Here is a 72,089-nt window from a genome sequence, read left to right on the forward strand (position 1 = left end):
AAAAGTTCTCTTAAAGACGCCAATTTATCAATTGCTCTTCTCTGCTGTCTTGTATTGATGTCATCAAATCGCAGGCATCTTATCAGAAATCGTAACCGTTTCTTGCTCATCGCTAGGCAGCACGATTCAACCCCGTTTCCTTGGGAATTGTCCCAAATTTTATGAAGATTTTTTCTCGAGCTTCTAAGAGAGCCAATCAAAAACAAAATGCCAATGAAAGCGCGAATTTCGGTGTCATCGGTTTCTCTTGCATCTTTATTCAATCTATCTTCTTGAAAGTTAACCCGTACTTTTTGAATATACAAATTTGTGGAAACGGTTATTATTCTTATAACCGAATCATTCACAAATAAATTTAGGCACTCAATTTCTGTTTCAACATTGCGCGCATTACCTTTTATACCCGGCAAAAGTTTGATTATATTGTGCGAACGAATGCGAACTTGCGAATTGGGTCTGGTTTTCTTCCACTTAGTGACATTGTCTTTTCCTAAATAGAAATTTTGGGGATGAGATGCACCAGAATCGTCTGAAAGAATTTCATCATCGCTTGATCCTTCTAGTTCCGATTCGGTCTCGTGGTCACTCTCTTCAGCAGCATTCACATTGATATCCGTATCTTCGTCAACCTCCGTCTCGTTTTCTTCATCCATAGCACTTTCTTCACTACTTGATAGTTCGGAGAGCCATCTTTCCCATAGTTCAGGATTTTTGCTGCTTTCCAATCGTCTTTTTTCGGAATCAGACATAATATTATCTGAAACTATTAAATTAGCACACTTTTGTAAAACAAATATAAGCAAAACTTACCTGAACTTAATTCAAATATTTAATATATCAAGTAATATTGCCGCAAGAAAAAGTAACGTCGTTAGTCACGTGGTCTACATATGTAGACCAGCACTGTTCAGACCTTGATAAAATTTACAACTGCACGTCAAACCCGCACTGAATGCACTAATTGGATAAAGAGATTAATTATAAACAGCTATTAAAAAGATTAGGTAATTTAAGAGACAAATTTAAGGAGTTGCACGACTTTGAAAAGAAGTGGTCTACGATTGTAGACCACGTGCCTAATGAAGGGTTAAATATAATCACGTTTTTGGGAGATTTATCATTTTTCCAATTTGCGTCGTATGTTAATCATATTTCATACTTACGAACTAGATAGCCGCAGTATACAAATAGACAAGGAATGAAGCGCATAAAGGGGAAAAAAGTCATCCTTCAAAATCAAATTGGATGATTAATTTTGTGCCATATGCATATTTCCTACAATATAAATGGCAAAATTGCATATTTTCGCAAAATATTGAAAATGTGTAATTTTAATGAAAATGGATGCATTAGCGAAAGATAGCAAATTTAATTACATACATACCTCTTGTTTGATATACAACCTGTTTTGAGTTTGATATAACTTTTTTCTTTAATTCAAAATCGGTATTTTTCGATATCTCAAAAATTATATGATGGAAAAAATGTATGCATTTTTTGTCTCAGTGGCCGATTTTAGATAGCCATTGTTGATCCTCTTCTCAGGTAAAAATTGTTCATTCAAACCTGAGTAAATGGTACGCTTCGTAAATGGTTTGTCCCAATTCCTTTATAACTACATAAGTGACTTAAAATTTAATACCATCTCCGACTGACACATTTTTTTTATCAGGTGCTGCTATTGTGTTGGAAATTCACTCGAAATATCGGCATCGACTACCATGAGGCGACTGCTATTAGAAAATACGTTTGTTAAGATTTGTTATTTAATGTCCTCAGTGGACCTCAAATGCACACAAAATCACTCGCCTCAGCAGCAAAACTCAAAAGACATAGTAATTTCATAGGGGATACTAATCGACAATTTCCCCTTTTTTTCTTTTTCGAAGCTTTTTTAGAGTTTTTTCCGTGACTTTAATTTTGCGTTGCTGCACTGTTCGAGAGCACCACCTAGAGTAGTACAATGGTTTACTGACCGAGTGCTTGGACTTGTCGAACCCCCCACAAATCTAATTTAGCCACCTTATTTTTGCTCATACTTTTATCATTAACTAGACACAAAATGAGCCGAACATATTAAAAAGGTTTCGTAAAGATTTTCTTTTTGAATATTGCATGCTTCCAACACATTTTTTCTAATCCGTAAAATAGAGCGCTGGAAGTTGATAAGTTTTATGCAGGAGCTATTGTGCAGATGGATATAAACTAAATACTTTCGAAATGCACTGCTCATTTTTCAGTTTTAAATTATCTAATGGTTTCTTTCAATTTTAACATACATCACTTCGGCTTCACAAGCTTTTTGTTTACTTGTCCTAAACAAAAAGAAATCCTGCCAGACAAATCTGGGAGTATAATTTCGATGAACATGTCGTAATGCCAATAAACGCCAAATAGCTTATGAAGTGACCGAAATCATTGATGGAACTAACTTTCAAGGTATTTTTTTATGATGTAAGTTAATATCAAATATTTTGCTCAGGGTGAAATACCTTACAACTTACAAGCTGATGAGTAGCGATAACAAGTGCATGTGCGTATGGGAACAACACTCCAAAAACATTTCATTGAAAGGTCAAATGTATTTGCGCCATTAGGATGCCAAAGGCGACCACATAAAGTGTTGTGAAATCAAGGTAGCCGTAGCCACAAAAGAGTCCAATCAAATGAGTGATTCCTCTTCATTTGATGAATACTGATAACTATCATAATTTATGACGATTTTAGCTAGCGGCGATAGCACAGCAACGTGAGTTACTTGATGAGAGGATCTGACAGTGGCAACATTTGGTTCGAAAGAGAGAGAGTATTGCAGAGCCGCAGCTTTGAAGTGGAGGGTTAGTACGTACAAGCAGTCGCTATTCGATTATCTACGATGCATGGATGTATGTATAAGTACAATGAATACATGCGTGTATGTGTTTGGCAGTTACTTGTCCCTTTAAGCTTTTCTATGAAATTGTCACCTAAATTGAATTTATTTGGTTGCTCGAAAAATTGTCATTGAAACTAATCAGCAGAGTTTTTCTTGACATTCGTTTTGTTGATTTCATCGATTTATTTTATATTAATTAAGTAAATGCATAGATGGCACATTTAACTCAAAGTCTTTTAGGAGAGCGTAGCCATCTGGGAGAAACGTATAACGTTTCCCGTTAAATGCGTTCATTTCACAAAATTATTAATTTATAAAAAATCAAAAGAGCCCTAGAGGTCCATAAACGATTTGTATTAGAAAATGCCTTACCCAAGTTGTTCCAATATTTAAGTAAAGTTTAAATTTTTATTTGGAAAATACATAATTTTTCTATTACAGAGAAATGCATACTTTCACTTGGAAGTTTTCAAGCAAGTATTGCGTACGCTACACAAGCAGGATGAAGCAAGGCGAACAATAGAGCTGTTTCAGTACCGGCAGCTAGAGCAAAATAATATTAACGACCTGTGCCGCGTCTACTCCACCGAACTTCTCGACAATTGCTAAAGTTAACATGAAACAGTGTTCCAGAGGACGTCGACTCAGACATACTGACAACAGTTCCGGACGCTTGACTTGCCGACTCACGACCATATCATACGCAGACAAGACAGTAATGCACATGACATTACCGCACACTTTCAAAGTTCCATTTCCTTCTTAATGGAGTAGTGGAGACTATCATCGACGGATAACCTCCATACGTCATAGGTAGAGAGCCTGGACGCAAGTTCCTTTTGTGGTTGTTATCCACAATCACGGCTCCACTCTCGATGTATTGCAAATACGGTCCCGGGGTGGAAGTCAGCCGAAGAGGGGTGGTCCGTTTTAGTGTGAATGTTTCTGAAATTTCTATCCTCCCCTCCCCTCAACTCACTTTTCCATTCGCTTGAACCAATACTGAAAACACTTTTGCCTCTCAGAAATGGATACCTCCAAAACGAGCTTTTTAAACATTGACAACCCATTTTATTTTTGATGTTCGTGAACAGAAAGAAATCATTAGGTGCCAAATCAGAGCTGTAAGGCAGATGATCCATTAGTTCGATCTTCGGACTGCTCGAAAACTTTCTTGTGTGAGCCGATAGGTGAGAGCTCGCATTGTCTTGGCGAAAGAGGATTCGTCTTCGGAGGCCGATTTCCCTAATTTTTCCGAAAATTTCTGACAAAAAAATAGTTGTGTATCACTCAGAATGTACCCTTCTAAATTCCTCTAGGTGTACAGTCCCAACTGTTATCAGATTTGCCGAAAGAACAGAAGTCCATTTATTCTGAGATCTTCTTCCGCGAACAACTTTTGTTGGATTAAGCTCGTCTTCAAGCACCCATATTGTCGATGGCTGTTTTGTTTCGGGTTCATATGCACAGATCCAGTATTTGTCACCTATCACCTGTTGTGATGGCATAGACGTGACCACCGCGGCTGAACGCAATATGTCACTTGATCCGCAAGATCGACTGTTTCCGACACAACAACTCGTTTTGAACAACTCTCTCGAAATTCAACCCGCAAGGTTCGACGGGCAGGCTGGAACGCGTTGTGTCAGCGTTTCACAGTCGCTGGCACAGTCGCCGGCTTCTAAGCCGAGCCCTCAGAACTAATCTTGCCAAGGGCTGCGAGCGATACCGTCATGTTAAGAGGAACTAGAAGAAGATAATTGGGCAGTCGAAAAGGGTTTATTTTATGGAACTCTGCAGCGGTAATGAATCTCTGAGTGTCCCGGAGTGTCCCGAAAGGGGTTAGGATCCTGAAAAGAGATCCAATCGCAAAGCTGGGGTAACTTGGGTAGTAATCAGACAAGCATTAGCCGGCAACAGCCCTTAACGAAAGAGGCTGTTGTCAAAGCTACTACACCTTCTCGGCGTGACTGGTAAGTTGTCAGATCTGTGGTGAATGAAGCCGCCATTCGATTTGCCATCGACTCTTTTGGCGGCTACAAGTCCTCTGGACCAGATGGCATTTATCCTGCCATGCTGAAGGAAGGCATAGAGTCAGTGACTGTAGCCCTGGGCTACGCTATGGGCATCTTTTTGCATAAAGAGGGGGCTTTTAATAATCCCACTTTCGACAGTATGTGCAGCTCTGCCAGCAGACATGGTGTAAACCGGGTGCTGCTGAATTGAATTCGTTCAATGCTAGCCCAAAGAAACGTCACGGTGCGGGCGGAGAAGGATCTACTGGTGTCATCCGGGGTTACTATATTAGAAATCACACGTTGAAACAAAGACATCCAAAGCACTCACAGCCTTCTGGCAGTGCAAGGGGTTTTTGGAAAAACGTGGTGTCTTTCTCCTAGCAAGGTTCTAAGGATCTCCACTGCTATGATAAGACCAATTATCTCCTATGCATTAGTGGTCTGGATGAGTAGACTTTCTCTCGTGGGAGTCAGGAGGATCTTATCGATACTAAAACGCACAGTGGCAATCTGTTGCACCGGAGCTTTTCCGACTACTTCTGGCCCGGCATTAGATGCTCTGATTGGTCTATCACCACTTGATGCTTTCATCCAAGGAGAGGCCTTGAAGGCCATCTGCAGGCTGAAACACAACTGGAACAGGTACGGCCCCTGTCCGGCATTGGAAAACAGAGAAGGCATGGACTTCGATCCAACGATCCAGTCCCTTTTGACTCCATGCCATCAAGAGTCGTACTTGAAAAGAGATACAGTGTGTAAGGGACGAATGTACTAATACGGGTTAAAATTATTGAAACTTAATATGAAACTGGTCAATTTTTAGGAACAACATATCTAAAAATTCGTATTTTTTCATTCTAATTAGTCGACAATTCAAAGGTTGGTGAAAAATTTCAAGAAACTGGTTCTGTACAGGGTAAAAAAGGACTGCCAGACCAAAAACTGGACGTTCTGATGAGAATATTGCTGCTGTAGCACAAAATGTTGCTGAACAACCTTCAAAATCGATATCTCGACGTTCTCAATAATTCGGCATACATTAATTGACTGTTTGGCGGATTTTACCTGTGGACATGCTCGGGGTAGACGTTTAAATGATGTCATTTTTCATATGCACTGGAAATTGTTAAGAGCCGTATTTTGAATTACAATAGTGAAACCTGAATGAATCTAAAATTTTACATGTTTTATGAAATATCCTTTATAAGTCGAATTTAAACTTGCAGCTGTGGTGAATAAAACTTATCTTAATAATAATAATAATAAACTCACCATAGTTAAACTCGAAAGTGCCAAAAGTGGAAAGTAAACTTTATTTTTGCCTCTCTCTTGCGCCCACAAAGACAACGCTTTACGCTACATAATAATAACAGCACCACGTGGTGGAACGTAGGCAATTTCGAAAGTGCAACGCTAACTGTTCTCATCAGTCACTCAGAGTCTTGATTCCACTCTCTCAGCATACAGTTGCTTGCCAACCGACTCATACTGCCCACCAATGGGTGCATTGCAAGCAACCTACACACACACACTTCGTTTCATTCGACGAGAAAGCCGAAGTCTAATCAACGCTCCGATGGGGGTGGAGAAGGCACAAATACAGTAGATGCAACGACAAATCGTTATCAGCCATTCGAATATCGATATATGGGTGTGTGTGTGTGTATGTATTAATGACACGAGTAGTGTCCGACGAACACTAAGGACTTGCCATAAATGGTGAGCGCTCGTTTTGGTGAGAGCTCGTGCCTTCGGCAGTAAGTTCGTCTGTTGCTTATACTCGTATTAGTAGCTGTTGCAGTTGCTGTGAATAGCCCAGCTTTTCCGCTTAATGCTTTTGACGGTTTTCGAATTGTATTCAGTTACAAAAAGAGATTCACGCGTTTAGGTTGTATACGCGCGCCATCTAACTGTACATATAAACGAAAAGTAACGGTTTGAAGGGCGCGTTACTGATAAACAAAGTTGAAGGAAAAAAAGTTTAAAAAGTAATCAAAAAATTCAAAAAAAATGTATATAATTATTGTATATATATAACGGTGCTTGAAAAGATGACTTGAAAAGTTTGCATATTATTACTGTTTATTGTGATATGTGTGTTTGAGTGACGTTCATATGTATGTATTGTATATTTACAGCCGATTGAAAGAAGCTTACAAGCATTGCATTTGATTCTTGCGCGCGAAGGAATAATTCGAAAGAAAAAAAATAATCAGAAACACAATAAACAAAAATAATGTGTGGCGAGACGTGAACGACAATAAGCAATCAACAATAATAACGTATGAAAGTACAATACAAATGAATACATTTACACATACATTTCCATACACACACACAAACGCGTAGATTGCGCCTTTAATAATGAACCGAATTAAGTCAAGAATTTGCGCTTATTAGCAAAAAGCAACGTTGCATACTTTTGAGGGTTAATAATTTCTTTCAACAGCGTGAAGTTGTTGTAGGAGGAATGCCCTATCCGAAAAGTAAAAAAAAACAATTTTTTTTTTTTTGAGATTCTGATAAAATTTTATTTATTTATTTTTTTTTTTATTTCGCTCTAGAAAATGTAACATTTTACTAAGAATGATTAGATTACTAAGAAAGAAATTTTGAAAAAACTTAGAAGCTAATAAATAATTAATTTAGTAACATTTTGAAACGGTACGAGAGTTGCTTTTTATATTTCGGGCCTAATAGTGGAAAAATTAACAACATCTTCAAACTATTCACTATCATTGTCATCCATCATACGTTTGAACTAATTTTCGAATTCCAGGATTCCAGGGCGTTTTTTTACCTGTGTGGGAACACATCTTTTTTACCACAAGGTGATCATGCAAAGTGTTTTTAGCGCGCGTCGTGATAATGCCCAGAAATACCTCAAAAAATGTGGCTGAATGATTTCGCCCCCAGCATCGATATTTTCTGGCACAAGAACTTATTTTGGTCGGCCTTCTCAGAACTCTTCAGTGAACGAATAACGACCTCGAGAAAATTCCTTGTATCAGTTTTTAATGGTGCTAAAGGATGATGCTTGCTTGGCATGCAATGATTTTAGTCCTCGAATGCATTCTTGTTTTGCTAATTCAGTTCGAAAATTGTAAAAAATAATCAGCTCAGGTTTAAATGGAATTTTTTGGCGAGATGTATTTTCAAAGCGACTGCAAAAGACCCTAGTGTATGGCTCACGTATCAAGTCGTATTTTATGGAAGGAAAATATACACCAATAGGATGTAAAAGTTAATTCAAATCTGCATTGGTTCTAAAGCACTAGAACCATAATTAACACCAACCGTGCCCAAAGAACCATGGCAAAGAGAATATTTCTTTAACTATTTTTTACTTTAGAATATAAGATTTTTCCCTTTTATGCTCCTAATCACAAGTAAATTTGCACTAAACAATAAATATATAAAAAAAAAATGGCGCTTACACCCTTTTCAGGCTTTTGGCCGAGCTCCTCTTCCCATTTGTGGTATGCATCTTAATATTCTTTGAAAAATGGAGGGACCCACAGTTTTATACCGGCGCCATTTTTATAAAAAAAACCTTTTTTGTGGCAGTGTGTGTGTGTGTGTTCGGAGTGTGTGAAGGTTTCCAAGTAGAGCTGGGTGACCAATTATTTAAGAAAAATTTTGTTTGTCGACTAACTTACTTCATCACCTCGCTAAGTGATAATATTTTGCTTGAGGATAAAAACTCAAAACAAAAACACAAATTTTTAGTTATATTAACCAAAAGCTCGTTTTCGGTTGCAACTAAAAGTGGGTTGCTGACTTTCTTGAATTTTTAACTTAAACTACAGTCTGTTACATAAGAGCGTGGTCACTGTTAAATAATAACAGCAATTGATATTTCGAATCTTCGCAAATTTATTGATAATTTGGTCGTCAATACTCAATGCAAATACCTCAGTAGCAAGTCCAATCTCCAGCATTGTCAATTAGGGCCTGGCACCGTCGGGGCATACTTTCCACTAATTTTTCAAAGACCTCCAAATTTTCCGAATTTGTCGAGAAAGTTGATATAGATTACATGGCTTGCGTCTGCGAAGCTGCATTTTTATCAGAGCCCACACATTTTCTATGGGATTTGCATCCGGTGACTGAGATGGCCAATCTAAAGTGACAACTCCGTTTTGCGCCTTCCACTCGCTACACGCTCGACTCCGATGTTTCGGATCGTTGTCCTCTTGAAGGATCTAGCTTTCATTTTTCTTGATATACCAATGATAAACCAAGATATACCTTGCTCCAGTCGGGGTCCAAGTTTTCCTTCACCCAATCCACTCGTTTTTCAACGTGTTTTGCACTCAACATTGGGTTTTCCAAAGTACTACGATATTTCAGTTTATTGGCAAGCAAGTGGCTGCGAATCGTTCCGTAAGATATGTCAACACCTTTTGCTTTCAATTTCACAGCAGCTGTACGTAGAGTCAAAGTTGGATCTTTCGAAAATAATGTTAGAATCTTTTTTTCGTCCTTTTTTTAAGACTTTGCTTGCACTTCCGCGATCAGGAAAATCATCAACGTTACCGACCTTTTTATAGCGATTTATCCACTTGCTAACGAACTGCTTCGACTTTCCCATATATTTCGCAGCAGCTGTTTGCGTTAATTGGGGTTCTTTTTCATGCAAACATAGAAAAATTGCCTCAAAGCGAGAGGCGTAAACAGCACTGATTTCGAAAAACCACTCAATTGAAGACTAAATTTGACAGACAGCTGACTTTTTATAAAAAGTATGAAGGACTGAGGTGCCCTTTATGTCATAGAAAAAGACACAGAACGCTCTTATTTTTTATCTACGTGTAACAGTGACCACGCTCTTATGTAACATACTGTATGAACCGCGTATTTCATCCATTTTTCATTTTACTAATCTTGTATATTCTTATACATACGTACATATTTCCTGTAAGTAGACTTCAATGCCTAATTTAGCAGGAAAGAAAAAATTAAAAAATAAGCGTTCCCTAGTGGCAATCGTCTTTCGGAAGATAATGGCGAGCCACCGAGTGTATTTTCGAGATGGAAAAACTCTTCATAGAAAACCAATTGCCCTTCGGAGGCGGCACACAATTGAAAATCCCTCTGTTTATGGAATAACATCAAAAAACACACCTCAAGTTTGAGAAGGAGATCTGCCAAACACCTAGAAAGTTTGTCTAAGTTTGTGTAATAAATAAGTTCAAGAATATCGATGATCATAACAAGTGCCCGAGCAAGGAAAAATCTGGGATAAATATATTTTATTAGCAGATTGATGAAGATACTGAAATAGCTATTACCAGCAGGTGAACTAATCTGCATACCTGCGGAGAATCGCATGCACTTAAAGAAGAATACAACGGCCGAATATGGCGAGACTTGTTGAAGCTCAGAAAAGTGAACATAGACGCCCTTGATTTCTGCTATAGAAATGAAGATGCCTTGGAATACATCCAATACTTTCTGTAGTAAAATTCTAAACTCCGAAAAATGCGCTTTAGATTTCAGGGCAACCACTTTTTAGAAATTCAAAACATTTTAGGCACCTCTCTCTGGAAAAGCTAACTGGGTTCAGCACTACTAATACACGGGATATTCTTGGGATATTTCTTGGATATTAAAGCGATTCTCTTTTTTTTACTAATGAGAACGAGACTTCCCCCTATTACTCAATGTGGCGAACTGAAAGCTCAGAACTATTTTAGTTAGGTTAGGTTAGGTTGAACTGGACCGGTTCGGGCCAAAGCGATGCCTGATGGGGTTCATTAGACTTGTGTTTTAAAGTGGTCCACCTGCATGGTGCCCGAGACATTCCCAACTTACTGCTGAAATATCTTCCAGTCCATTCAACTGTGAAAGCCTGCCGATGTTTTAAGCGTATTTTGAATAACGCAAGTCATCCATAAGGATCCATAAGGAGATGTTCTACAGTTTCCTGTGTCAGATAAGTATTTTACAACATTATCTGAGACTTCCTTTAAGATGTTTCTATAAGGGATAATTTTACCCAACTTTGAATTCAAGTTTAGAAAACGATAAAAGTAGGTAGGTAGGTGAAATGGTTGAACTGCCAGTTTGGCACTCCTCAAGTAGCACTAAAGTGCCGTTCTGATAACATTATGAGACCTCCAACAGGCAGACACCGGCAGCCAGTCGGAGCTGTTGGGAGAAGATTAATGGGATTTAGGTTGGCGCACTACCCCAGGCTGTCCGGAGCACCCAGGGACCTTAATCGTCTAGCTGCCGAACCCGGTCATTTACAGAGAGAGTGTTCATCAGTTTCCTTCTCTAAAAGTTCCCCACAACTTCTGCAATGGGGATTAAATGGTAATTCTAGCATGTGTGCCGATCGTCCGGTGACCGGTAAACACAGCTACGACTTTGGAAATTGAATGGCGAAGAGTACAAAGCACTTTCTGAATCCTCCGTATATTGTACTGGAACCAAAGGGTTTTCGAAATAGCACATGAAGAAATGGAGCTCCATCTTTTCTTCGCTTCCCTGAGAAATAATTTGTGCAGTTCCCTTTAACCACTGACAGGGAGATGCCGATGCCCGGTTAGGAGGTTTTTGAGGCCAATTCAGTCCCTTTCCTGGCAAACTCATCAGCAATTTCATTTCCCTCTGTGTTCCTATGTCCTGGACCCCAGATTAGAGAAATGTTACCTGCACACTGAAGAGATTTGATCTCCTTCTTACAGGAGTTGACTAGTTGGGATTTGCACCATGGCGTCGTCAGAGCCTTGATCGCGGCTTGACTATCTGAGAATGTTAATATCTCCCTCGCACCCGAGTTCCCTAAGTATGTTGCATGTCTACAAGATCGAAAAGACTTCTGCTTGAAAAACACCAGCAGTATTCGGCAGTTTAAAGGAGAAAGATTAGAAAGAGGTGAAAGTAGGACAATCTCAAATTAATCGAATACCCGGAGTAACTCACAGTTGAAAACCAAAAAAGGATCTTATGGGTTGATCGTGGGGTTGGTTGGTGTCCTTCGCGTGACAAGTTTGCGCTTGGCGTTTTAAAATATGTTTCGGAGTATACGGAAGGAAGCTTTATGCCTCCTTATGTTTTCTGCTTTCCTATTTATACCTTCGAATATTGTATTATGTAAAATTGGTTTGCTGTTAGTTAACTTTTTCAAAGAATTTGTGTGGATCAGTTGTTTTTGAACACTCATTCAAATTCGTAAAATTGCATAATTTTTTTTTATGGACCCTTTATTGGTGCAAACATACATAGTGTGAAATCAATTTTTGTTTGGTCAACATGCCTTTATTATGGCCGTAGCGAATATTTTAAGTCTGTGGAACCATTCATGAACCCCGCCGTAAGTCTAACTCAATTGAAACTGAAACAATGGGAAACAAAACCTTGTTTTTGTTTATTGTTTGGATAGATACTAACACTTCGGAAGAAAGCACTTAAATTACATGCATCCAAATATCATAAACTATTTCTTCAGGGGTAGATAGTAGAAGATTCTCCTTTATAGCGTCTTTAATTGGAAATTAATTTACCCAACAGAAAGAAATATTTAGTTTTTGTAGCAGCATAAATATTCCTCATACATGTACGTGGGATGTTGTTGGAGTGACAGTTTTTGGTCAGATATAAATCCGGGTCATTCCGGTAATGTAGAGCCGACTGTCGTGGGAACAAAATAAATATTTTCATTTATTATACTTGGTTTACTTTAGAAAGCACTTTATATGGCCCGCGAAAAACTATAGTGCCTCAATATTTTAAAAACTTTTGACTATTGATTTATTAAAATTTTTTTTTAATATTTTTTCACAAAAATATAGTTCATTCTTTAACAAAGGCCAAAATAATCCAAGTTTTAAACTTCTTATATGGTTTCTCATCAATTCTCATCACAATTCCAAACTTGTTAAGCAAAAGTAAAACACAAAAACGTTAGGTACCTACTTTTATATATAGGACTTATATATATATATTTCCACAAATGGAGGATCTTACAGTTTTATGCCGCCTCCGAATGGCAAACGGCTTTTATGAGGAGCTCTTTAACAGCAGAAATACACTCGGAGGTTTGCCATTGCCTGCCGAGGAGCGACCGCTATTAGAAAACCTTTTTCTATCATTTGATGTTTCGAGCCCACAGCAGGCTTCGAATACATTCACTTACGATTGGTAGTCATACACCCACCAACTCGGCTACGGCGGCCGCTGCGTATAATGAACTATTTTATTCACTTAAAGCTCGCAACTCCGTTGAGAAAAAAAACTAAAAAAATCAGTTTTTTAGGAATTTTAGGACTCAATTTTAAAGAAATTACGAATTCATTGAATTTTCTTGAAATTTTTAAATGTTGATCTATATTTTTTATGATATTAAATTAACTATTGTATATTTTTGCCAAAAAATAATGGAAAATGTTTAAATCTGCAATGAATATTGTGTAAATAATCATTTTAGACAGACCTTTTCTAATGGGTGTTTACAATTTTTAATGCCACTGTAACTAAGCAATGCAATAGCTCACAGATGGGATTTCAATTTGATGCTTTCTACTTTCATTATTTCGGAATTATTTTCAAATTATTTCGAAATCATTTTTATTTTTCAGTACGCCAAAAATGGAACCAAGTAAATGTTTCTGATTCTACTTAAGTTTTTAATAATATAACTTGAAAATTTAGGCATTGATTTATATCTTTGCCTTATTTTTCTGCCAGAAATTTTATTAATATTGTATATTATAATATTTAAAATGGGATGAAAACAAGCCCGAACCTTGCATCTCAGACGTATGTTACTATGACACATTGGAAAAGAATCAAACCAAATTTTGAGTAGCTCGCATTTTATTTTTCTGAAAACGAAGGAGCTCAACCGAAACCTCAAAAATCTGATTTTTAATTTTTTAGTTTAGCATTATTTTTTATAAAAATATATTAATTAAATGAACTTTATTGAATTTTTTATACATCGATTTCAATGTTTATGTTATTGAGTGAACTATATTTTTATTAAAAATATTTTATATAAAAATCATTAAGAATACTGTAAAAATAATCATTGCACTTATAGACAGATTTTTGCCACTGAGTGTAAGATTTTCAATGACAGGATAATTTATAAGCATGAAAAACTAGAGATACCAGTTTGAAGATCAGTTTTTAAACCTTTTTTTTGGAAGTTAATAAAAATGTGTTTGCATTAACGCTAGAGATTACCGCTAATTGCTTTCCGGATGTACCTTAAACTATCGCACCTACTATTACTACCTACTTAGCACTGCAATCTTAGAGTTCAACCGTGCTCCATTTATAGATTCAGAATATTTGTCTTCAATAAATTTTAGTATTTTTCCCTATTTTATTGAGTTTTATTTTCTGCTCTAGTAAAATATTTTAACCCAGAGGTATGTCCTGCTTATGTTTTTATAAGGGCACGATGTTAGCTCATGGTTGGCAGAATCTACAAGTTCCATGGAGTGAGATGGTAATTCAATCTATAATGGCATGTAAGAACTCCTGTGATTATTCACATATCGTGCTTATTTAATTCCCTTCAATATTTAAATCGGCTTATGTTAAAGCGACCTTTAATTTTGAGTGCAATAAATGGTTCCGCTACTATATAAGTATACTAGCAAACCCGGCCCCCTTCGCTGGGCACACTAAAATAGAATAGATATGGTTTAGAACAGAAAATATATGGTTTTCATATTATTTATTTCTTTATTCTTTATTCAAGCGCTTTGGCATACACAATATTTTTTGTTTTTCTATTTGTTTTTGAGTAAATATAAAATATAAATTGAAAATCAGGAAAAAAGAAGATTGTTTTTAAATTTCAAATCAACGCATATGAATAAACAATCGTCTTTTTTCCTGATCATCCATGAATTTTTCGTTTCAAATTATATGTTTTATTAAGCATTGGAGCTTTTTTAACCATTATCCAATTATATTTAAAAAAAAAAAAACGAAAAAAATGTTTTTTCCACGAACACATAATTCCATTCGGATTTCACATTAAATTCTCAAATTTCGTAAGAAATTATTCACTGTTCCAAAATCCACTCCAAAAAAATTCACAAACAATTTTTACATGTTGCACTTACGTTTTTTCCTTATGGCATCCAAATCAGAAAGAAATATTGACACATTGTAACTCACACTGTCAATTTGACAGTTCAGTTCCGCCCCAAGCGTTAAAAAAGTAAGCGACATTATGGCTGGCTCAAAAGGACGCTGTACCCGTTGCCACTGCTCCGAATTACAACCAAACTTTACGAAACCCATTTTCAATACTTACTTAATAATGTGCATAAGTTTGGTTTAATTCGGTGCAAAGACACGGCGGGTCCACGTTTTGGCATATATTTCGAGACCCTAGTCATCAATAGGTATGAAAATTACCCCGTATTAAAGCACTTATCAACAGCTTTCATTTGATACCCATATTGTACATACACAACCAAAGGTTACCCGGGTCCACGTTTTGACCTATATCTCGAGACCCCAGTCACGTAGCGGCATGAAAAATACTCTGTACTAAGGCATTCACCAACAGCTCCAATTTGATATCCATATTGTACAAACTCATTCTAGGCTCCACGTTTTGGTCTCTATCTCGAGACCCTAGTCACGGAGCGGCATGAAAAATACTCTGAACTAAAGCATTCACCAACAGCTTCCATTTGATACCCAAATTGTACATACACATCCGAAGGTTACCCGGGTCAACGTTTTGACCTACATCTCGAGACCCTATCTACCAATAGGTATCCAAACTATACGGAAACCATCTTCAATACCTCCTTAACAATGTGTGTAAGTTTGGTTTAATTCGGTGCAGACACGGCCGGTTAGCGAACACACACAAAAAGTTGACTTTATTTTATATATAAGATTTTTTTCAGTTTGTGTCCGAAAAATCCAAATATCTTACAGAACCCTATTTTTTTCCAAAATAAAATGTAATCCATGTTACTCTTGAATAATGTAGTTTTCGAATGGTGAAAGAATTTTTAAAATCGGTCCTGTTGTTTTTGAGCCTATTCGTTACAAACAAACAAACAAACAAACAAACAAACAAACAAACAAAGTTTTCCTCTTTATAATATTAGTATAGATATTAAATGGCAAAATGGTTACAGTTAAAAAATATCTGCCTATTAATGTGTTTCGAATCGCTATAGAAAAAATTCTCATTTAAGAAAGGCGAGATCCTTTTTCCTAAAAAAACGTACCGTGCATGAGGGCTCGCAAAACGCCAGTGTCCTGATGCTGAGTAAGCTCAGTATTCGAGCTTCTTTGGGCTGAACAATTTTATTTCTCGTATCTCTACCGTAGTTTCAGGTTTGTAATAACAGCCGATACCTGTAGTGTGGTTTTTAACACCTCAACTAGTATCGCTAGCGCTCTTGTTTTTCGAATGTTGCTAGGCTTTATTTTACTTTGAAGGTTTCTTAATACATCCGCGTAGCTATGTTCTGCTGCTGGCTTGATTATAAGTTCTTGCGACTGTGACTTACTTTTGACAGCTTTCTTCACTCCTTTCCGACCGAACTTAAGTTGCCTCTTATGATTGGCATGCCTTACCGCGAGTGAATTATTTGGGGAGGGTTGGGCCGAGGAATATAAAGCTAGCTGAAAATTATTTTCCGAATTGCAGTATCTGACAATTTTAATAGATGCTTTCCATTTCAATTCAACCGGACTATTCGGGACATGTTCTTCGATTTCGGTGTAACTCAAATATGTTGCTCTGTGGTCAAAATAATGAGACACGTATTTTTTTGTTCGCCCGAAAAAATTTTTTTGAAGAGTTATCGGCAATTTTGTTTTTCGGCTCAAAATCGATTTTTTTTTAATAATATAAGATTTTTTTTTTTTTAAATGCTCATAACTTAGTCAAACATGAACCGATGTTAATAATTTTGGGTTCAAAATGATCGTCGTTACTTACACAAGCGAGTTCATGTAGAAATAGTTGAAAAAAGGAGTTGAAATTTTTTTATTTTGCAAAAAACAAAACGTGCGAAACAGGTTTATTACTCAAAAATTCATTACTCAAAAACAACTCATTTTAGCTACTAGGCATGCAGCTGAATTAAAATCTGAGGTGTTTTTTTGATTTGGAAAAAGTTATAAAAAAAAAAAAAATACACTTTTTGAAATATTGAATTTTGAAAAAATTTCAATTTTTTTTCTTTTTTGCTAAATAAAAAATTTTCAACTACTTTTTTGCAATTGTTTCTACATGAAGTCGCTTGTGTAAGTAATTACGATCATTTTGAACCCAGAATTATTAAAATCGGTTCATTTTTGACTATGTTATGGGAATTTAAAAAAAAAATATTCTTATATAATTAAAAAAAATCGAGTTTGAGGCGAAAAACAAAATTGCCGATAACTCTTCAAAAAAATTTTTTTCGGGCGAACAAAAAAATACGTGTCTCATTATTTTGACCAGAGAGCAACATATTTAAGTTACATCGAAATCGAATAACATGACTCGAATAGCCCGGTTGAATTGAAATGGAAAGCATCAATAGAAAATATTCCCGAAGTCGGAACTATGTGACGACACGGCGTATGAGTTACTGAGGTGCAAAAGTTGATAGGGTCGCATTGAATTTTTAAACCGTAGTAGACATGCTTTTGCCGTGCGTAATATTATTCAAGTTACCTGGTGCATATGACCGCATTGTAAGGAAATTTTGTTTAATTTTTGTTACTTTCCACAATTTCATATATTCTGCGTGCTGAGTCATAAAATTATTTCGAGTTCCAATATTGGTTGCTCAAAATCAAAGAGAAGAAAAAAATAATTATTATGTAATATTGTATACTTTTTTCTAAATTTGAATGTAATTATATCATGTTTTCCGCATCTTTGATTGTCATAGAATTTTTTAAATACTAAGACTCTGTTGAACTCATTTTTTATTCACATGACGCTTTGCAGTCGTTATCGGCTTGAGCCGAGACAAAAAAATCTCATTATTTGTTTATGCGATTTATGTCAGTTCCATTTGGAAGCATTTGTGGGTTTCTTTACTTTCGCTGTCTGGCAGTGGACGCTAAATGTAAAATTATTTAGCAAAGATTACAAGGTATAAACATATCACTGGCCAATTCATAGCAGTCACTGTGCTACCGGTGTGTCTTACATTATTCTTTCTATTACAAAGATTATACAGTACATTGAGCCATCTTCTTCAATACACAAGGGGAATAGATCTATCGGTTTTGTTTGGAAAAATTCTCTTAATACTTTTAGTGACCTCTCACTTCTGTTCGATATCATTTATGTTCCAACAAAATAAAAAAAAAGTAAGCGTAATGAGTTGGGTTGGTGCGCGACTACCATTCGCAGTACGTACGTTCGAGTCTCCGTGCGTGAAAATGAAGAAAATGATATTTCTAGGTTTCTTCGAGTGTATCTTTGCCATGAGAAAGTTCCTCACAAAAATTATCTGCCTTTAAGAGTCGGCTTAAAGCTATAGGTCCCTCCATTTATGAAACAACATCAAGACGCACGTCACAAATAGGAAAGAAGCTCAGCCAACACCTTACAGAAATGTACCTGTACGCGCGAACTACTTCTTATTTTTTGCTTGGTATCAAAATAGTCATTAATGATAGTCTTTAATAAAAGTTTTTAGTAGACGAAAACATATCAGTATTCTATTATATAAGTTTCGTATCATTAACATTTAGACATACATTCTTATAAGCACTGCATTTCCGTGTTTGAAAAGAGCAGTATATATATATAATTGGCGCGTACACCCTTTTTGGGTGTTTGGCCGAGCTCCTCCTCCTATTTGTGATGTGCGTCTTGATGTTGTTCCACAAATGGAGGGACTTACAGTTTGAAGCCGACTCCAACGGCGGATATTTTTATGAGGAGCTTTTTCATGGCAGAAATGCACTCGGAGGTTTGCCATTGCCTGCCGAGAGGCGACCGCTATTAGAAAAATGTTTTTCTTAATTTTGGTGTTTCACGGGGATTCGAACCTACGTTTTCTCTGTGAATTCCAAATGGTAATCACGCACCAACCCACTCGGCTGCGTGGGAAAGAGCCTTAAGTTTAACAAAATGGTAACGCGTCTCGGATTATTTGATTTAGATGTTCACAGAATTGGCATAATGCGGAAATATATGTGCGGAATCGTCTACAGTCGGATTTCCTGGCAAAGTCAATCCAATCAATAAATAGTTAGCTTATAAATACATAATTCTCAGCAGCATGTGCTATTATTTGATTATTGGATTTAAGTTGCAGCAACGATCAACGTAACTCCAGAAAGAAATTTTCAGCCTTCTCTGGGCAGGTAGGGCAGCCGTGTCCGCTCAGCATCTGGGAGAGGAGGTAATCCACTTCCCCGTGTCTTTGCTGTAATCACGTGCTAAGGTTAAGGATAAGTTTGTGTATCCAGCGGCTTTTAGAAGAATGATTCCATCTTCGCTGGCATTCGTCAAGTGACGCCATTCGCAGTGCCTGCTTTTCGTCCCTTGTAGGTTTTGCACCTTTCCTTGAATAGAGACGGTTTAGATCACGTACTCGTATATCCAGTAGAATTTTTCCCGCAATCACGCAAATTGCATCATCCGATACTGTCCGGTGTGCTCAGGCTACTCGCAAAGCATCTAATATGAGATCTTTCAGGTCGCAGTACTTAGTGCCCTCCTATTAATAATAATAACTATTATAATAATAAAATTAATACAAAGCTTAAGGTGTCAATATTTATGTAGAAGCATTTATCTGACATATGTCTACACCGGCATCTTTGAGGAGGAACTAAAAAAAGAGGTGCTTGGAATTTTTTTTTTTTTCAATTTATTTATTTATTTAAATCAGTGATTGGAAGAACTTTACAGCTACTATAGATATATCTTAAGGGTGGTTAACGGATTCTTGACATATTAGAAATTTTTATGACTTACCTTTTCTCCTTAATCCGAAACTGTTAGTTGGTGATATCTCGAAAACTATATAACAACAAGGAAAAAAAATTAGATTTTCGCACTCAGCTACCAAATTTACATGAGAATTGGATGGTATGTTTCCTGAATTTATTGGTTGTACACTCCCTTATTGGACTTACGATTCAAAGAAAAAATAATGGAAAAATATAAAAATGTTTAGCTCGTTTATCCCGGCAGACCTATCTGTCAACAGAAGTTATTGCCTTTACCAACACTTTACCGCGCCGCGTAAGAGAAAAACTTTCACATGAACGTGAAATTATATATTTTATATAGTAATGCTTCACACGCAGCTTTAAAATGCTCACCCATTTAAGTTTACAAAGGACTCTAAAATATCCGTGAAATTTTCTAATGGATTATTCAAAACAGAATATATATATTTATGTGCAATGTATGTGTATATACAAAGGTATATATGTATAATAAGGCCTACCTATATGTAGTAATACAAACCCCAACCTCGTTCTTCTTGCTGTTTTATAAAAACGTCCCAGAGTTGAACTTTTCCCCAAATTAAGTAAAGTATACGCAATGTATGCCTGACTTTGTACCAATTTCGGTACCAAAAACTTAAATGGAAATGCTTAGAAAATAAAACACTATATTACTGTGTTACTAAATAACATCTATATTTCCACGTGCATATGAACTTTTTCCTCTATAACAAAAAATTTCATTATTGATTATTTGATTATACGGTAGACATAATTTACATCTAAAACCTAGTTTTCATTATGACATTTTATTGACGACATAATTTGAAATGAAATGCCAACATTTTAGCATGAAAACTAGGCACTACAAATTGCACTGGAGCTGAGCATGAATAGCTTTAAAACATAAGCCAAAAACAGGATTTGAGTTGTAGAAGCGTTGAATGCAATTTCAAGAAAGAAATTTGATAACGATTTCTTGATTGAATGATTAAGAAAAAAATCACCTCTTCCAATGTCTGCAAAACAAAGTCCTGTGGAGCTTTTATTTGTTTTTGGGTTTTGGTGGAATAAACTAGCAAGTCCAGCACTCAGACAACATTAAATTCGTTGTACTGCACTCGGGTTCCCTTTTTAATGCTCTTTAAATCTACTCAACTTCCGCAGAAATCTGAGTAGATCTTGTGGTGCCAAGGAACCAAAGTGGTCGCTTCATAACACATCAGTGCCAAAGACCACAAACCTGATTCGAGCGAAGGCCGGCAGACGCACAGAAAGTCGTCCACCGTCTCCTCTCCACATCCTGGGCAGAGTGTACTGTCTGAGATGCCCACCTTATCCATGTGCTTTGCCCATAGAAAGTGGCCCGTCATCTGTCCCACCAGCTGCCTACAGTTCCCTCTGCTTAATGACAGGAGGATTTGCGGTCGTACATGACAGGGAACATTAGTTTTGTCCATCTGCAGCATCTCCCAGTCTGCCAAGCTCGTTTGTGCATTGAAGTAACCCACTTGCTAACTATTGGTTTCATGGCTGCAAAAGGGAGTGGCAGAAGGGTTTCCGGGCCAAAGAAGTTGTCCACAGAGCCCATTTTAGCTAAAGAGTCAGAGATCTCGTTTCGCGCAATACCCGTGCTAGCATAAGGATATTATGTCTGCCGACATAGTTCAGCCTGGATTTACAGGACTCAAGTACCCGTGAAGGGGTTGCAGGGCAGTCTAGGGCCAAGAGCGCGGCTTTGCTGTCACTGCAGACACATACAGATCTGCCTCTTGGAGCATAGTAAATGATCGTGATCTTGACATACCAACTGTAACTGAACTAACGAAGCAATTTGCCAGAGCTCACAAACAGCTCACAAAGCTCACAACAGACCAGCTTACTTCGGCTGAATTCTTCTCGAGGACGATTAATACGCTCAACTGCAGCAAACTATATGTAGAGCGAATTGCGATGATATTGTAAAATACTTCTTAAAAAAGTTAAATTATGAAACGAAAATTGCTTACTCGTATCCTTTTATAAACACCAGGGGCAGATATTGATAAACGAAAAAAAAAAATGTATATGTAAGGGCATAATTCCAAAAAAGGAATTTGGTAACATTTTCTTGACTGAGATTTCGTGAAAATATCATTGCAATATCTCATACAATTTCCTGGCCGTTTTCATCCATTTCCTTTGCTGAATCGATAAATAATCTTACACTCTTTATTTTATTTTCTGTGTTAAGAGCTTTTTCGGATGAAAGAATTGTATGCATACCAAGTTGAGCTTCAGCCTGGAACTGGAAGATGAAGTTTAAGTCCATTTTTTGTGCATAAGTCCCAATCTTTTCGTGTACGTCTATGAGTTTAGCTGCTGCGACTGTTTCTTTTGTATGACTCAGAAGTCTTGCTTTCCTCTTAGTAGCTGCGCAAGCTTTCATCGTACTTACATAAATACGAGTACACCTACATACATAAGTACGTAGAGCTCAGCTAATGTGCGTTTAACCATTTGAAAAATGACCGGTTGCATGAGTAATGAAAAATAATTAATTTTGCAAACAGTAACAACAATTTGTAAAATTTGCTTAAAGCAATAATATGTAAGTATGAACTTCTGGGTATTTATATACATACATACATACATACATACAAAGATATGCATGAATTGCGGGCATCAAGAAACATTGCTGTCGGCGATAAATTGCGCTAACGGATATGCAACAAACCCAGAACGCAAAGTGGCAAACGGCAACTGGCAACTGGCAAACGGAAAGCGGTTAGTATGAAGAGATGAACGGTTCATGGGCGTATGACGGGACACCATTCAGCGCGCAATGCCATGCCGCCGTACTCTCCGAACTGTCTGATTGTTTAAGTAGCTAACTCGCAGGAATTTCAGTTGCTAAAACTACGCAGTAAACCAGCTTTTCGTGTGCTTACCATTTTTTGGCTCTCGGTTTAAAAGTTTCGCCATGCGCACCCAGTTTGACACAGCTGCAGCGAAATGACCCAGGCGGACACGTTTATTGCTGTTGAAATGTGTGGTGAACTGTGAAAAAAAGGAAAAAAACCATAAGACACCTTCATGGTGTTGTGACGGTGGTGGTGTGTACTGATGCTGTTGGCATGTTTATGAGCTGCTGATGCTCCAACTTTACTGCCACACCGTCAATGCTCCTATTTTCTCAGCTGCAGCTGCAGTTAGCTGGTCGCGGTGACTGTTTTTCCTTCGACTTGTTTCTCGTTCATGCAAAACTAAGTGTCTGCTAGTTGTTTTTATTGGTGTTATTCACACTTGGCAGCGAGCTGCCCGAGGCTAGAGTAGTTTTTTTCTCTCCCTTTATAGCTGATGCATGCGGAGCACCAAGCGCGCATTTTGCCGCCTGCCTAGCCAGCGGCGATGATTGTTTGTATGTGTGCGTGTGTGTATGTGAAGTGGCATTTGTAGCAGCACCGCATTCAAAATGTGGCGGAGCGTGCGCGTCTCAACTCCATAGACCCCGAAATTCGCAAGCCGCGTGGATGTGTGTGTGTGTCGCCTCCTTACAATTCATTTCTTGTTTGCACCCACACCATGACACTTCTTGCTCGCACTTTAGCTTCTCCATACAACTATTACAAATGCGTTTATGCTCGTATGTCTTTGCTTTGGCGCGGTAAGTCCTCAGTTGGTATGTAGAAAAGCTTTTTTTTTGCCCTGTTGTTGTGTAGTTTTTGCTTTAGCCCCTTTTTCCTGTTTTTGCATTTCTGGTGGTAGATATTGCTGCTGTTGTTGTTATTGTTATTGGTGCTGCCAGTTTACAAGTTTGCATTTGTGCCGGCTCTGCGGCGCACAGCTACTACCATCATCATCATCAACCGTCGCTTTACATTTTGCCGCTTTGCCACTTTTTGTGCAAACCCTCCTCCGCTCGCTCCGCGGCTTCCTACCGCCATCGTTTGCTTATAGCTCACTGACAATTTACTGCATTTGCCATAAAATTGGAATTTATTCTGTGTGCGGTTTTTTGCCAAACAAAAAACTACACTACAAAGACGAACATGAGAGAGGAGCCAAAACAAGCAACGGCGTGTACTGGCGCTTTACAGGGTGCTCGAGTAAGCGAGTAGTTCAAAGATTTTGATTTGATTATTTGATGATCGGGGCTCTTAGCCTCTTACAGCAAGTCGGGGTTTTCTCCCAGCTGAGTGATCTCATTCTATTTCATTTCGTCAGCTCTCTTTTCAATGTATGTATGTATGTCTGTGTATTTGATTGGCTTCTCTGGGCCTGGTAACTTTCTATAAACAGCAAATTTCACTTTTTGATGCTAGCAAAATTGCTGTTCTAATAGAAAGTGAACGTAGAAAAGAGAGTTTTGCTACTATTTGATTGCTCGATGAAAGAGATTCTGCCATTCCTTGATTACTCGCGAAATTATAAGGGTATTGCATAGCAAAGAAAAAGCAGCAGGTCCCGCAAAGCGCCGGCGTACTATGATAATGAAATAATAAATGGGCACCTTAATTGTATGAAAACAAAAAACAAACTTTACATTTTGATCTTCCTATAAGAGCCAGACTCATTACAAGAGTCTTAGCTGTGTTTATAGAGAGAAGAACTCTATTTTTTAATTAACAGAATAAAATTCCACGATGTGATCATCATCATCACAGTATCAAGGTTTAGAGTAAGCCATTGCTTCCATTAAAATGTGCCTCCACGTCACTCGGCCTTCAGCTTTTCTTTTGACATCAGACATGCCCATAGTTCATTTATCTTCTTCTATGGAAAAAGATGGAGAGATGAATTTTTTTCTCAGCCGACCTCTTCTTTTATCGCCTTGCGAATTTGTTTAGACGATCTCTTCCAGGGTGTGTATTAGTCCTTGGCATATATTTTTTTCAAAACTAACAATCGGAAATTTGCAAGGATATTCCAGTATAAGATTTTAAAAGTAATTCCTCCATTCTTATTTGTTCTTATACCAGAAAATTATCTCTTTTATTTGGCATGCATGTTATTTTTTTACATAGCGCGGAACTCCTTAAATACTTTTGAATGAATCACTTCCTTGGAATTTCAAAGGCCTTTAAAAAAACCTTGATGTATTCTCGCGGGTATATTGTTTTTTTTTTTTGTTTCAGTTTTTTGTTGACTATCGCATGGTGTAATCCGAACTAGGGAGAACGTAGTCTTTGTGCATAAAGAGATCATTAATAGTATTCAACTACTGGATATTGTTATTATTATAGTTTGCTTAAGCGCCGATTATGATTCGGTACATAGTGATAAAGTTAATGTCTTCCACTTATTTCTATCGTTTGCGTTTTTCCTCAATTGAGTGCAAGTTATTTCGACTGCGTCAACCGGATCCTCTTGGTCTACCCTTCCATCTATACCCTTTTGGGTTCCACTGCAAAGCCATCGTTGGTATTTCTTGGGCTGCTATTCTGAGCGGGTGTCCAATCCACGCCCCCTTTCTCTTACGGATTTCGACGTCAATGGTAACTTGTTTGTATCTTCTATGCATGCAATTCAGGGTTCGCTATCCAGTTTGCTGCTGGATTCAGATTATAGGGATTTCCAGGAAGAGTAGAAAGAGTAAATCAGTTATTCCCTGACACCTAGCAACGGCCAAAGACAAGAGACTGATGCATGAAATAATAGATTCGCTAGTGAGAGTAGACCAGTAATTTTTAATTTCAGTAACTAAAGCTGCTCTTAGTCGAATTTAAAAAATCTAAATTGGCTCAAAGTTCATTGTAAGAAGCACATAGTGACTGACTGGAGCTGATCAGGCAAAACATTGACAGAGTACCTTAATTATACCCGAATAAGAGCAAAACATTCGCTAAATTGTGAAATGGGTGAACGTTTTTGCTTTTGTGACAAACAAAATCAGCGGCAGCTCGAACCACTGCTGAGCTCCTTTCAAGACGCAGCTGCAAAAGTAGCTTCTAGGCTGAGGAAGTTTGACAATCTAAGTGGAGGCCAGCCGAGTATGAACATAGAGAGTTATTGAATGAAACTGAAATCAAAGCTGATTTAGGCAGATCACCTTGCACCTTAGTACGTCTGCACCAGCGTTTATATAAGTTTCCGACGAGAGTAGAATAAAAGAAATGCCTACTAAAAGAAAAAAAAGTAGTATGTAAAATAAAGTAAATGCAGAGAAGGTTCGAAAATTAAAAAAAGAGAGCGGTGCCATTCAATAGCCGTGCGATATAGAAAGCAGACAATTAAAATGCTCGTCTAATAACTAAAAAGTCATTCCAGTGAAGAAATCATAAATATCTGCCTGGATAATCAGGGTGATATGAAGACTCTATGCAGTCAAATAAATCTTAATCTAAATTAGACACAATAGACCATGAAGTCGAGGTACAAACCTAAAAAAAATCTGTCTTTCGATATCAGTCTTTCTTATCTATCTTTCGCATCAAGTAAATACCGGGTAGATATGCGAATAAGTGAGGAAGTTTACCCAGACAGCACACTTTTGTCATTTTGGTTGTACAGAACCAATGAAGCAAGCGTGAATTTTCAATCATGTATTGGTCAAACAAAAAAAAGGATAAATGTAATTTATTGGCTAAACAAACTTAAAGTAAAAGCAGTTCCAAAAATTATCCTTACGTACTTACTGCTGTCCTGATCTTCTCGTGGAGCATAAGCCCTTCACTATCGTGTGCTATTGCGCCAATGCCACAAAATGGAGAAGAAGTACACAATTTTATATGACCTCGCGAGTCACGTTTCTCCATTAGCTTAACAAAGATAAGAGAAGTCTTGGAATTTGAAGCGATATGCCTGGTCTCTGCTCCTGGGCATTCGTAGTGGGTAATTATGCTTCCCAATAAGAGTGCAGGTTTCCCAGCAACAGTAGAAGTTATATTGGCTGCAATGGCTTGTGAAAGTAACGAATGTAAATGATTTGCATCGACAAGAACTATTTGGAGTTAGGAAAATTTTAAGGAATCTTGGAGAAAAACTTACTCGTATTGGAACCTAATTCGCACGGAAATGTCATACCGTTTACCACTGATTCCGCCAAAAAAACCGTTGGGAGAACAAGTTTCTCTGTTTCCGCCTTCTTTCCCCCCTTGGGGGATATTACTTATTAGAGTCTAAGATATTTGTTCAATCTTCGTATATGTAAGAGAACATGAGGAATTCAGCTGGAGCCTACACCTTCATACTTTTCAAACTCTTGTCAACGTTAGGTGGAGTTCAGTGTTTTAAGCTCTTTAATTATCATGTCACTGAATTATAAAGGTTGGTTCGTGTTGGATCCGAATGAAACAAAAGTGTTGAACTACTCAAACTTGTTAGATTCCTGATATGTATGGAACCGAGACCATTAAGGAAGCTATGGGCTGGCTGCTCGCTTCTGTAATTGCAGAGTTAAAGGAGGTAATTATCTGCTGCGACAGCCAAGCAGCCTAGCGGCAATTAGCGCAATGGACTCGCTGTTTGTGCCTTCGAAATTAGTCGGGTAATGCCGGACTTCCCTCTCGATTTCATCGGAATACGATATTAGGCTCATTTGGGTTCCCGGCCCCAGCGGCATAACGGAAAACTGCTGGGCCGGTGAGTTGGCCAGACAGGGGACCCTTGAGACGGCTTCATTGCAATATGAGAGGATAGGAGTTGCCTTAAGGACCTGTGGTACCTCAGCTAGCGCTGGGTAAGGGCGCAACCGTGCAAAGTCGCGAAATTCGTCTGACCGCGGGTAGATCGGGGGCGCTCGAGAGAACTTATAAGGCCAACAAAGCTACAGCTATCGAATTTGGTAGGTGGTGAGGATACATTATCCGTTGGCTGTTCATGCGGTCAGGCTTGGCATTTCTTCAAGCTCTTTCTGCAGAAGCTGTTTGGAGGACGAGGTGGAATCATCTTAGCACCTTCTTCTCAGCTGCCCTGCTCTCGTTGGGCTAAGGCTTAAACATCTGGGCTTTCACTTTTTCGCTAAAACAGCGGATATTGCGGATATTCACACAGCTGGTGAAGTTCATTAGCAGCTTGAAACGGTTAACACAAACGTAAATCGTCACTCGTTGTTCGTCATCCTCAAATCATTAAATCTAATCCCTGCATTCTGTCTGGTCCTTCCCCCTCTCCTGTTCCTCTCCCCTCCCTCTGTATGGTATCACAACGGACAAGATACTGTACAACGGTCTAGATACTGTTGGACTTTGGAACAAAAAGCATACTGCTTCTTCTTTCCGTAAATATTTCGTGTCTTGAATACTTACAGATGTCGACCAAAGCTGCAAAGCCACTCGATAAGTGACTTCTTTTGATGCGGAATGATAGAAAACTTTTCGTTGATTAGAAGATTACTGGTTTACCCAAGAGGATACCTAGTGTATCCCTGATGTCAGTACCAATATCAGGTAAGGCGATACTACGATTATTTCTGAAACTGAGCCAATATTCGTATCAGATTTCATAGCCATTTCTGAAGTATGCGAGTTTTTTTTTTTGAGATATAAGATTTAGTAGCAACTCGGCTCTCAGTGAAAATATACCGCATTAAACAAAATTAGTTTACTGTGGCGGCATCTTTTGGTCAACAGAAACTTAAGTCATTCCGATACGTTGAATCGGCAGACATGAGAATGAGACCCGCGATTACTCTGCCTCGCACCACATTAAGCCTAACTCTACACATTCCCCTTTGAACACACCCATCTAACACTTCTTTCCCTTTGTCCACGTCCAGTTGAAACAGCCTATTTCTTTGGCCCACAGTTGCATGAGATAGGCGACAACGACTGATGACTTCACTGTACTTGGCAGGGTTTTATTATATTGCCGAAGTGACGCAGCCTAGAGATATCCAAGACTTCAATGAGAAAAATACTATGAAATGGAATTGTATTGGTTGGAAATGCTTTTCTATCACTCAGGCAATGCACTTGAGGCCAAGATTCTCAACACATTCGACGCAAAAATATACCATTTTTGACGGGAGCCGGACAGCAGCAGGAGATTCTATACTATGATCATCCTCATACTCGTAGCAAGATGTACATAGCAGATTAGTGGATCGTCGATTATGCCTATGAAGACTCCTTCCATGTCTATGGATTGCGCCCCATCAAGGCTCGTAGCTCCCTTCTCTTCTGTCTACAATGGAATTTAGTAAGCGCACTGTCAGGCCCTCTCAGCGAATATTTGTTTTTTTTTGTAGGTGTAAGTACTGCAGCAGCGTTGCTCATGAGCTTTATTAATGAAAATCTTGATGTTGCCGATTGTTATCACTATGCTTTGCCCTAAAATTAGCTCCTTTTCCATTTGACACTTCAATGAACCGCAGTTCGTAAATTTAGCAGCATGTTCGTTGCTTTGGATACCACAGTGTCCAGGCACCCACAAGTTGCAACGGAGCTTAGCCTCAACTTACATTCCTGAACCTGTTTTTGAAGAGATACAAGTGATTTCGAAGGTCTTTAGTGCAGCTTGGCTGCGAATACAAAGCCTAGTTTTATTTTAACTTGAAAGGCCGCTGTCATTATAATATACCTAAAACAGTAAATCATCTGAAGTTATTGTCAAAATGCCATCTTTCTCCAGTACTATTTCCAGTTGGAGCATTCGGTGTAGACAATTTTTAACAATCTTTTCAAGAAAGTGCCTGAATCTGTCCACTGCTTTCTTGTATGGAAGCTAATGATATAGCCAAAAGCGATTCCAGGTCTCAGTTTGTCAAAAGGTGTCAAAAACAGGAAAATGTTTTGGTAATCGAGGAGATGACAAATGCATGAAGTAACTAGGTGTTCCAAATATATGCCGCATAGAAAATTTATTTAACCTAAACTAAAAGCTGCCGTAGCCGAATGGGTTGTTGCATGACTACTAGGCGAATGTGCTTAGGTTCGAATTACCGTGCATAAAACAGCAATATGAAACATCTTTTCCTAATAGCGTTAACCCGAGAGTATTCTGCCACAAAAACTCTTCATAAAAAATACATGCCGTTCGGAGTCGGCCTAAAACTGTAGGTCCCTCGACAACATCAAGACGCACGACACAAATAGAAGGAGGAGCTCGGTCAAACACTCTAAAAGGTTGTAAGGGCCAATTATATATAAACTAAAGGAAGGATTTTACTACAATTTGTTCTCAAACTCGAAATACAAATTTGCAAAAGAACTACTCACTTAACGTGAAAACTAAGCCATTTAATGAAACGCCCTGTATGATTAGTTCTATAGATACGAGTAAACAGACGCATCTACATATCACACAAACGTATGCAAACAGACACAAACAAATTCGCACTTTTGTGGAGAAAGTGACGCGCGCTAGAAAATCGCCCGCATGCTATAAAACAGCTAAACAAATATTTACAACTATAATAGTAGCAACAACAGCTGAAACCATGGATTGTAACGGCGATGCCAGCTTCAATTCGGCGGGAGCTTGTCTCATTTATAATGGACCAGCCTCCACCGCTTCCCCTGGGGATGCCACTGCAACGCGGCTTCTGTTTGCTGCCCGCTTTATTTTGACTGTTTGAGGTTGTTTTTATTTTATTTGCAAACTATTTTCACGCCGCTCAGTCACATACAAAATTCCGTTTCTCACTTTCTAGCTTGCAGTGGTTTCCAATTATTTCGCTATTTGCTAGGCACAAAACAGCACCGCACCCGAGGCATTGAAAAACAACCAAAGTTGACGCTATAAAAAATGCACAACCATAAATTTAACGAAAAACAAAAGCGGTGTGTGAAATAAAAAAAAAAAAAAAAAAAAAAAAAAAAAAAAAAAATATAAAGCAATAAAAAATATAAATAAAAATAAGAATAAACAACGCATAACAATTTCGTATGGACTGATATAGTATAAAAAAATCCCACATTTAGGCATACCGAGCATAATCGCCTAAAAATATGCAAGGAAAATAAGTGTTAGAGCAACAATTTGTGCGCATGAAAGGCAAAGCGGAAGTAAATTGCAAATAGCGGAGTATAAATATTTTACGTATGTATGCATGTGTATGTGCATGCGTGTTAGTGCGCCGTTGCACTTGCACTTGGCGATAAGTGGATGTAAGTGCACACATACTTAAGTGCTAAAGTGTGTTTTTTGCTGAAGGAGTAAAGTGTGCGTTACCAACACGCCGCCAGGTATACGCGACACGGTGAGAGTTGATAATGTGTTGCAAGTAATTATTAGCAAATACGTGTACACGAAGCAAAGCAAAGCAAAGCAAAACGTGTTCGTGTGTAAATATGTGCGCGCATACCTGCCTGCAATATTAGAAAACAAAAGTGAGGTTTGTCGATGTAATCGCTCCCTCAACCTCTGTGTGTGTGAAGTGCATTCACAGGAACACGTACCCAACACACACACACACACACACACACAAGCTTCAAATAACCGTAACTTCTTCTGTTTTGCATTCCTCGCTTATCACTGACTGCTTGCTTGTTAGTTGCAATCACAGCACAGCATTGCACGTGTTGCAAAAGTTTGAAAAAGTGTATGAGTAGTGGAGCATTAGAAAGCAGAAATCCTCAGCATCATTTTCAGTTGCCTGTCTTCCGAGTAACTAAGGAAAACTAACAAATTTACAACTAAATATTTTCAACAAGCTGATTTGACTTGCAAAAGCGCTCGCCAACACTTTCCGCCACGCCACCGAGCACACCACCAGCCAGCGAGTGCCAGCTCAACACCAGCATACAGGTAATTAATATTTTATGTAGTCAACGCAAAGCATGCCCCATATTAAGTTTGTATATCTCTTTAAGCTAAGACTTTCTCCGTCTCGTATAGCCATTGCAGAAAGGAGGTCGCTGTGGTATATGGCACTCTCTCTCTTTCTCTCTCTCTCTCCAACTAAAAGTATATTTATCTATCTGCAAGAGTATCCTTTGCGGTACTGGCGCCTGCTATTTTGGCCGCCAACGGCTATGTACGCTCACCTTTTTCATTCCTTTCCTCCATTACCTCTGCTACGCTTTACGCTATGTACGAGCACGAGTAGTTCTTGTGTGTGTTGAGCAAAGAAAGTTTGGCGAAAGTTTCTTCAAACTACACTTTATACTTCGCTCATAGTTTCAAATGGATTTGTTTTTAATTCATTTGCGTTTACATTTATGAAATTCTTAGCCTTTACATTTGTAGTCGATGATTTTGTGGTATGTACAGTGTGTGATTTTGTTTATTCTGAAGTAAAAAAAAATATATTTTTAAATCTAAATAATACAAAAGTAAACCAAAGTCACAAAAGAAGGCCCCCCCTGATACTACACGATTTGCTTGTTCCCAGTTTTCTTCATTTATTTTAGCCCACTTTGATTTGCCAATCATTAGCAAGTGTCGAATAGATGCAGCAACTGGTTTAAAGAAACATAAGTACGTTAGTATGTAGGTGGCCGCCATAGCCGAACGGGTTGGTGCGTGACTACCATTCGGAATTCAGAGAGAACGTAGGTTCGAATCACGGTGAAACAGCAAAATTTAAAAAAAATTTGTTCTAATAGTGATTGCTCCTCGGCAGTTTATGGCAAACCTCCGAGTGAATTTCTGCCATGATAAAGCTCCTCATAAAAAATATCTGCCGTTCGGAATCGGCTTAGAACTGTAGGCCCCTCGATTTGTGGAACAACATTAAGACGCACGCCACAAATAGGAGGACGAACTCGGCTAAACACCCTGTGCTCTGTCAAAACCCCCTATATTCCGGTGTTACTGACTGCAACCAAATACTAAACAATTGCAAACAACGGAGTTGCTTTGTGGAAGCACGATGGTCAGCACCAAAAGATAATTCGCAATGCTGCAGCAACAAAAGTCTTCTCATGTGAACGCGCTCTAATGAATTTCGCTTGAAAGGGAGTTGTTAGCATCGAAACAAGGAAAGCTTTCTCATGGTAGAAATATACTCTGAGGCTGCCATAGCTTGCTGTGGGGCGACCGCTATTAGGAAACCACTTCTCTAAGATTTGCACTTTCGAGTGATAGCCATGCTCCAACTCATTTGGATATAGCGTCCGCTACTTAGGAGAAGTAAAAACATATGCATTTTTTTCTTAATACATACAAATCCGGTGTCACTATGTTCGTTTATGCTATTCTCCGAAGCCGGTCAACCGCCCAGCTGATTTATGCATATCTCGAAAAAATCGATTTATCGCATGTCAATGCAATTTTCAATCTTGTAATTTTGAAAGGTTTGTTGCATCGTATTCCTGAATACCGCGAAGAAGGAAGCTGGCGCTTATTGCATGATAATGCACCATCTCGATCCACCATTGATTCAGCGTCGATCCAGCATCGATCTACTCACTCACCGCATTCGCCTGATATGGCTCCCTGTGACTTTTACCTATTCGGAAAATTGCATTTGATCACGAAAGGAAAACGTTTGTATCGACATCTTGAAGGACATTCCGGTCAAAGACCTGAAACACTCTTTCGGAAAGCTTTTATATCGCTCAGAACAGTGTATCGAGCACAGAGCGGACTATTTTGAACAAATAAACTCGAAGTTATCAGAACAAAGCTCCTGTCGTTTCTATTTTAGCTCAGTCTTGTTTACTGTGGACTTCACCTTGTATATGTATATGTATTGTGGGTTCCAATAAGAGAGGTAGGGCTAGATCACGCAGCGGCATATGTTGGTCACTAAGGATATAACCGGAAAATGCATTACTACTATTTTTGTATTATCAAGGTAGGTAGCGCTGCGACCTGAAAGAACTATTGGTCCCCTTCATGGATTCAGACTCTTTCTCTCAGTCCAACGTTCTCAATAAATTTTATCCAGAAAATCACTTTATAGATATTAATGAATGTGGCAGAAAGATGCTTGAGTGGGCGCAAAATGCACCAACGCGTTTAACACCGTCGGACGTTATCATGTAGGACTACTTAAAGGGAAAGGTGTGCTCTAATAAACCCAAAAACATTAAATTCTTCGAAGAGAGAAAATCGTCACCTCCAGAAATGTTTCAAAATATTATGAAAAATGGAGAAAAACGAGACAAGATGTGCGTCACTTGAAAGCTGATCATGTTCTTGATATTTTAACGGTTATAAATAAATTTTTCACTTGAACTTCTTACGACACTATGCAGAAAGTGCTGAGCATAGTATCTTCGTGTAAGAAGAGAATTAGGAGAAAAAAATATTAAAAAATTCTGTTTAGAGTTCACTTAAGAATTTACTTGATGTTTACACATATTAATTGAATAAATGTATAAATTATAAGAAATAAAATATTAAGTGGCTTAAGCAAAATCTACCGAGTCTCAGAGAATTTTTCTAAGACCAAATGAAATGCTTCGTAAATGCATGGAAAACTCTTACTCTATGTGCTCTATACGATTCAAGAAAAATTCATAAAATATTGAAAATTGTGTTAAAACAAAACAATTCGTGCAAAAAAAAGATTCTTGTTCTTTTTAACTCGTGCTAAATCAAAATCGTGTAAAAAACTGCAGGTAAAAAGAAAATAAAGTGTATATGTATACGAGAGTTGACTTTTATATTATGTGCCCAATACTGAATATTTAATATTTTTCGAAATATTCGCCTTGAAAGTCAACCACTCTTGCATTCGCTTCCACGAATTTTCAAAAATTTCTGGGTCAGAAGTGGATACTTCTCAAACGTGCTGTTTAAGGGCTTTATCAGGGGTTGAAAAAAGTTAACGTCGCATTTTATTTTTGATATTTAGAAAAAATCCTTGGGCCCCAAATCAGGGCTGTATGGCCTATTAATTCGATCTTTTGAATGCTGAGAACACCTCTGGTGTGAGTCGACGGGTGAGAGCTCGCATTCTGTTGGCGAAAGAGAATTCGTGGTCGGCGTTTAGTTTTTCTTAATTTGCAAAAAAACTTCTGGCAAACAAATGGTTGTGTACTACTTAGAATTCACTGTTTCTGGTGGAAGTGTTGCGATATGACCAGATTTTATGAAAAAACGGGTGACGATTTGCTTTGAGGTGCTACTTCCGTGAACATGTTTTGTTGGATGAAGCTCGTCTTGGAACACCCACTTTATTGTTTGCTATTTTGTTTCCGGCTCATAGCTCATATGCATATCTCTAAGATTCGTCACCTGTTACGATCCGTATTGGGGCTTTAAACCACCGAAGTTTGAATTTCTTAAGGATCGCGGTATCCAACGAGAACAAATCCTCTTGACGCCTAATTGCCATGTAAAGGGTTTTCCAATAACAGGTGTTATTTTGAATACGATTGCGCTATCGAGAGATGATTAACGATTTTTATGGCCGGAATTGGATGGTATTGATCTGGACAACGTTTATTTTTAATAAGGCAGCGCTACATGCCACACAAGCACCGAAACCATTGATCCCAATTGGCCACCGATATCTTGTGATTTAACACCTTGAGTACATTGAAAATAAGAAAGAGAGAGATAGTGACGATGAGAGATTTAAGGGGTCCCGGTGGTCTACAGCTCGAAAATTTGGAACAAATTAAAAACGATATTTAAATTGTTTAAGCTTTATATTTAACTTGTTTTACATACAAATATGAATAAATTTTTTTTTAATTTTAATAATTTTGAAAATGGCGCTGAAGTTGACGCTCCCGAAAAATTGGACCTGGACGGTGTTGTCCATTTTGTCCTATTTATCTGAAACACAAAAACTAAAAAAATTATTAATCAGTATGACTGTAGCTCCCCCATTGTAGAAGCTGTGGCGACCTTTCAGAGAAGGAGACTGTCTGCTTGTTGGAGGCCTCATAATGGTATCAAAACGGCGCTCCAAGCTACTTGAGGACTGCCAGACTGGCACTTCAACCACTACCTATGACTGTAGCTATGCACTAAATAGAATAAAATAAAAAAAATTTACAAAATGGCGCGGTTTTGAATCTGACACTCTAAAAATCGGGTTTTTTCAGATGTTTAATCTAAAAATATGAAATAATTGAAATATATTAATAATATGGTTCTAGAAGGGGCGATAGCCATTGATCAATATATTAAAATTTCAAATGATTCAGTTGTATAGTTTTTTTTTCGGACAACACTAGGCCGAAAGAAGTCGTTTCGAGATTAATGAGTTTAAGGGGGTAGTATGGTTAATTCGGTGTAAAACAAGCATATTTTTCGAAATTTTTTTTGTCGACACAGTTGATTTATTCAAAATTTTAAAATTACTTCATTATAAAGTCATATTTAAAGAATATTGTGTGACATTTTCATTGATTTTTATGAAGAAATGAGTTGGTGGCAGCGAATCTTCGCGGACGTCTCATAAAAAAGTTTTATTGCGGTGTCCCTCAGAACTCATTACTGGATCAACTAAAATCAAAAAACCAAATTGATTTCATCAGCTAATAAAGTTTCACAGGTAACAACGTCGATTATTTTTTTTTTTTTTTTTTAAATTCTTTAAAGCGCTTTGAAGTCAAAACACCGATTTTTCATAAAAAAAACTTGAAAACTTTGTTGTTTTAAAATATGACAAAATTTAAAAAAAAAAAAACTCGACGTTGTTACCTGCGAAACTTTATTAGCTGATGAAATCAATTTGGTTTTTTGATTTTAGTTGATCCAGTAATGAGTTCTGAGGGACACCGCAATAAAACTTTTTTATGAGACGTCCGCGAAGATTCGCTGCCACCAACTCATTTCTTCATAAAAATCAATGAAAATTTCACACAATATTCTTTAAATATGACTTTATAATGAAGTAATTTTAAAATTTTGAATAAATCAACTGCGTCGACAAAAAAAATTTCGAAAAATATGCTTGTTTTACACCGAATTAACCATACTACCCCCTTAAAGTTTGAGGTACAGGTGCGCGCGGACCGCTTTCTATCTAGTTAATGGGCTGTAGAAGCTATAATATTGGGAACTTGCGCATGAAAATTTCACAGTATATTCTTAAGATACTATGCTTTCGAAATATCAAAAAATCGAAATGTTCGCCCTTAAGCTACCTATTAGAAAACAAGAGGCAGACAATGATACTTATCAATGGGTAAAATATTACCAAAGCTCGCCCCTTAAACCCAATGTATTTTTTGTTTATATTTTTCAACTTGTATGGATGACTGTTCCAACGACGAATAGCGGAAACAAAGAAAAAAAATCGCGTTCAGATATTGATTATTTAAATTTAGCTTGTAAGAGCAGAGATGATCTGATATTCTGTGTGTGATATAGTCTACGCCTGAGGTACTGAGGTTCGTTTCACGTCAATATTGTGTGCAACATAGTAAAACATCTTAGGAGCGCGTACATTGAAATGTGCTCACCAGGTACTCCATATATATATCTAGCAATATTATTATTTAATGCAGGCGGTACAAGAAACTAGACCCACCTCTACTTTCCAGGCTCCGGTATACGAAATTAGGTTTCAGTTCCGGTAACGGGTATTATTAAAAAAAAATTAGGCTAATTTTTTATTCAGGTTCGATTTGGCACTTTTCTACGCGCTATCTCTGGCATCTGCTCACTTTACGAAAAATTTGCGTGTGAGAGCAACGACAAATTTAAAGAGCAAGAGTATGGTTATACCTCATAGAACTGGCATAACTCACCATATTCGATACTCTCTTTCAAGAGAGTTTTGACAAAAACAGCTGATTTGCTGACGCAATAATTGTCATTTGTGTTCATTTTATTAATTCTATATTTTTTAATTCTACTGTTATTAACGAGTAAACTTATAGTACTACGGCGTTCTCTTACTTGTTCGATTGTAACTTTACAGTGAGCATTACTCTCACGGACGTTGCAATCTTGTAATCTATTATTCTGGCAAATTATTAGTCAATATTACTCGCTTCATTTCATTCCTAAAGCTTATCCTCCTTTATTCTCAAAACTCCCGAGCGATTGTTGGATGTACATATATTTCAGCTACTTGCAGCGCGGTGAGACTCAGAGACATAGGAAGCTGGACAACAAGGTCTTACGGTCACAGTAAGATCCTCCTACAGAGACCCTTGCTGCTCAAAAGCAGATCAGTATACAGTCCCCGACCTAAACTTCAAGAAAGGCTTTACGGTACTTTTTCCACCGAGAGCCGAATGGAGCAAAGGGAAGGTGATTGGAAGATACGATATCGAAATCTGTACCGACGGTTCTAAGATGAACTGTGGTGTTGGAGCTGGCTTCCATTCGGAGCCGCTCAACCTATCCCAGTCAATTCGTCTTCCTGACTATGCCAGCGTGTTCCAGAAATGTTAGCGATCAGAGAAGCATGCAAATCACTAAAATTCTACAAGGAAGTTGGTGCAAGAGTAGCTATCTTCTCAGACAGTCAAGCTGCTATAAAGGCCTTGGACTTCAACTCCATTTCATCCAAACTAGTCTAACACTGTAGAGAGGAGTTGCTCAGTCATTGGCTTGAAGTCACTCTGATATGGGTTCCCGGTCACAGGAACATACTGGGTAATGCGATAGTGGATGAGCTAGCAAGAAAAGGATCGACACTAGAAATAGCAGAGGCGGTGGCAGTCTCCACCCCACTCAACACACTAAAAGCATCCATTGCTTCACACTATCATGCTTCAGCCGAAGGAAGATGGAAGCAAATACCTACATGTATTACAACAAAAAACACATGGCCGTCATACAAAATCCAAAGGACGAATGACCTGTTAGGATGTTCTCGGCCAAACATTTCACGTATCACTGCAACCCTTACAGGACATTGGAAAGTAGGGGATCATGCAGCTAGACTCAATCTACCCTTTAATCCTATCTGTAGAAGCTGTCAAGCGGAAGGTGCGAGGAAAGTCTTTTCCACTACTTATGTGAATGTCCAGGGCTAGCCAGGGCATGACTCCGCTCCTTTGGTAAGCCTTTCCTGCAGCAAATTAACAAGATCTCAAACATCGAGATAAAGAATTTGCTGCTATACTTTTACCTCGCTAAATGGATTTGACTTAGAACAAAAAAAAAAAAACATCATTATACGAGGACGTTGGTAGTAAAACGGTGCTGGTCCCTAATTAGGATTATTTCAGTGGAAATACTCAACCACTTCAACAACAACAACAACATTACTCGCTTCAGAGAATAATAAAAAAGCGACCCGAATTGTAGAAAGACTAGCCATGGGTTCTATAGCATGACATTGTGCTGCCTCTCAAGAGGTTTTTTGCCCGGTGCAGCAGCCCAATCTTAGAGCATTCGGTTTATACGCCAGACTTCTATATTAAGGCAAAATGTGAATGGAAACCAAATTGGGTTCATTGAAGCTGCGAAAGGAGTGCAGAAAGAACTGGCAGACCCACTTGCTTCGAACAATAGAATCTTTCAAGGTGCGTTGTAGGAGTAAATCAAGTGTATATATTGAAAGTGATAATAAGCTAAAATGTATGAAACCAAAAAATGCTTTTAAGTTTAATATTTATCCCTTCAACAATCCCTTAATTTCTTCAGTCATTTCCTTCAAATAAAAGCATAAGTGCGTACGCACTTCGTATTGCTCGCTTAGATATCCGCAAGATTTTCCAGAGCAATTATACGATTTTACAACACTGTAGTAGTTTCAATAGCCTGCCCCACGCCGTTAGTTGCTGCATTCTTCAGCCATATACTTTCTCCTCTAAGCTGCCGCAACAACTACAACACTCCTTAAGTTTATGTAGCTATTATTATTGCACTTGCTCTTACTTCGTCTTCATCTTCGGTTTTGCGGACTACTGTTCCATTTTCCTTCGCGCATTCATTGGCTCAATTTCGTCGCTGCCGTGTATATCTCTATACGAGTATCTACAACATTTGAAGTATTGTACTTTAGTAGTTTTATGTCGCTTCGTTGTCATAATTTGTTTTCTACTCTATTTTATCCGCTTACATTCCTTAATCCTCGCAGGGAGTTCCACTTTCTTGAGCAACATCAAATGTCCCATAAATGCTGCGGAGATGACTGAAAGCTCATCTAAGTTTCTTTCGACCGTCTGGTTTTTGTTGTGCGCATCTACAATTCGTATGAAAATTGATTTAATCCACTTTAGGACTCATAAACTTGGCGGCTTTAAGGAAAATTATTGTTTAGTGACATTTTCACTGTCAACTTCATTGGCGCTACAGGACGTTAGAGAATATTTACGACTGAATTTTGTGACTGCTTTGCTATTTTAAGTAACTAATAATTGATATAGCCGTAATGATTTTTTATGCATTTCAGTTGAATTTAGATTTTTATTCGAGCGACTAGTTGCTTTGCCATAAAACTTTTCTCTGACAATGAGTACCACACCTACGATGCCAGAAACCTGTAAATAGGTTAGGTTAGAATTAACCTTCGTTATATTTATTTTGAATAATAAACATACATACGACAAAAGGGAGAAGTGGTAGCATGGTTGGAATGCAGGTTAATGGAGTGCTTAGACATGACTCCATCACAGGGAACATGCAAGGTTCAAAAACGCCGCAGACTATATGGCAGATATAACTGATTTTCACAAGAACATTCAAGCGAGTAGATGTGAGTTGAAATTACCGCTCTGGCAGCCGTCTCCTTCTGTACGGAGTGGTCCAATGTGGTCTGCTGAGGTAAATATTTATTCCGACGAACTTGATATCACTCAGTGGGTATTTGTGAACTGAATTCACAATTCTAAGTATCAAAGACAGGAACCATCTAGCAGTATACATATTCTGAAAGCCAGGCGGTGCTATTAGCAATATACTTTCCAATAACCAAATCATATCTAGAGAGAAGACACAAAAATAGAGTCAGTACCTCAGTCGATAATCATTTATTTCACATTGGAGAAAACTAAACCTGCCGAAATGAAGCCGTGGCAGTGGCGCAAGGATGGGTTGCTGTATGACCCAAAAATGTATTTTCTTTGGCGAGAAGTCATGGCAGGCTTATGATTGTATTCATTATAACGCAACAATTTATTTCCTTTGGCAAGAACAAGATGGTCATAAATTCGAACGTGTAAGATATGTAACAACACAGCTTTGGCCTTACCACTGCACAACAAAGACAACAGATTTGTCAAATGGGCGGAAGACTGAGGTTTTTAGAATTCAGCGATTATTTCCATCACTTGCAGGCAATTGAGCCTCCTTACAACAAACTAGCTACGAAGCTGTACGAAGACATGGAATATCCAAACCTAGACTTTCTATTACAAAGAACCCTCGGAAGATGCATTGTGCAACACGTAGAAGACTTATAGGCCCGCCAAAATAAAGCCGTTGCGTCCGTTGCGGTACCACATATGACTAGTAGCCGAATTAATTTTTTATAGTTGCATAAAGTGTGCCACATTCGTGCTGTACGTTTTTGCGTAACGTGCAATAGCCGCACAAATAGAGTGACTTTCACCGTACGTCAAGTCTGGCACAAAAACAATGTAGGCAACTATCAGTACATAACAGCTAATTTGTTTGTATACGGCAACACTTTCCCTGTAGCATCCCTCTGCATTTACGATGATATGTCAGACGAGGCTATTAATGGGTTTCACATTAGGTGACTTTAGTAAATTTATTAGGAAGTTAAAAAGTTTTGACTAGCAAGTTATTGCACATTTCCAAAGTGGTGGCGTACGCGGACGACATAGTGCTTATGGTTTCAGGAATGTTTCCAACCACAATCAGTGAGATTATGGAAGGAGCTCTGGTATTACTCAGCAATTGGGCTACGGACTGTGGTTTAAGTGTAAACCCGAGAAAAACTGAACTGATGCTATTCACCAAGAAAACCAAGGTGTCAAACTTTAATCTCCCAAAACTAAACGGCGTCAGCCTCACGCTAACTAAACAGGCAAAATACCTAGGGGTTATCCTGGACCCCAAACTCAGCTGGAAGTCCAACGTAGAGTACAGGGTAAAGAAAGCGAATATAGCACTTTACACATGTAAGAGAATGTTGGGAAAAAAATGGGGTCTCCAACCAAAATTATTCAACTGGTCCTACACAGCCATTGTAAGGCCAATACTAACATATGCGGCACTAGTTTGGTGGCCTGCAACAGAAAGGAAATACAACAAAACTAAGCTGAACAAGATACAAAGAACAGCGTGTATCCTAACTACAGGAGCGCTTAGCACCAGTCCTACTGAAGCGCTCAATGTACTAACACATCTATTGCCATTAGATTTACACATTAAAACAATAGCTACTTGCAGCGCGGTGAGACTCAGAGACATAGGAAACTGGACAACAAGGCCGTACGGTCACAGTAAGATCCTCCTACAGGGACCCCCGCTGCTCAAAAACGGATCAGACTACACAGTCCCCGACCTCAACTTCAAGAAAGGCCTTACGGTACGCTTTCCACCGAGAGCCGAGTGGAGCACAGGAGAAGTGATTGGAAGACACTTTATCGAAATTTATACCGATGGTTCTAAGATGAGCTGTGGTGTGGGAGCTGGCTTCCATTCGGAGCCACTCAACCTATCTCAATCAATTCGTCTTCCTGATTATGCCACCGTGTTCCAGGCAGAACTTTTAGCGATCAGAGAAACATGCAAATCCCTAGAACTCTACAAGGAAGTTGGTGCAAGAGTAGCTATCTTCTCAGACAGTCAAGCAGCTATTAAGGCCTTAGACTCCAACTACATTTCATCCAAACTGGTCTTACAGTGTAGAGAGAGGCTGAAACTGATCAGCCATTGGCTCGAAATTACCCTGATATGGGTTCCCGGTCATAGGAACATACGGGGCAATGAGATAGCGGATGAGCTAGCAAGAAAGAGCTCGACACTAGACATAGCAGAGGCGGTGGCAGTCTCCACCCCACTGAACACACTAAAAGCATCCATTGCTTCATACTATCATGCTTTAGCCGAAAGAAGATGGAAGCAAATACCTACATGTATTACAACAAAAAACACATGGCCGTCATACAAAATCCAAAGGACAAATGACCTGTTAGGATGTTCTCGGCCAAACATTTCACGTATCACTGCAACCCTTACAGGACATTGGAAAGTAGGGGATCATGCAGCTAGACTCAATCTACCCTTCAATCCTATCTGTAGAAGCTGTCAAGCGGAAGGGGCGAAGGAAAGTCTGTTCCACTATTTATGTGAATGTCCGAGACTAGCCAGGGCACGGCTCCGCTCCTTTGGTAAGCCTTTCTTACATCAAATTAAAGAAATCTCAGACATAGAGATAAAGGATTTGCTGCTATACTTGGACCTCACTAAATGGATCTGACTTGGAAACAAAAAAAAAAAAACAAAAAAAAATAACATCATCTTCACACGAGATAGTGGTAGTAAAACGATGCTGGTCACTAATTAGGAGCATTTTCATATTTTTAAATTTCATAAAAAAGGTAAACCAGAAATTAAAATGGAAACGAGAAATAGAAACCTTTTACAAGTATGTGATGCCCTCGATATCTTAGTACTCTACGAACTCAGTACGAAGTGCGGTACCTTTATAGAATTATTCGCTAAATTTTGAAGCAAATCTATTTTGTCTATATTGACTGACCTTAAAAAGCAAAATCCTGGAAAAATTATTTATTTTTGGCATTACAAATTAGTTTGCTGAAATTTACTGGAGAATAATATTTGAGAATAAGTTCAGAAAGATCTTACGTCGAATTTTTCTCTCGAAAGCTCCCAAAACTTTTTCATCTGCTTTTGACTTCGTTCATGCTTCTGCGCCATATATTAGAACGGGGATGAGCGTTTTGTTAGTTAGAGTGTTAGTTGGATCTTTCGAGAGAGAGCTCTACTTCTCAGTTGCCTACTGAGGCAAAAGTAACACCTGCTAGCAAGAGTTATTCTGAGTTTAATCTCCAGACTGGCGCCATATCTGTTGTTAATGCTAAATAAATAATTAATACGGTTTTTTTTAATTTTAGAGTCTTGGCATACTTTTTTACTGATAATATCTTGCAACACAAACCATTTTTTTTTGTTATGTTTTGTTAAAAATTTCATATTCACATTTTTTATAGAAGTGTTGCATTCTCAGTTTTTTGTTTTTACATCAATTTAATTTTTTAAAGGAGGTTCAAAAAAATTTTCCCTGGATAAAATTTACCGTGACATGATGTAATCAAACAATATCTTGTAATTGATTCCTTAAATAGACGTGGCCGGTATTAAGAAGCTTTCAAGGGCAATTGAATACCACAAGTATCTTGTAGAGATATTGTAAATTCAGTAACTAGCAAATAGTAAATGCCTTGAGGTAATGAGAAATATTAAGATTGATAATATTGATTAAAATTTGTTTCAATTATGCCACTTTTATCTCTGTTTCTATTATTATTTACTCCGCTGTATACGTACATTAGACCGTACCGAAAAAAGTTTCCCCATTCACACCTAAGTAGAATGTATTTTTGCAAGCCAATTCCGAAAACACAGATCGGAGCACTTCAAGTCAATGAAATATAGAGTAAAAAAAATTTCTCCTTGGTACAAAACATCGATATACGAGGGCTACCTTTTATATTATATTTTGCGCGCAAAAATGAAAAAAATGGTAAAAAATAATGAAAATTTCGTTTCTCAAAATATTTGCATTGAAAGCCATTACATTTCTGCATTCGCTTGAACCAATTCTCAAAGCCATTCAGAAGTGGGTATCTCCAAAATGAGCTGTTGAAGGGGACAGATACCTGTAAACGGCCATATTTTTCCTGATTTCCATTAAAATTATTTAAAATGAAGAAGCCAATATAGATGCTTTCCATTTCAATTCAACCGGGCTATTCGGGTCATGTTCTTCGATTTCGATGTAACTCAAATATGTTGCTCTCTGGTCAAAATAATGAGACCCGTATTTCTTTGTTCGCCCGAAAATTTTTTTTTTCAAGAGTTATCGGCAATTTTGTTTTTTCGGCTCAAAATCGATTTTTTTTAATTATATATTCTTATATTGGAAACATCTCTTCGTCGATTTTTAAATGCCCATAACTTAGTCAAAAATGAACCGATTTTAATAATTCTGGCTTCAAAATGATCATCATTACTTACACGAGCGACTTCATGTAGAAACAATTTCAAAAAAGTAGTTGAAAATTTTTTATTTATTGTAGTTTTTTCGAAATTCAATATTTCAAAAAGTGTATTTTTTTTTATAACTTTTTCCAAATCAAGAGGATACCTCAAACTTAAATTGAGCTGAATGCCCAGTAGCTAAAATGAGTGGTTTTTGAGTAATGAATTTTTGAGTAAAAAATCTGTTTCGCACTTTTTGTTTTTTGCAAAATAAAAAATTTTCAACTACTTGTTTGCAATTGTTTGTCGCTTGTGTAAGTAATGATGATCATTTTGAACCCAGAATTATTAAAATCGGTTCATTTTTGACTAAGTTATGGGCATTTAAAAATCGACGAAGAGGTTTTTCCAATTGCCTTGCTATTAAAGTTTGGGAATATACGGAGTGTTTTTGTTTATTGAAACGTTTTACTTTATATTGTATTTTTATATGTATATATTGGGTTATGAAGTTATGCTGACACTATAATACGGCACTTATAGTATTTCGCTTCTCGGAAAGGACTTTAAAAATTTCGATGAAGTCATGCCTTTGGAAAACTTTTTACTTTCTTAGTTTAACTGGGTTAGTTGCATATGTCTTATCACTGAAATTATTCTCCACTTCATATTTAATGAGAGAATCCACTCTGAACGGGTCACCTACGTCGATTCGACGACAATCCTTCATGAATGGCTGGTGTAATTTTCTAAAAATATACCTTGGCTATTTTTTTGCGCAAGTAAATGAAAATCGGTTTGAATGTTTACAATACTCGATTGAAAAGTTTCATTTATACTAAATATCAAATAAAAAAACGTTCAAATTAAGAGCGAAAATTTGTTAACAATAATCTGAGTGACACAAAGCTGCAACACACATTTTTTCAGAGCGGAGTGAGCCGATAATCCACTTTTAGACCACGCAATAATGTGGGCGTACTCCTAATATAAATAATTTCAAAATATAATAAAAAGGGTAATGCCAAATAACATTTTCCGTACCTAACGTGTTTACTTTAAACTCTCAAAATTAATGTTTTTGGATTATTTTATGCTTATATTTGTTTTTAATCAACTTGAACTAAATTCCTCGCAATTATTTATTCTATCAAGTTTACACCGACATTAGGGTAAATTCCATTTAAAATTTCACTCAAAGCCTAAAATATTTATTTTAATTATTTAAATATCGACTTTCAAACCACTTACTATTTTTAACATTTTAAGTGACTTGTTTAATATTTGCTGAATACCAGCCATTTGTTGTTGACAAGTTGAATGAAGCTGCGAACCTATAATTCGGTATGAATGTAAAAATTTTGAATTTTGGAAGCTGCCCTAATGAGAGGCAGTGGACAATTAACTGTAAGTGATGGAATTTGTTAATTATTATGGCAAGTAGGCTCATTGTGGTGCCATGGTAATTTTCAAATAACTGGCAATTTTCAATAATTTGCGTTAATTGTGCAAAGCCTTGTTGTAAATGCAAAAATTTTTAGTATTTTGTGAATAAATAGGATACATTTGTGAAAATGTTGTATATACAGATTTCTTAAGGCTTTTAATAGAGTTTCTCATCCAATTCTCAATCAAGAAATTAGCGCGTTGGTTTTCATTCCATATTTCTCTTCTTGGTTGGAGTTATATCTCTTGAATCGTAAGTGAGTGGTTGTTGTTGGCAATAATCATTCATATTCTTTTATGTGTCATCTGGAGCCCCTAAAGGTAGTGTTTTGGGTATTTTGCTGTATATTTGTGTTATTCAGCAATGACATAAAGAACTGGTTTTCGCATGCCAAGGTTTTACTTTACGCTGGGGACCTTAAAATCTATTTCATTGTAAGAAACTGATTCAATTCAGTAATGCCCCAAAAAGGTATTGATAAAGTTTTTTCTTGGTTACTAGTAATCAACTGTTTTTAAATACATCGAAATGCATTACTTTTTTTCTCCTTGTTTTTCTCTTTTGAGGACATCTCAATTAATCTCTAATTGTCGTCGGCTAGTGAAACTTTGGACTTGCCCACTTTTACTAGTCACATTAACACCTTTGCCGCCGTCATCACGGGCCAGCTAGAAATTTATAAGTTTTTGTATAGTAATATGGGTTTTGCTTGTCTCTTGGTATCTCCGAAACTCAAACTTATTATAAAAGTATTTTTTTAATAGTCTCACATATTTGCAACGCTGGTACTATAAATAGTATACATTTCTGGCTGTAGACCAGGGTCATATTTATGTGACAACAAACTGTAGGGTTTTATATAACCCAGTTTTATACAAAAGACCACATACTCCGATTGGACGAGTGTGCGAATACGCGTGTAATGAGCGGACAGAATTCGATTGCCGAGTACCCGGTGACGTGGCAGGCGAAGTTGCTCACACTTGTTTTCACCATACGAAAATAACTATCAATGAGCGGCTTGAGTGGCTTCCTCATATACAGACTTCATCAACTCAGCACAGAATGGCTGTCTGTCTCCCGATAGTTCTGTATATATAAAGTGGCCGACAAAAGTCTACATACACCCCCCCATTTCCACTGGATTGAAAGTTCAAAAGCTTTACTGAAAAATGTATTTACACAGTTTTATTTGAAAGCTTTTTCTAATCATTATAAACTTAAAAAAATCCATACATTAACATAAAATAGCAAAGCTAAAACCAACGTTGACAAAATTCTACATACAGTACACAAATATCTTACTTCAGTGTGAAAAACTTCACTTAACTCTAAGTAGTATTTAGTTGGTCCACCATTAGCATCAATTACAGCTTGAAGCTGTCGTGGCATCGAGGTGACTAAATTTGTTAACTCTGCAGAAGTTATATTGTTCCAAGCTTCTATTAGTCGTTCTTTGAGTACTAAAGCGCTTGAAATCGGATTTTTTCTAATTTTTCGGTCTAAAATTTCCCAGACATGTTCAATAATATTCAAATCTGGGCTTTGCGGTGGTGTAGGTCCTTCACAATGTGTGCTGTGTGCTTTGGATCGTTATCCTGTTGAAAGACCCAACCTGGACCAAGCTTCAAATCATCCACCGAAGATTTCAGATTCACTTCCAATAGTGATTTGTATTTATAAGGATCCATGTTACCTTCAATAAATACTAATCTTCACACTCCAGATGCAGCAACAGCTGCCCAAGCCATTACATTGCCGCCACCATGCTTCACTGTTGATACCAAATTCTTCGGATTCAGTGCAGAATTTTTTTTTCCTCCACACTTTTGCTCTTCCATCGCTACCGAATATATTAAACTTCGACTCATCTGTAAACAAAATTTTTTGCCAAAAATCCATCCCCTTTTCTCTGTGTGCTTTGGCGAGCTCCAGGCGAAGTTTGCGGTTTTTTTTAGAAATACGAGGCTTTTTTCGTGGTGTTCTACTATGAAAGCCCTTTTTGTTCAGAGCTCTTTGAATTGTTCTTGGATGAACACACTTGTTGGATGAGCTTGCTATATCCTCGGCCAATTTCGTAGCAGTGGAAGTGTTGAACCTTCTCTTTCACGCAGTTGTGACTGAAGTCATTGGAGGAAATCACATAAGTTTTCCATTAAGCAGTGGCCGGTGATACTAACCACTCTATTAGGGTAAGGCCGATCCATAAGGCCATCTAAGCTGAGCTTTAAGTTTAGTTTTCTCACAAGTGGACTCCGCGACCCATCTAGTGTTGCTGGCGCGGTGTCGACTAAGCTTGCTTGCGGATATCCCTTTATCCACTCACACACTGATTTACTGATCATAAGTCAGTTCTCCTACTAGCCAGCTCATGCGCGACGTAATTTTCACGAATATGTCTGCGTCCAGGGTTGCAGACACCTTTCCTAGGGCGCCGCTTAGTCAGCTCAACGGAATAGAAATCTTCATTCGATTGTTACTTTGGTTGAGGTACCCTGTTACTGTAAAGATTTTATGGCAGCTTCCCTGGTAGTGTAGATGTAAATGTGCACCCTAGAAGTCTGAAACTGTGAGCTCACTTCAAAAGTCTTACGTTGTAGGTGTTTCTGAAAATCGTTTGCTTTAGAAAGGAATTTTTGCATAATTAGTTTACATTTATTGATGTATATTTTCCGTTTGAGGTATTTGTAATATTAGTTATGTATGTATTTGTGTATGCACAATATAAATACACCGCATTGAAGCATAAGAAAATTCAAATTTGTAAAATGTAAAGGGTGATTATAGACAAATATTTTTAATATCCTTAAAATCTACTTTACCTGGCGAGTAATTCTATGGCGTTAATGTTTGAATATGAATTCGACTGCTAGCAGTGAATCAGGCACAATTATCTATGGTTTATCGACGTAGCCAGACGACTTTATAAAGGGTTTTTCAATAAGGGCGGGTAGATGTTGAAATGGAATAAAATGGCGTTTGCTGTGTGGCACGTAGCGCCGTCCTGCTGGAACCACATGTCGTCTAGGTCTATATGGTTCAATATGGGCCATAAGAAATTGGAAGGGCCACCACGTCTACCGAAAAATGGGCGCAATGCGTGCAACGTTTGCGTTAATGAACACTCATTTTGATAATAAAGTTTTATCATTCGAACGTGCTGTTCAATCGTGTAACTTGCCATGATGATTTGGCATAAACAACTGAATAATAAACAAAAGATTTGACAGATGTCACCAAAATCGACCCGCGCCAATTGAAAACCTCTTTATATTCCCCACAAAAAAAGTATCTAAAAGGATCAAATTGCAGGTGGCCAGATAACTTCTAATGGCGGTCGCCCATCGGCAGGTTGTGGCAAACCTTAGAGTGTATTTTTGTCATGAAAAGCTTCTCATAAAAAACCATTTGCCGTTCGGAGTCGGCTTGAAACTGTAGGTCCCTCTATTTGTGGAACAACATCAAGACGCACACCACAAATAGGAGGAGGAGCTCGGCCAAAAACCCAAAAAGGGTTTATGTGCGAATTATATATACATATGTAATATAGTTTAGTTGGCTGGTCCGCTTCCTAAACTGAACAGGCCGCCAAAAGTTACTTTCAATAAACTATTTGCGACTCCTGTCATTGAGGTAATATTAACTTCCGACTGAGGCACGAAAAAGCGGAGAAATTAGTCCCTGTATCGCTCACTATCAACTCTAACGTCCTGTTCATCATCATTTTTTATAACATTTGGATCAGTGACTCCATTGACTTCATTGACCCATAAAACTCACTAAAAATTACTTTTCCTGAATGTAATGATGATCCAACAATGGGTTGGTTCGTATGGCAAAAACGATGCGTAGTTGCCTGATTAGTTCCGCTGGTGGATGGCTATAAGTTCCATAAAATTCTAATGAGTTTCTTGAATTGAAGCATATTTTTCAAAATACAGTCGAACTCCCATAACTCAAACTTGTATAACTCGACCTAAATCGAGTGGCAATAGCGTTTCGAAAGCGATATTCACTCAATTTTTATATGTAAATTATGTAATTATTGTAGACATGGCAATTTGGCGATGAAAACTTCAAGGCAAGCACAGGTTAGCTTGCAAAATGGAAGCAGAGGTACTATGTGAGAAGTGTAACTGATCTCCCGGCAACTTTTTGAAGAATGGATTTTGAAAGTCGATAAGCATTTTCAACATGAAAGCGAAAGGTATAAATTTGCGTTTAATTGTTCAGCCGTTGAAAATAAACTAAAATCCATTGAATTGGTGTTCTTTCCACCGAATATGGCCTCCGAATTGCCATTCAAAATATGAAGAGTGACTATCGTAGTAGGAACGTAAAAAAAACCTTAAGGCGTATAGAGAAAAAAAGGCAGGAATTTATAGGTACTTATTGATTGCGTCCATTAAATATCAAAAGCTTGTAATATTAACGCTGGTGGACAAACTATCGTTAACTCCTTCAAAAAAGCTACTTTTGGTCAGTGTTCTGCTTGGGACGAAGAGCACGAATTACCTTTAATTTACTTGATGAATGCTGATTACGCGGCATGGTTAAGGGCTAATAAAATAACTGTCAGTGCTTGAGTTGGATAATGAAGTTTGTGTAGCAGACTTTCCCACAGATTCGTCATCATTATTGAACACTTAAGCATTACCCCAGTAGATTTCATTTCGAGCGGAATGGAGTTCACTGTATGAAATTGTACACCAGCCTTCCAGTGACGATGTCAACGATTGTTTCAGAACTTTGAATTTATATATTTGCAAAGGAATGAAACTACAACTGATGGCCCCTATAAGGCGTTAAAAAAGTTAGCCAGTAAGTGTTGCCAATTGAAAATTTTCGACCTCTATAAAGAAACACCCTTTTATTTACGTAGCAGGTAGCTAATTTGCCATTATTTCCTTAACTATGGAATGTTTTGCTACAGCATGAAATATTTCAAGGGGCGAAAGAAACCGATACCTCATTTTTATAAATATACACATATCTATTGCACATTAGGGTGAATCAAATTTAATTGAACAATATTTTTTTATGAATAGTTAGTGTTCCCTAAAACTAATCTATAGGAAAGTTTGGGCAGACTTCCTGAAGACTTGTTAGCCTTATGTCAGAGTCGCAGTCACCGAAGATTTGGTAAATTCTATGAGTACGAATCCAGAGACCCCTTTAAATTAAAGAAATAAAAATATATACCATATATAATAAAATATATTAACTGTTCTTTTCACTTTATTTCAAATTATGAGCCTAGGTAATAGCATCATCTCTAAAACTTGGAGGAAAAAACGTTGGGTTGATGGTAGGTATTTTTACAGAACAAAACCCATATGACCACCATTGGAATCATTGAGGACCTGATTTGCAAGTCTCGCTTAGTAGATGCGGTTAGCTCTGAACATTTTCTCTGTGAGCGTCTTGCTTTTACTAAAGACTACGAATTTTGGGTTCCGATGTCAGGAGAATGAGTAATATTCGTTTCCTCAAACTGGAAGATATTTTCAGATTTGCCACAGAATCTCTAAATATCTCACAGGACTTGCTATCCCTGCCTCTGTCTCAATTCTATTATATCTTTTTCTCTCTGTTACTTCTCTCCTTTCCTCATTGATTACCTACCATTTTACTTTCCAGAGCTGTGAATACAATTATATTAAATATATTTTATTTCCTTATTTTTTTTAGTTTGCAATGTTTGTTGACACTGTAACTAGTTACAAATAAACTAGCGAGCAGTACAATTTTGGTAACATAAGAAAAATTTTGTGAAGTGTTTTTCCTAGTCCCTTCCTTAACTTAACAGCCATCATGCTACACCATATGGTTCAATTTGGTGGAGTCGTCAGGTTAGACCTGAGGTGTTGAGGGGTTTGCTAGCTTCCGCATTCACGTGCATTTAAAGCTTGAAGGAGATTCTGATCCTCAGTGCCCGTAAAGATCCTGAGATCCCGATGAATATCTTTATAGTGAACGAACCAAGATCAGTTGAGAATAACTCGCAGGATTTTGTTCTGGAGTCGTTGAAGTATCATATATTTATATTGCTTTGACTGGCGCCATAGAGCCACACAGGTTTTATAATTTGTGTATGTATAAAGTGATGTAACTATTGTGTTATATATGAAGAGCTTTGAGTTTCGTCCAATGAGCCACTTCATTTTTATTATCTTCAGGTGGTTCTCATGCTCCTTCCATTGAAGCTTAGCATCGGGTGTACGCCAAGGTATTTTGCAGCGTTTTTATGTAGATATGATTCACTTTTTAGTTGGAGAAGTTTGCGGAAACTGACTTGGCATTGTTCAGTTTTATGTGCCAGGTCTTCGCGCATTCTTCAATAGCGTTTGTTACAATTCAGAATTTTTTCCAGTTGCTAAGATGGCAGTGTCGTTGGCGTTCAAGCTACTTGGGAAGTCTCTGGTGTATAAAAGGTAAAAGAGCGGACCAAGAACGTTTGAATTAATGGTCGTTAACGGGTTAATTTTTTTCTGATCGTGAATTGGTAAACTTTCTTCCTTCAAATGTTATTCTGGCATATGCAATTCTTACATTTTTTAATTTCACAACGCTTTCAACGTTATTATTTGAGCTATTTTCTATAGATAAGAAAGACTGCGAAAGCGTCTTATATGGGAGGACACTGGTAGTTGATCTGTTGAATCCAGGCAGACATTTTGTCCCTTTAAAATTCAGTTTTGGCTAGAGCAAGTAGTAGTCAGAGACCACATTATGGTCTTCGATTCCGCGACTACACCGTATATAATATAACTCGTTTAGAGGAATGCTTATGTCCTCTTGCACACGCTAAAGGTCCAGCTCAGAGCCTATGCTTGCACACTCATCCGCTCTTTCATTTCCCTGCACTCCAGAGAGGCCGGGAACCGAACAAAGTGTGGTGTTGGATGAGCGAGAGCGACTTTATATGAGTTATTTCATCTATATTTGGCGCATGAGAACTTTGTATAACTTTGGCAGTTGTTGCTCGACTTGCATCTGCTATAGCCTGTGCAGTAAAATTTGAACCTTTGAGCTATGCACAGTCCCAGAACGCGCAGAAATTTTATATTAAAAATAACTCTTGGAATGCCTTAACACAGCGTACGCCATGATGAAAATACCAAAATGGCCCATTGCCTTCAGTGAGCACAAAATAAAGTGTATTGTGCAGAAATTCGTGTCTTGCCTGAATGTTTCAACTGTGTAATGACCAAATCGTATGAAAATGTCCTTAAAATGTTCGTCAGAGCTTCGGGTTCTCTTTCTGGCATTGTTGGTTGCAATTGAACAATCATAAAACCATTTCGTGGAGAATTATAAGGTTTCATTTCGTCTTCTTGATTGCCGCGATAATTTTTGGCCGGTTTTGGCCGAGTTTAACAAATGTCGCTAGTTGTTTCTTTCTCGTACTAACAGGCGCCAGTTGGAGATACCAAGTGAAGCCAAGTCCTTGTCCGGTTATCGCGCCAATTAAGAAGAAGATGTAACATATCAAACATTAGGTCACAGCTCTGTGAACTGATGGTAAATACTTCTGCTATGGTCAGTGGCAATTTTTTTTCTTCATAGCTGACCTTTTCCGCAATAGACTCGTTTATCCAGTGTAATGAATCGATTTGTCCCAAACTTGACGCTAATAGTTTCATCTACGTATCGCTTCATACCGCAGCCTAAGAGGGTGTTGGATATTATTGCCCCGGTGGTAACTGGTACAACAAAGAGTTACCGACTGGTGGGCTTCAGGTGAGTGATACCGAAATAAAGGTATAAAAAAACAGGAAAAAAGGAATGTGCTAAGCTTGACATGGTAGCAGTCTGGAATACAGTCCCAAATTTCAAAAAATCATACATTGACTCAAGCTCAATTCTAGTTCCTGATAAGCCCAATGCGAAAATATGGTAACAGATATCCTGGGTACAATTCAGATAAATATGAGCAGATAATTTCTCAACACTGCTGTATGGGTACACCAGTGGTAGAATTTTGAAGGAGAAAAAGCAGAACCCACACCATTATTCTACTCGTATAAGGCTCATGAAAAAATATTTAAGAAAGACGGGCATGTACCACCAGTCGACTAAGACAAGTCAAGACTAAGAAAAGCAGTAAATAGAGCTTAAAATCCAAAACAAAAAACCGTAAATTGGAATGGAGAAGCAAGAAATCCCACTTAGAGCTGAAATCATTCAACAAATTCAATCAGAATCATTTCCGCATTACTTTTTGCTATTCGCTTTATCGAAAAAAACCTGCCCAACCTAATGTACTCCAACTGCCATGAAAAGAAAATTACGTATTTATGTAATATATTATTTATACTGCGTATTTTCACTTCAGTTAGCTTTAGTTATTTTGATTTTGGAATTTCCATTTGCTTATATTTTGTACAAAAAATTTCTGGAGCAAAACATTTTTTTGTAAAAATTTCTCCGGTGCCACTCGAAATGTACCAAATTCCTTCCGTTTGTTGAGTGTCCTTGTCATAAAAGAAGAGCAGCATTGCAGTTCTTAGAAAGACAGAAGAACAAAATGTAGCTTATGAAATTCTTCATGGGAAATTTCTCAAAATACTACATGGATGGAAGCAAAAACAAAACAACTCTTGTGATGTAGGTACAATAACAAGAGCAAAAAAGAAAATAACAACTCACATCACAACTAAACTGCATACCGCTTACTATTAGCTTCAATCGAATCTACATACCGTCCTCCATCCCTCTCTTTGTGCTCTTCAGATCGTACAACTTACATTCGAAAGGGTGGCAAAGTGCTGCAGTATTGAAATTGCAACACAGAAAGGTTATTTAGAAAATATTTGTATGCGCTGGGAAACTGTTGGTGAAGTGTAAAACTAATGAAATCTATTTACTAGGTGTTTTTTCAGCGAAAGCCATGTTATAATATTGAAAGGAACGAGCAGAGGAAGGAAGTCAAAGATTGAAAGCTTACGGAATTTTTTGAGGACTTTAAAGGGATTTATTTTACAACAAAAGTGCTCTTTGAAATTTAGTAATTTTCAGGATGAAACTAATTTTTAGTATTGCTAATTGATGGCAAATTTTGTTCCCGTATATATAAACTAAATTTATGTTGAGGAGGAAGTAAAAGTTCCAGTCCAAACGATGATTGAACGAGATTATGACAACAATTCGTTCATTTAAGAAATTAGAAACGCTTTAGAGAGCCGGAATAAAATTTATAATCGCTTGAAAAAATACGAAACATGTGATTTTCACAACCAATTTTTATTTGTGCGGAAAGAAGTTTTTAGAATGGTTAGACATGCTAAACCAAAATAATTTTAAAATAGTTTTGCAAACGCAATCGGCAGCAAACAAACTTGGCAAAAAATCAAATCAAAGTAAAGTGAAAAGTGTTCGAAGCTTTGTAGATCTCGACTCCATAAATTGAAAATCTATAAACATTTCGGCAGCTCGAGTCACAAACACTAACATAAATATATTTTGCCCTCCACCAAATGACCAAAGTGGTATAAACTTGTTTAGAGCGATCGGGGAACAGTCTGCCAAATGGCGTACGCCACTTTATCTCTACTTCACCGACTTCGAAAAAGTATTTGCTATTACAAGGACGCTTCAATAAGTACCTGTGTTTGTTGACAGAGGGCGTTCCTGAGAGAAGTTGGTGTTAGTCTCCTATGCTGTCATCTATCAAACGACGGCAAAACAAATTTCAGACTGATTGATAGGTTAGTTTGGATTTCGCAACTATTCGAGTAAGACGTGTTTCGTGATTTTCGCTAAAATGAAAAAAAGCAGAATCGTTTGGTAAATCGATTTTTGTTTTTGGATGGGGAGAAAGGCGAGGAGATAAAAGCAAAGTTCGATGTTGTCTATGGGGACGCTTCGCCATCTATGACCACTGTTAGATATTGGTTCAACGAATTTAAAGGTGAGCAAACACCCGTTTTTGATGAGGACCGACCAGCTTGCCCAGCAGACGTAGTTACCGAGGAAATCATTCAAAAAGTCCACGACATGATTCTCGCTGATCGATGAACGAAAGTGCGCAAAGTAACAGAGGTCATAGGTGTGTCGACCGGAATGGCAATTAATATTTTACATGATAAGTTGGCAATGAAAAAATTGCTCACGGTGGACATCCAGCGAATGTTGCTGTTAACTCCGAAGCAGTGTTCGGAATAATTTAAGTGAGATCCGAAGAAAATTATTGCTTGAGTTGTCTCCGTTGATGAAATCTGGATTCATCATTACACACCAGAAACTAAGCAACAATCAAAACAATGGATTTCTCCCGGTGCATCTGCTTTAAAGAAGGCGAAGTCAGTCCCATCGGTGACCGGTGATGTCAAGGCGACGATATTTTGGGATCATGAATTTTTGAGAAAAAGGAAGAACGGTCACTAGACAATACTACAGTGAGTTATTGGACCACTTTCACAAAAATTGAAGGAGGCACGGAGACATTTGGTGAAAAATAAGATGCGGTTTCACCACGATAACGCGCCAATATAGCATTCGGAGTTAGCGCCACCCAATCTGGCTCCATACGACTTTTTCTTGTTCCGTAACACGAAGAAATGGTCAGTGGGAAAAAAATTTAGTTCAAACGAAAAAGTCAGCGCAGAAGCAGAGGCGTATTTGGGAGAGTTCGTCAGGCGGTAAGCGCATTTGCAGCTCAAGCGGGTCTAAAAATTAGCATCGCCAGAACGAAGATGACTTGCATCAATACCACAGGAGGCCAACTTTTAAAAATAAGCGGTACCTACATCAAAGAAGTAAAAGAATTTTGTTATCTTGGGAGTGTCATCAATAAGAACAGCGGCTCGGCAGTTGATATACCCAGCCGAATATCAAAAGGGCATGAAGTGTTCGGCTTGTGGGACAAACTGTGGAGATCCGCTCATATATCTAGGCGCACGAAACTCTGGATATTCGAACACAATGTCGCGTCAGTTGTCTTGTACAGGCGCGAGATAGGGAACTCGTCTGTGAGAGAAATAAATATCACCTTGCTAACACTATCTACACCATTTCCCTATAGAAGCTTCTTCTGTTCAGATCCCTCTTACTTTTGCATAAAATCTACTATACGAAGGTACCTCGGTACGTCGCCTTCAGAATAATTGCCACTTCAGTGAGAAGCTCTAAACGTCTCGCTGCTAGATAAGAAACATTAACGTCAGAAAGACAGCACTTGGTGCATGGCTTTAGAACTCGACTTTGGAACTCTCTTTCACAAAATTTAGTATCTGTAAGTAGCATGAGCACATTTAGACGCGAACGTCAGAGATATACGATTAACGTTAAGACAGATAATCTTTAGTCGAGTGCTGTTTCAATTCTATATGGAATGACCGATAATGATTATGGAGACAATATGCCTCCAAATAGATTGTGTACAATTCATAGTTCTATCACGTCTTCTAACTCGGTTCTCATGGGCTTAATTAATGAAAATTTTTATGCAACTGATTGTTTCCGGTCTAAAAATGGATGCTCCAAAGAACCGCAATTCAAGCACCAAGCCTTGAACCCCACAATGCCCTGGTACGCACATAAATTCAAGCACATTCCACCTTGCAACGGATTTTAGCCGCAACCTTTATTCCTGGACTATTTTGGAAGCGGTGCGCGCTGTTTCTGATACCTCAAGAGCAGTTTGGCTGACACAGACCCTGATTTTAGTTTCTTTTCACCTGTCGCCAATTATCAAATCTGCTACTTTAATTATACCAAAGACTTCCGATTGAAAGACTGCTGTTGGGGTACCTAAAACAGTAAACCTGCTGAAGTACTGCCCAAATGCCATCGCGTTCCAGCATCATTTTCAGTCTTGGAGTCGTCGATGTAGAAAGTTCTTACTGATCTTTCCAAGAGCGTATCTGGATCTATCCATTCCCAATTTCTCTGTTGTAGAAAAGCTAACGGCATACTTTCTTCCAAAATAAACTTCAGTATGAGTTTGTCATTTGGTGCCAAAGCAGAAGGACTGCTCTTTCGTGTTCTCTTCTTAGATCGCTAAGTCCAGAGGTAGCAAATCCAACGAAGTATTAAGAGCCAATGCGGGCGTTGTTCTCATGCTGCTAGTAATGCCTTTGACACAGAAAAAGTGGATTTTAAATGCTGGTAACTTCTCAACAACTCACATGCTTACACTAAGAGTAAGTTAAACGCTATTGCCTTGCTCTCACTTATGAGTACTATTGAGAAATCTTTCCCGGTTAAAGAATATACTTTAGTAACCTTCCGTTCTTTTAATGATATCCCTCCGGAGGAAATACTCTCGACTCTTAGTAAGGTTGGATTTGATATTTCAATTTCAGAGTACTAGCACGTAACCTACTACCGTACCGAAAACTGCTTGCCGTTCTTTACTGACAGCTTAAAGCTTAACGATAAAGTTGGTTTTAGCGTCCGCTGTAAGACGCCAACAGTAAGCGTTTCGGTTCGTCTTCATAGTCACTGTAGCGAATTTCAAGCTAACCATTAAAGAGGTAGTTGTCTAGTTAAGCAAAATTTTGAAGTCAGAGAAGTCTATATTTATTTTGATAGCCAAGCGACGATTAAATCTCTTCGTGGAGTTGTCACTAATTCCATCATTGCACGCAAATGCTGGGCGTTTCTTAAAGAGATGGCGGAATATTTCCGCATCCATTTGATATGGGTGCCAGGGCATAGTGATATACCAGGGAATTTTAAGACAGACAAATTAGCGAGATATGGTATGGAGATTGTAGGTAAACCTCTCTCAGTATACAAACTGCGTAGTACAAGTAGCTATGTCACTTCAGCCTACACGAGATGGACTGATAGTCTGACATGTAGCGCTGCAAAAAGAATTTTTCCAAAATGCGATGTCAGGCGCTCAAAGGCCCTGCTTAATCGGTCAAGAAAAAGCCTCTCTATATTGGTTGCTTTCATCACAAGACACTGTCTCCTAGGTCGCCATGCTCAAAGCTAGAATGTACCTCATTTCGAATCCTGCAAAATCTGCAAGAATTCGGAGGAGGAAGAGTCTGTCAGACATCTTCTCTGTTACTGTCCCGCGTGTAGGTATAGATTCTTTAACTCTTGGTTCTTGTATGATACTGATGATCTTAGGGATATAAATGGCAGCCAGATTAATGAGTTTGCATTTAAAATCAAATGTTTTAACGAAGAGTAGCAGGTAAACGGCTTACAGTCGATCGGCAACAATATAAATGAGTTGGTTTAAAGACCGACTGCCACTTCTACCTACCTACCATGGTTCTGCGCCACCAATTTTTTTTAATTTTTTTTTTTTGTTTTACAATATTTCATAAAAGTTTGCTTAATAATAAATTATATAACAAATAATTGCTTAAAAGCAAGAAAGGCCTTTGCCTGTTTATAATTTAATAAATATTCCTGTTTCTTAAAGCATAAGATTTCTATGGCGTAATGTCTAAAAGTTTGTTATTCAAATTAAGCTTCCGTAAACACTTCTCCTGATTATTTGTATTTGTATATGCGCACACACACACTACTGCAAAACAAATCATTTAACTCAATAGCAAAACTTACTTAAATCTTTTCTGCCAACACTTTTTTAATAGTTATTACCACAAAATTGGAACTTTTCCAATTTACACTATTAAATCCACCACAAAGCAGCACAAACCTACTTTTACAACAGTCATGCATTTGCAACATCGGATGCGACAGCACGCCAGCCTGAATTTCATTTCATAACTTCTAATATAATTAAGCGATCATGTACTACAAGGATATTTAATGCACTCGCAGGTTCTCATAAACTCTTTACCCAACCGACCCAGGCTCAACAAACCAACAAACCAACGACCAACAGTCGAAAACCGACAACCAACAAACTTAAAATCTTACTCGACATAATCCTTAAACACATTTCCAATTAACATCTTAATTGCTGTGAGTAGTCTGGCTACCAACACACATTCCTACTTACTATAATATATGTACTTGTGTACATGTATATACTCAAACAAATACTCGAACTGGGCCGAGTTGGAGTTGAGAAGACACAAGTGGCTGCCCTTGCACTATAAAGTACAGCAAGCAGTTGAGCACAAAATGAGGCGGTGGCGCTCAGAGATACTGAAGGTGGGAGATTGCCATGGCATTGGGTTACTGGACGCTCTGCCACAGTTACAATAAAATATAAATTTCAGTGAGTTGTTGGCATAAATGGTAATGGCAGGGATTCACGTCGTTTATTTTAAACCTTGCCAAGGGATACATTCATATGGAGAGAGTTTTCCCCACTCGAACGTTTACTATGCATTTACTCGTATGTGTGCGCATACTTATACTTATGCATATATATATGTATGTTTGTATGTAGGTGGTAGCTCGTCAGTGCGTTCATGCAGTACATATTACACAATTGGCAGAGGTTCAAAAATGATGATGGCGCCAATAGCAGCAACAAACATGGCAACAAAAAGTCCTTCGTTTGCGTGAGAAAAGTTGCAAAGATTGTAATGAAGCGCCAAGTGTTAAATTAATTATGTTTATTTATAGCCAATGGACATTGAAAAGTGTCACACGTATGTGTGTGTGTGTGTGTGTGTGTGTACTTATCCACACACGGGTAGGCGAAAGTGATCCACTTAAAAGGGTTGTGCTTAGTTAAGAATGCTACTACAAAGGTAGCCAAGATAGCTAATTTAAAAGTGTTTTTGAAGTAGAAAAGTTCGAAACTATAATCGAGTAACGGTAGATAAGACAAAAATATACGAATATATCCTGAATTTCATCCTGGGTCACCTTACCAATGTCTAGTTGGCTCTCGAATATGGAAACATTGTATAAAGTAAAATTAGTCGTCGAGATAACCAAACCTGTGGTGCGATTCACAAGCTTTTAACGACTCGACAGTTGTTATTTTTGCCTACAGTATTTGCCGGTTGCACTACCGGACGCCGTAGCCGAATGGGTTGGTGCGTGACTACCATTCGGAATTCACAGAGAGAACGTAGGTTCGAATCTCGGTGAAACACCAAAGTTAAGAAAAACATTTTTCTAATAGCGGTCGCCCGTTGGCAGGCAATGGCAAACAATGGTACTTCTGCCATGAAAAAGCTCCTCATAAAAATATCTGCCGTTCGGAGTCGGCTTAAAACTGTAGGTCTCTGCATTTGAGGAACAACATCAAGACGCACACCACTAATAGGAGGAGGTGCTCGGCCAAACACCCAAAAAGGGTGTACGCGCCAATTATATATATATATGTATTATGAGTAACGTAAAACACCGTTTGCAAAAATTAATATCCTCCGATTGGTTCGGTTTCTACCGAAATTAATAAACATTAATAAATTTGGCCGAATTGCGAATCAGTTCGGCTTCGGCTTCCAAAAAAGGCCATTAGTTGTTTTCTATTCTTATGGACTGCCTGCCTGTAGTATAAAAATGAAAGCATAATCAATTAAGGCATTATTTGCAAAAACTGCGGAAATAAAATCTTAACAATACTAGCACAAATATATTGCTGCGGATGTGGGTTTAGAGTTCCACGATTCAATTAAAATTGACCAAATAATCTTTTTTGAAAAAGTCGATGAATAAAGCCTGAAGCTCATTAGTAAAAGGAAAACAAGTCAGAAGATTTGCATTCACATGACATTTCTACACTAAGAAAACGCAATTGACGCCACATTTGGATGGGATATTGATTTTTATTAAAAACTTAGCATAAGGCACAAGGGAATAGAGGGAAATGAGAAAGTTGATGAGCTTGTTAAGCAGAGCACCCGTTTGTCTAGGATGAGTCCGTCGAACATATATCCCTCACTCTCAGTTTTGAAGACCGAACTAGACGAGGAACTAGGTTAGGTTAGGTTGGAATGGTTGCCCAAGGAATGAGTACACTTGGACGAAGATAAACGCATTCGTCCTTTGTGATACCATTGTGAAGGAGGTGAGGTGAAAGAGAGAGAAAAAAAACCGATGGAATGAAAGGAGAGGGCGGGGAGAGGTGGTGGTGGGATGATTAGGAGGATGGATTTAGACTGTGTGGATTATGAACTATGACGGTGCTGCGTTTGCGTTAACCGCTTTGTGCTGCTGATGAAATTCATCAGATTTTTAATGTCAACGCGAGCTATACCAGCAGGCGTAGCAAAAAATTAAGAGCCAAGATGCCTATATCTTAAGCCCGCCAGAGCCGGGCAGCTAAGGAGAAAGTGCTGAGATGATTCCACCCCATCCTCCATACATCCGACGCAAAAAGGACTCGAGGTAATTCCAAGTCTCGCAGCATACATTCCTCGCCTATAGCGTCCTGTAAGAAAAACCTACTAAATTCGAGAGCTGATATTTTGTCAACCTCTGAAGCTCGCCCGAGCGCCTCCGATCCACACCTGGCCAGAAGGATTTCGCGACCTTACAAGTATGTGTACTTGCCCAACGCTCGCTGAGTTGGCGTGAGGAACATCTTTTCAGGACCACAGTTAGGAGGATCCTCATTCTCTCCCTTCGCGAGGAAATAACCTCAACAGTCCCTTGTCTGGCCAGCTTATCCGCCACACAGTTTCTCGCAATATCGCTGTGACCAGGAACGCAGATGAGGCTTATGTCAAAGATGCAGTCAAAAGTGAGACAGGCATTCCCTGACCAGTTTCAAATGCACCGTTACTGACCTGAGGGCCCTTATTGCCGCTTGGCTGTCGGAGTAAATATAAACTTTCTTGACTGTTAGTACGCACGTAAGCAACAAATCAGCTGACTCCTTGATTGCGGCTACCTCTGCCTGAAACACATTGCAATGGTCCGGTACCCTGAATTTGAGTCTGATGGGGAGCTCCTCGCAAAAAACCCCTCCGCCAACCTTTCCTTCCAACTTCGATCCATCCGTGAACAAGCTCACCAGGCCCTGTACCCAAATGTAGGCTCTCGTTCACTCTTCCGTTGATGGAATATGAGTGGAGAAAGTTCCGGTTGGACTAAGCGAGGGTATACATTGATCCGTTAACAGGGGGATGAACTCGAAGTTTCTAGGGATGCTTGAGAGCCCATAAGTGAGGCCCAGCCTATAGGCCGAACCCCTTGGGCTATAGCCCGAACCCCTCAGTCTGATTGCGCTAAGTACTGCGGCAATTCTGCATGCGATGGACGAGGAACTAACTCTGAAAGCACAGTCTATATGGGAAGCCTCAACCTCATACAGGATTACCAAAAAAAAAGCTACGATCTTGCAACACGAAATCAATCAACGTTATTCTATCACTGTCAAGAAAGGAATGTAAAATATTGGTTGGAGTACTGACGAGATATTGTCTCACTCCATATCACGTAGTTAAAACGCGATTGGTCCAGAACGATGCGTGTAACTTGTACGAAGAAGTTAGGGGTACGTTAGAACATTTCCTTTGTCACTGACCTGCTCTAAGAAAAACCCGTTTCAACTGCCTGGGATTCATCTCTGAAGGATATTGCTGACAAGTGTTTGCTTTGTTTATTAAAACTCGCCAAGATATGTATCACAAAGTATATTTACACGACTCCAGCAACAGTGGTAACACTACGGACCCTTGTGGTCTATGTGAGATATCTTCAGGTCAGTCAGATAAACCTAACCTAATCTAACAACGTTAGTACAATTTTTGGATTTCATTTCCATAATTTCAATAATTATTGAATAAGATGCCATAAATGAAATCCTATTATTGATATCACATCCCTAGCGTTTTATCAGTGTTTGTATTTATATAACTTAAGCACATTCTGACAAATTCTTCGCAATTAAACTTCACAGTTATTAGATAAAACCACTTGAATAATACACTCATTTATAAAATATAAGTCAGCTTTTTATGATGGGAAAATTAAAAAAAAGAACAATTTTTTTTTGTAAATTAATTATCATAGAAGAGGCTTTTTTTATACATTTAATAGGTATAAAAGAGCAATAAGGGTATCAACGCCAGCCAGTAGGAGGTAATCTTTCATTTAGCTGCTATTTTCGTACATGGAAAATGTCATTCCCTACAGAATACCATTTGAATGCTAATGACGAGGAGCCCAATTATGCAAAGCATTTGAAATAATGTATTCATTAAAACCGCTCTGTACAACCCCTTGAGGACGCTACTAAGCAACAAGCAACAGGCTCCGCATTCAATGCGATTAAGCGGGTGAGATTGTCGTTCCAAAAAACAAAAAACGCAAATTATGTAAAATTCACGCCCGCCAACCATCAGGAATCACTGCGAGTTTGTGGGCTTTTTTAAGATGAGGAAAAATTTGGCACACAAACAAAATGTCAAACTCTTGCACAAAAGGATGGTGAAAATAAAGAATCTTTAGTGGATGTATGTATGTATGAATGTAGATATATGTACACAAATGTCTACACAAATCGCTAAACAAAAGAATTGTAGCAGAACAGAAGCAACAGGGGCGAAACGGGTGACCTATCGGCTAACAAAATCTCTGCTTGGCACGTATTGGCGCAGTGCTTTCATGCCGCCTGACAGCCGGTTGCCGACGCGTCGTTAACGGAAGCGGAATGTTTTGTGTTCGTAAGCACTCAGCTGGGCGGAAGAAGACCTGGGAGAGTCGTTCAGTACAGCCAACAGCGTATGGCAATGCCGTTGTTCGCTAGCATTCGCATACACATTCACACATCGGATTGAGTGTTTTATAGCGCAGCTGTTGCTCTCAAAACGGGCTGGTGTGTCTTATCAACAAGTCGCCACTTAATTGAATTACATTATGAACTGGGGAATGCCTTGTTGTTGTCGTCGTCATTCTCTGAAGCTAAAGGCGCACTATCGTTAAAGAGAATCCATGTATGGAGGCATTTACATACAAATAAAGGGTGTTTTGTTTGCAGGCGGAGTAGATTAAACGAAAATAAAACACAGAAAAATTGTTGAGTATCCATTAAATTTGCTTTATTTGACAAGTCATTTTATGGCGTTAATACTTGAATAGGATTTCGGAGATGTGGTCACCGTAACTACCGCATGCATCACGCAGACTGGAGGTTAAATTTTCGCGTGCTCTACGTGGTAAATCAGAATATATTTAGGTAAAAGCGGCATGTAAGGTCAGGCCCGACGAGAGGTGGGGAATCGGGTACTCCCCCGGGCCCGGAGTTCTCAGAGGGGCCCGGACTCGAGAGTAATTCGAATTATATGAATCAGACATAATTGGAAAGGGCTCTCATTTGCAATTTCCCCCGGGGCGCGGATATGCTCTCTACGGCCCTGTGTAAGGTAGTGTTTAATTCTTTCTTCATAGCGAAAATAGTCTTAAAAAATCAAATTGCACAAAGTGAATTGATTGTTGTTTCATTGGCTTGCGGATTATCATTGTGAATTGAATAATATTTCTCAAAAACAAAAAAATTCAACAAATTTCAATCACTGCTACGGCGTGAGGCCGGATGATGATGAATTGCCAAGTCAGTTTAACCACAAAACATCCAAAAACTGTCAAAGCAGCTGTCACAGATGGCAGTGTTAGCTATTTAAAGTACCCAGCCTTTCAAAAAAAATTCTACACAATATATGTAAGTAAATGTAAAGGATACTCCAAAAAAGCGTTCCAATTTAATTTTGAAAAAAAGCCAACTTTTTTAATTAATATTACCACTAGCAAATATTTTTCACTTTTTTTTCAAGCAGATATTTTTATCATTTTTCTGTCTGCCAACGCAGAGTTGTTTTGTGCATTCTAGCGTTTTTAACCGCGTAAAAACGTAATAATCCGCAAAAATTCAAACCAAAAATATTGTACAGTGTTGTTCCGTATATATTTGTGGCAAATACGCTTCTGGCAACAACCTCAATAGAATTGACGCAAAAAATTATCATAGAGCTTTGGGACAATGCGCATTAAAGATGGACATTTGACAAACCGAGCCTGATGCCTTTCAAATATAGGTTGCGGAAGTACCTCTACGTTGCTTTAAAAATTTAAGTGCCAACAAGCGTCCATTGAGCAATATGAAATTTATCACAGACGCCAAACGGCAGATGATTTTTTATGAGAAGCTCGTAGATTTGCCATTGCCTGCCGAAGGGCGACAGCTATTGGAAAAAACATTTTCATCATCATTTGATGTTTCGCGCCCGGGTTTTCGAGACGGGCACTTCCAAATGGTAGTGCAACACCCATTTGGCTACGGCGACCACCGGATAAGAAAATAAATAAATTAAATAATTACAAGTAGTTAGGAATGTAATAATAATCGTCACGTGGGAGACAAAACTTCAAACTTATGTGGGCAAAGCAGGGTAAAGTAAGACATGAATATGTTCTGAGTTTGTTTTGAGTCCAACAAATTTATGATGAATCCGCTTCTTCTATGAAATAATTCATTAGGGTCATAATCAAACTTTGGAATTTGGATTAAGTAGACAATTGAGTAGAGGATTTTGCTCCACGGACAATATTCACTCTTTATAAGGCTCTCATCATTCCCGTCGTATTGTATGGCGCAGAAGCTTGGACGAAGACAACATCCGATGAGGTGTCCTTGCAGTGCTTGAGAAAAAAACCCTGCAGAAGATATTTAGACCTCTGAACGTTGAACCTTAAAGCTTTTTCATGGCAGAAATACACTCGGAGGTTTGCCGAGGGGCGACCGCTATTAGAAAACCTTTTTTGTAATGCGGTTTTTGACCGAGTTTCTATCTGAATTCCGAATGGTAGTCACGCACCAACCCATACGGCTACGGCGGCCGCATATTCATAGCGCCGCGAATAAAGATTCAGCGACTACGTTTTCTGGGTCATGTCGTCCGAATAGATACAAACGCTCCGGCTCTGAAAGTATTCGATGCGATACCAGCTGGTAGTAACAGAAAAAGAGGAAGGCGCCGACTGGCGCCGATTAGACGAAAAAGAAATGACTGGCGCGCCAATCAAAGAGAAGATCATAATGGTGTCAGTTTTGAATTTAAAAATTAATTCTCGAATTATAATTCTGGGATTAAATTAAACTAGTTTTTGTTAATATCACACTTGGCATTTTCTATTTGTACCATATATTTATTTATAATTTAAGTAAAAACAACTATTTTTTGCCACCATATTTACGAAAAAGGTATTTAATTTTTCCACTTATTTCACCCTTCTTAAATGCGGCCTTTTGGGAGCGAATGTCAGAATTCTAATTTCAGAAGTGAGCAAACCTTTAATAATTGAATCATGGTTTTAGTCTACTTTTTTATATACTCGTATTTATTTTTCCCTCAATTATCTATCGTCACGTAAATGAAACAAATTTCAGGTCAAATCATCCTATCCGGTACGTTCTTTACAAACCTTTGTGTGGCTGTTCTTAATCCAAATCGCACCGGAAGTACGATTTTTGGAAATATCTTGACAAGAGCGCTGCCTATCGGAACATACTGTATTTGTATTCGCCCAAAAGCCTACTACTATTGTACAAGAACACAAAACTGCATGGCATTCCAAATCAGGGCTCATAAATTGAACACAAAGTTCAACCAAATACTTAATTGGTGTAATACTTGACCCTTAAGATTCATTGGAAACTGTACATCGAAAATCGGTTGAAAAAGGCCGGGATAGCGTTCGACTCCTGTAAATATGTATATGTTCGGCAAAAATGGCATATTCGCCAATTTTGGCATATGGCTGCTTAGTTCGGTAGGTACCTCCTCGAAAGGGATATATCACCACTAAATTAGAGATAGTGTAGAGGACAACATGTATTGACATCACTAGAGCATGTTCTTCTGCTATCCTTAACGTCATTTTCACTTGTTCACCAACGGACTCAAGGTGGAATCTACCATAGAGTTGGAGCGGTGGTTTTCTCTAAATCAGACCTTTAAACTGCCGAAAACAAGTAGTGTTTTTCAAGCAGAGGTCTTCGAGGTCTTGAAAACATGCAAAATACTTAGGGATCACTGTTGGGAGGGAGTCATAAATATCTTTTCCGATAGTCTGTTGACATGTTGCAGCTGTCTTCTGGTCAACACCCGTGAGGAAGAGATCAAACGTCCCGAATGTGCAGGAAATATTTCTCTTATCTAGATTACAGGGCATAGGAATGTAGAGGGAAATGAAGTTGCCGATGAGCTTGCCAGGAAGAGATCGAAAGAAGTGGTTTCATTTACCCCCCGTCTCAGTTATTGGGGTTCTCTCGACAGTTATTAAAGGGAAACTGCACAATTTTCTTCTTAAAAAAGCGCAGATAGATAGAGTTCTATCGCGTACTATCTCAAAAACATTTTGGATTCAGTAAAACAGAAGCATGACGCTAAAAGTGCTGGGAATCCCTCGCGATTCAATTTCCGAACTCATAGCGGTGGTTACCGATTATTGAGTAATCGGAACTCATGCGAAGAAGCTTGGATTTCCATTGCAGAAGCTGTGGAGCTCCGGCAGAGAAAGAAACTGTTGAACACTTTCTTTGCCAATATTCGAATTTGGCGAATAGGTGCTTGAGGTTCTTTGGCGTGCGTTTGGAGGATAGCCGGAGGCAGATTTCCAGCCCAGTTTCCATTTCTCTCCTCCACTACATCTACAGCACTGCATGGCTGTAGATGGTTTTTCTTCTTTAAGTTGTGAAGTTGGTCACAGGTAGTGATCTACATTATGGTATCAAAACGGCAATCTAGTGGTACTTGTAATGTGCCCGTGGTACTTTTGTCATCCTACCGATCTACCTATCTACTTAACCAACTACAGGCCATTTTGGTATCAATGATTATTTTTCACCATCATTTTCCCAAAAAATAATTTGTTACATAAAATATTTTACAAAATTCGTCCGTGGTATGTATACAACAATGCCTACGGTGTACTCGTATCTTACCAAATTCCAAATAATTCTATAGACACACCCTGTATTAGCGGTTTCACTTAAAAGGGTACTGTGTAATTTTATCTTTCCCCCCTGTTTACATCGCTCCCCAATTAGTCATATCTGATATTTCATATAGAAGAGAACAGATACAGACATTCACACCAACGTTTACCTTCTTACATACTCGTATGTACTCAACGGAGAAAGAATACTCCCAGCAGGTACATCCATTAGTGCCGAACGATATACCCATTTAAGCCGTCTGATAAAAAAAGTTACTTTTAATCCAATTTTAAATGAAATTTACATATTTACCTCTGATGAAATAAGAAGATCATTTACCGTGGGCGAATTATTTGCAAGGTCGCTTTGAGCGCATCCCAGTCTGGCACTCCTTTGCTGGTGGGCAAGCGAGGAACTGGATACATTTTTTTAGCGCTCGCTCGCTTGACTCGGGGACTTTATTTCCAAGAGTAGGCCAAAGTTTCTCAAGGAAATTCCAGTACTATCGTTTCGTGATGAAACCGTCGCCAGGGATACTTGTCTAGTCAGCTCATAAGGGGGGATTCCCATTTCAAACGACAAAAAATACGGTTTTTTTACGAATTTTAATTGGGAAAACTATCAGTTGAATCTTTTGGAAAATTTACAGCCATATTTATTATGCATTATATAAAATCAACTTCAATTTTTGGTAGATTTTCTGGAAAATTGTGGCTTTGACAACGCTCGAGGTCAAATTTCTATGAAAATTCCTGGTCGCTGGCCGCCACGATAACTCAGCTCAAGGTTGTCTGAAAGGAAAAATTCAAATGACATTTTACTCCTTATGAATATAGTTTCAGTACGAGCTATTGAAAAAAATTTTTTTTTTAAATTAATATAACTGCGATGGTTGAAAGACAAAATTTGTTTTTTCGGAAATTTTTTCCTCGGATTTTTATTTATAAAAAAAAGTCATACATGGATCTTATTTTCCGCAGTTTATGATAAAGACAGATATTATTTCGAGATTCGTGTCAAATTTGACAGCAATCGACCGAATAGTTCTCGAGATATCATGGCGGCCGTATAGAAAAATGCTGTTTTGAGAAAAACGCATTCAAATATTCAGTATTCTCAGTATTATGGAGCGCACCGAGTTCATTAATCACGCATAACTTCGTCAATTGGCTTCTTGGCTTAAGTCTGTCTTATTGCTCGAACACCTCAATCTGATTGCGGCGTGTGGAGCAGCAGTTTTCCTGCGATGTTCACTGGTAAATTATACGAGGGCAGTTCAAATATTGATGACAGAGGTCATTCCTGAAGGAAGTTGGAATTAGCATAGTGTGCTGCCATCTATCAAACGACAACAAAACAAATTTCAGACTGACTGATATAATATATTAGTTTGGATTTGGCAGCTCTTCGAGTAAGACGTGTTTCGTGATTTTCAATAAGATGGGAAAAAAGCAGAATCGTTTGGTAAATCGATTTTTGTTTTTGAATGGGGAAAAATGTGAGGAGATAAAACCGAAGCAGAATATTGTATATGGGGAGGTTTCGCCATCTATGGCCACAATAAAATAGCGTGGGAGAACATCCGGTTTTGATGAGGAGCGTCAATTACGCTCGGTAGACGTGGTTACCCAGGAAACCATTCAAAAAGTCCACGACATGACTCCCGCTGATCGATGAACGAAAGTACACGTAGTTACGAGTATAGAAGCCATACGTGTGTCGACCGGAACGGCAATTAATATTTTACATGATAAGTTGGCGATGAAAAAATTATCGGCCCGATGGGTGCCGCGATTGCTCACGTTGGACAACAAGTGGATGCGGCTGTTAACTTCGAAGCAGTGTCTGGAGCAGTTTAAACAACATGTCCTTCGGATGTTTTGCCGTCGATTTGTCACCGCTTATGAAACCTGAATTCATCATTACTAAGAAACTAAGCAACAATCATGGTGACGATCTTTTGGGATGCGAATGGCGTCATCCTCATGGCTTTTTTAGAAAAACAAAAGGATCACTGAACAGTGAGTTATTGGACCGCTTTCATAGAAAATTGAAGTAGGCACGGCCGCTTTTGGCGAAAAAGAAGGTGCTGCTTCAACCCGATAACGAATCAGCACATTCATCTGGAATTGTTGTCGCCAAACTGCATGAGTTACGTTATGAATTGCTGCCGCACCCCCGTATTCACCCGATCTGACTTCCTGTGACTTTTTCTTGTTCCCTAACATGAAGGAATGGCTCGTGGAAAAAAAAATTGTGTACAAACGAGGAAGTCATCGCCAAGACAAAGACGTATTTTGGAGAGTTCGTCAAATCCTATTTTTTCGAAAGGTTAAAAAATAGTCCGAGTGTTGGGAAAAGTGTATCTTTGTAAAATTGGACAAATTTTTGAGAAAAATGGTATCCTTGTTTCTAACACGGGTACTTATTGAACCCCCCTCGCGTAATGGAGGTGTGTAGCTTGCAAGTGTCAAATATGATTGACGTAAGACACAATTTTAAGATTCAATATTAAATGTTAAAATATATTGCAGTGCAATGGATTGCGAATTTGAAAAAATAATCTTCTCTGTATATTGGCTCAGGTCACCAACTTACTACATCAGCGACTGTAGACAATCACTGAGATACAGCGTCTAGTGGTTTTAACGTGAGTACCTGCTGGCGACAGCTCGATCCCACGGTGCCCAAAGGCACACGGATCAAAACAATGCGTTGATCAGCGCCCCAAAAGTGCAAAAAGCACTTAAGGTACCAATTGGCAGTGTGGCATGGACACACTAACCGCCTTGGGCGGGCTCGAGGCCTACCCAAACCTCTGCCATTCTGAAGGTCCCGGCACCTGGTTACAATGCAACTCTACATCGAGCCAAGGCTCTACCCGCGCTTTAGGTCTCAACCACAGCCACCACGAAAACCTCCCCGAAGGGCCGTTCCCAAGAACAGGTCAGAGCGAACTCTGAGGGCTCCTGTTCCCCATGGTACCGAGTTATGGTCTCCGGTAAGACATCGTGCCCGAAGACACTGCCAGTTGAGCACCCATACTACTCAGGCACTGGTAAACCTAGATTTTAGTCGCCTTTTACGACAGGCATACCTTACCTCGGGCATATTCTAACCCCTGCACCGCTGCATCACTGAGATACAGTAGTAATATGCGCGACAGACAATTATCGACATTACTTTTGATAC

General features: G+C 38.4%; 1 long non-coding RNA gene across 1 annotated transcript; it reads left to right on the top strand.

Annotated features, from left to right (window-relative positions):
- Positions 1 to 6,776: 6,776 nt before the first annotated feature.
- LOC128863945 (uncharacterized) lies at positions 6,777 to 30,538 on the top strand. The gene is made up of 3 exons (XR_008454637.1): positions 6,777 to 6,881; positions 7,032 to 7,175; positions 30,377 to 30,538. It is a non-coding gene; the product is annotated as an uncharacterized LOC128863945 (long non-coding RNA).
- Positions 30,539 to 72,089: the final 41,551 nt, after the last annotated feature.

The sequence above is a fragment of the Anastrepha ludens genome, chromosome 5 (assembly GCF_028408465.1).
Source record: "Anastrepha ludens isolate Willacy chromosome 5, idAnaLude1.1, whole genome shotgun sequence".
Classification (NCBI taxonomy): Eukaryota; Metazoa; Arthropoda; class Insecta; order Diptera; family Tephritidae; genus Anastrepha; species Anastrepha ludens.